The sequence below is a fragment of the Anas platyrhynchos genome, chromosome 39, assembly GCF_047663525.1.
Source record: "Anas platyrhynchos isolate ZD024472 breed Pekin duck chromosome 39, IASCAAS_PekinDuck_T2T, whole genome shotgun sequence".
NCBI lineage: Eukaryota > Metazoa > Chordata > Aves > Anseriformes > Anatidae > Anas > Anas platyrhynchos.
In genome coordinates, this window is record NC_092627.1 from 1,294,514 (window position 1) to 1,365,187 (window position 70,674).

The following is a 70,674-nucleotide window of genomic DNA, read 5'->3' on the forward strand; positions in this document are numbered from 1 at the left end:
CAGGGGTGGGTCTCGGAGTCGGGACAAACCCAAGAGGGCTTAAAGCCAATGAAGTGTGGCAAATGGATGTCACTCATGTTCCAGCATTTGGACGATTGAAATATCTGCATGTAACAATAGACACTTATAGTCACATGATCTGGGCTACACCGCAGCCTGGGGAAAAAGTTCGGGATGTACGACGTCATCTTGCCAGTTGTTTTGCAGTAATGGGAGTACCACAGACTATAAAGACTGATAATGGTCCAGCCTATGTTAGTGGGCCATTCAAGCGATTCATGGAACTATGGGACATTAAACATATTACTGGTATTCCACATTCACCAACTGGTCAGGCTATTGTGGAAAGGGCTAATGGAACAGTTAAACAATATTTAGAAAAGTTTAAAGACATTATTGATGTTAGAGAAAGGGTAGACAAGACTCTATTTGTTCTAAATCATTTGTGTGTTTTTGGGGAACATGACGAACCACCTGCAGCACGACATTATACCAAATCTGAAAATGATAATAAATGTGCTATGAGAGTATTGTACAGAGATATGAAAACAGGGCAATGGTTAGGGCCTACTGATGTGATTTATGTGGGACGAGGTTATGTATGTGTCTCTTCCCCTACAGGTCCAACCTGGGTGCCTAGTCGGTGTGTAAAGCCAGCCATCAAGAAAGAAGAGGATGACAACGATCATGGCTGAAGTAACAGAACAAGGGACTTTGATTATGCTATCAGTTATAATAATGGCTGGACATGGTAGTGCTATCTTAGGGAAGATTGACCCTCAGCAGAATATGTGGGTCACCTGGGCTAATGAAACCAGACAGAGTTCATTTTGTCTGTCTCTTGCTTCTGCATCTGATCCTTTTAGAACGTGCTTATTTGGGGTCCCAATAGGGGATCCAAAGGAACTGAGTGAAATGTTAGCACCATATTCTACCAGTGTTACTTTACTCACTAGATCCTTTTCTGCTAATGTCTCGGATGGAGTAGTTGCTGCCTTGCAAGCTCTTAATAACTCATTGCCATGGGACCCTCAAGAACTGGATCTCCTGGGGTCTGTGGTAGTGGGGAATAGCAGTAGTAACTGGACACAAACATGCTTTGTACTCCATGAAGGGAAACAAAATAAAGCGCACTGGACCAACATAACATCGAGGACCCCTGGATTTGAGGCCAATGGACATTACTGTGGATGGAACAACACCGGGAACATTAGTGTACCATTTGGGGCGTATGAAATGGGTGACACCAATTCGATCTGGTTTCAAAGTCAGGCCAAAGCTTTGCCACCTGGCATGTTTTTAATCTGTGGGGACCGTGCATGGCAAGGAATACCAGCTAACGCTTTTGGGGGACCGTGTTACCTAGGACGACTCACACTTTTCGTTCCAGATTTACACTCGTGGCAAAACTCGACAAGGAACAGAAGAATTAAACGAGAATTAAAAACTTTGGGTTCTGACTGCAATGATAATGTAGAATTGTGGGGTCCAGCAAAAAGAGTCTTTGCTTCTTTAGTGCCTAGTGTGGGAACTGCACACGCTTTGACTAGCATTACTAAGCTTGCTTGTTGGGCTGTTAAACAATCAAATGTAACAACACAAATTCTTTCTGAAATGTCGCAAGATATGGGGAGCATAAGACATGCTGTGTTACAAAATAGAGCTGCAATTGATTTCTTGCTACTAGCTCAAGGACATGGGTGTGAAGATGTAGAAGGAATGTGTTGCTTTAATCTCTCTGATCATGGGCAATCAATTCACAATCAACTAAAATGGTTAATGGATCATACACAAAAAATTACGATACAGAATAATTGGTTTGATGATTGGCTTAAATCTGTCTTTGGAAATGTAGGGGGATGGGTTTTTAACTTAATCAAAGAGGGACTTCGCTTTTTGCTTATAATTGTATTGATTATAATTGCTGCACAGGTAGTCTTTAGCTGCTTATCTAGGAAACTAGAACAACTCACAAAGAAGGTGTTTGTAGCCCAAAATAAAAACGGGGGAATTGTGGAGGAATGGGTACGTGAAGTAGGTCATGTGGATGTTGAGCAGCTGGGAGGCCGCGAGGTAACAAAGTATCGAACACAGCTCAAATGAGCCTGAGAAAATACGTAAATGCAGCCTGGGAAGGAATGTAAGTTCTGGGAGGTTTTAGGGAGGTTTCAGGGAGGTTTCAGGTACAAGAACGTGATATCTGTTGGTATGCTGGGAAAGTACTAACTGTGTTATTTTGGTGGGAAACTAGCTGATAGAATAGAGAAATGCACTAACCAATCATGAGCTTAGCTTTTGCAATATGTATGAGCTAATTATATTGAATTAGATAAAAGACGACTGAGCTATCCAATAAATCGAAGTTCACTGATCACTCATATTGAGCGTCTGTGTCTTCCTTCCGTCGACAACAAATGGTTTCGCAACAATTATCATCATTACTGTTATTATTATTATTGTTATTCTTATTTTCCTGTCTTAATAAACTGTCTTTATCTCAACTCACAGGCTTCACTTTCCCGTTTCTCTCCCCCATTCCAGAGAGGGAGAGGGGAGGGTGAGCGAACGGCTGTGTGGTGTTTAGCTGCTGGCTGGGTTAAACCACCACATGGGGTCAAATAATTAAATAGTGTATAAGGATTTGCCACTGACGGGAATTTAGTCACTGTTCCTCAATTTACAGCTCTTAGATCTTGGACCAATTGGCATGTCCCATCAGCCTTTTTTTTTTTCTTTTTTTTTTTTTTTTTTTTTCCAGGTAACATAGGCGTCTTATGGGGGAACATACATGGTTCTAAAGTCCCTCCATGTAATAGCTGATCTGTGACTGGTTTTAATCCCTTCCTTACTTCTAATGGAATGGGATACTGTTTTACTCTTAGAGGTTTCTGGGATTCTGTTATTTCTACCATTAGGGGTTCCATTTCCAACTTTCCCAATTCCCCTCCTTACACCATACTTGAGGATCTATATCGCCCTCGTCTTCTTTTGATAATGTATAAAACCGGATTTTCCCATTTTCCCTTATAAGCTTTAAGCCCATTTTGGTGATCAAATCCCTCCCCAGTAGGTTATATTCTGCTGCTGGAACAAGCACGAGATCATTAAGACCCGCATAGGTCTCACATTCCACCTCAACGTTTTCTAATATTGACACAGGGAAGGACTCCCCTTTTGCCCCTACCACAGACATTTGCTTTATCCCTTTATTGAATCCCCTTGGTATGTTCTGAATAGTCAATCTTCGGCCCCTGTATCTACCAGAAATCAAACTTCTCTGTGGAGACCTATTAATTACTTTATCAAGGGCACTGTAGATGTTTGGGTCCCCAGAAGGTATAGCCCCTGACACCCCTAATCTTCTTTAAATACTTTCTAAGGTTGGTTATATGGAGGAGGCAAATTATCAAGGGGTTCCCTCTCCTCCTTATCTTCTTCATCCTCCCTTTTGTAATTAAATTAAAAATACGAGTGGCGAGCGACTCCGTTAGTCCCAACCAGGCTGCAGCATACCTGTTCTCTTCCGGATCCATGGGTATTCTACTATTAGCATTAATGTTCAAAGCCTGACAGACCCAGTCCTCCGTGGATCCAAATATCAGCCAAAATACATGGGGTCTTAAGGGTTCTTTTGGCTATTAACCATACAAAATTGAATCATTCTCGCCTTATCCTTATGTTTAGTGATTCTAATACTATCCCAATAACTTAACATTAGCCCTAAGGGACTCTCCGGTGGAGTATCTGGTAATTTTCCCCCCTTTTTAAATCCCTCCTGGAACCTCCGGAGTCTAAGGATCTGCTTTGTCCCTGACTCATTCCTGGAACTTCTTTTTATACAACTAAAGTTCCGAAACTCATGGCTGTGCCTGGATTTAGAGGTGTCTTGTGAGTGTTATCCCACCTACAAATACTTAGAACGATCACTTCGGTCCTTCACCGGCTGAGTCCCTCACGGTGTGAGGAATGTTTTAACAATTCCAATTCGTGTCCATAAAGAACAATTCTGTTTGAATCCTGTCTGCCTCTGGGCCCTGCACTGGCAGTTTAATTCTTGAACCACAGATGCAGTGTGTCCCAGTCTCCCCCTCATTCTAGTCAATTTATCACGTCTTCAGAAAACACTCCTTAAATTTAGGAACCTGTTTGCTTTTGTTATTCCTGACTTCTAGTTCTAACAGTTACAGCCTTTTTTCCTGTCTTCTTCGAGATTAACTTAACACTGCTATAGATGTGTCTGTGAATGGCTGGGGAAGAATGTTTTAATTACTCGTGAAGCGTCAAATAAGAAAGCCGTTTGTGTTTGATGTCTGGGAGTTTCAGAACAACTGATAACAACTAGTGACTGTTATGGGATACTATGTGGATCTTTGGTATCTGGCCAGGGGACCAAGAGATTAAGAGGAAGGAAAAAGAAGCTGAAGGACGGTTGGGAGCCAAGACCTGCGGAGAGTGTACAGAGAGTGTTCCATAAACTTGGAACAGTGCCGAGTAAGTACAAAGGGTGAGAGGAAGACTACGAGCCTTCAGCATGAAAGACCCCTAGAGACCCCCAGAGGAGACTGATGTGCATGCTCCAGTAGGAGGAACTGGACCCCGGAAGCTAATTATAATAATCTACTTTTTTAGAAGTAGTAATGAATATGTATTAGTCTAGGAGCATAAAAATCAGCTGCTTGATGTAACTGGTGTGCGTCCTGGTGGAGCGGAGACTCCCGGTGCACCCAGCGCTGTTTGCTTACCTCTATTCCTTTATATTCTTTTAATAAATCCTATTTTTTTATTTAATCCTAATTTGAATCCTGAGCTATTTATAACAACGGGATATTGGAACCGTGGTTAGAAGACCTCCGCACTCGCTTCGGAACTGAGTTCCATCTCAATCACACCCTTACACACAGTCACACAAACAAATCCACCCAACCAAAGGGCATACTCATGAAATGATAAATCTTTGTTTGGATCTTCGCATGCAGAATTACAGGTTTAAACCAGAGGAAGGGAGAGCTCTTTGTTCTTTACTTGCCTCTTATGTTCATAATCCTGCTGGGCTCTGTACTGCTGCCGGCAAAGGGCCACAATGAAACAAGGGTGGGGGTGCCTCCTTTAGCTGTTCACAGCCTCGGGAAACAAGAGGATCACATGGGGGTCACCAAATTGTTATAAATTCTGAGTCAGTTTAGCATTATAAGACTTATTTAAGATGTATTTAAGATTTATATAAGATTTATGTGTTCTGGGCTTCAGAGGATAAGAGGGTGGTGAAGGAGAAAGGGAGAGTGAACAAGGAGGATAAGGGGAAGGTGAAGGAGAAAGGGAGAGTGAACGGGTAGGAAAACATATCTTCACCTTTCCCCTCCACAGATTGGCTCCGTAATGAAAAAAGGCAATAGGTGCAATTGAAAACAGTTTCTGAGATATGGTTTCCAAAGTATAGAGTCGACGACAGTGCTATACAATGTTAGGGTCATGACCAGAAATTTCATCGTCTCATAAGCCACTGTTACACCACACTGTACGATAACGATCTGAATTTTATTTTATTTTATTTTATTTTATTTTATTTTATTTTATTTTATTTTATTTTATTTTATTTTATTTTATTTTATTTTATTTTATTTTATTTTATTTTATTTTATTTTATGTTATTTTATTTTATTTGTTCTAAAGGAACCCGAGTTGTCTTAGAAAGGGTTTCATGTGTGGGCTGGTCTACAGTTAGAAGGACAAAGACCACTGCTGGCAGGGGAGGTGTCTGACCTCCAGACTCTGCTTTTCTTCCTGATAAAGGTCTCCAAAGAAGTTACCCTGGATGGACAGCAATAGGAGAATGATTCTCAAAACTGAAATGCAGCAAAATTCACTGTTTAAAAACAACAGGGCCCGGAAAGGATAAACAGCATAACAGAGAGCACATATGGAAAGTAACGCGCTATAAAACTCAATTTGGAAAACAGGCACAGCAGACTTGAGATTAAAGCAATCAGCATTGTGACTAGCAACTATTAAGGAGGTCTAATACTACCAATTTTAGTTTAACACACTCTGGTCAGATCTGTCGTTATCTCAACCCTTCGAGCCCAACGTTGGGCGCCAAAAAGACTGTCGTGGTTTAATCCAGCCAGCAGCTAAACACCACGCAGCTGTTCGCTCACCCTCCCCTCTCCCTCTCTGGGATGGGGGAGAGAAACGGGAATGTGAAGCCTGTGAGTTGAGATAAAGACTGTTTATTAAGACAGGAAAATAAGAATAACAATAATAATAACAATACTGATGATAATAGCACTACTGCTACTAATGTGGACGAAACAAGGGATGCATAGTGCAATTGCTCACCACCCGCTGACCGATGCCCAGCCTAACCCCGAGCAGTCTGGCCTCCTCCCCATGGCTAGCCACCCCTATATATTTTTTAGCATGACGTCAGAAGGTATGGAATACCCCTTTGGCCAGTTTGGGTCAGCTGTCCTGGGTCTGTACCCTCGCAGCTCTTGCTGCACCCTCAATCTGCCTGTTGTCCTTGACAGAGTGAGAAGCTGAACCACCCTTGCCTTGGTAAGGACTGCTCTGCAAGAGTTAAAACATTGGCATATCATCAGCACTCTTCTCATCCTAAGCCAAAACATAGCATTCTACCAGCTACTAGGAAGAAAATTAACTCTATCCGAAATCAAACAAGGACAAATGCTATACCTAGAGGGCACAAATTGCCTGAGATTAACTTGAGCTAAACTAGAAAGGAGAGACAGTTCATTACTAAGCAAATACTAAAACCAGCATCAGTTTCTTCAGCGTGGCTTTCAGCTCCTGGTTCCTCATGCTGTAGATAAGGGGGTTCACTGCTGGAGGCACCACTGAGTACGGAAGTGCGACCACCAGGTCCAAGGATGTGGAGGAAATAGAGGGGGGTTTCAGGTACGTAAACATGACAGTGCTGAGAAACAGGGAGACCACAGCCAGGTGAGGGAGGCATGTGGAAAAGGCTTTGTGCTGGCCCTGCTCAGAGGGCATCCTCAGCACAGCTCTGAAGATCTGAATATAGGACAGCACTATGAAAACAAAACAACCAACACCAAAGCAACCACTAACTAGAAGAACACCAGCTTCTCTGAGGTAGGCATCTGAGCAGGAGAGCTTGAGGATCTGGGGGATTTCACAGAAGAACTGGTCCACAGCATTGCCTTGGCAGAGGGGCAGGGAAAATGTAGTGGCTGTGTGCAGGACAGCATTGAGAAAGCCACTGCCCCAGGCAGCTGCTGCCATCTGGGCACAAGCTCTGCTGCCCAGGAGGCTCCCGTAGTGCAGGGGCTTGCAGATGGCAGTGTAGCGGTTGTAGGCCATGACGGTGAGAAAAGAATGCTCTGCTGACATCAAGAAGACAAAGAGGAAGACCTGTGCAGCACATCCTTGATAGGAGATTGCCCTGGTGTCCCAGAGGGCATTGGCCATGGCTTTGGGCAGAGTGGTGGAGATGCAGCCCAGGTCGAGGAGGGCGAGGTTGAGCAGGAAGAAGTACATGGGGGTGTGGAGGAGGTGGTGGCAGGCTACGGTGCTGAGGATGAGGCCGTTGCCCAGGAGGGCAGCCAAGTAGATGCCCAGGAAGAGCGCGAAGTGCAGGAGCTGCAGCTCGCGCGTGTCTGCGAATGCCAGCAGGAGGAATTCACTCACAGAGCTGATGTTCGGCATTTGCTGACTTTGGACATAGATCCTACAAAATGAAAGAAAATATACATGTATAGACTGTTATGAGTAAAGTCTCTGACTAATATTCCCAGTTAGAGCCTTAGATTCCGTGTTTCCAAGCGGACCTTTGTCTATCTCCTTGTCTGAAGCCCTGCTTTGTGCTTGCTGAGTGTCCTGTATACAGAAGCCACCTCTGCTCATCAGTCCCCAGTGGGACACCTCTACTCCACTGCAATGGTTAATGTCGCTGTGGAGGCACACCTTAACCAGAGGTTACATCCAGGAGGGCTGCTCTGTCCATCCCCTCGTTCCCAGCTGCTGGCTGCTTGCAGCACTCAGCTGGGGGATGGATGAACACAGAGGTTGTGCTGAAAAACCACATCCCCTGCCTGCACACCCTAAAGAACAGCTCAGAAAAGCCCTGGTGCAGTCTGTAAGCAGAGAGAAGGGAAGGGATATTCTGAGGTTCATCACTAACCTGTTTGTGTCTCAGTTCAATGCAATAGGAAGCTCAGTCACCAGTGCAAATCCAACTACCCTGTTAAAATAGAGCCTGCCCCACAGTCAGAGCACAAAGAGGAAGGCAGAGAGTGCAGAAAGTGCCTTCTCTTTGCAGGCAGCCCCTGCCCTGCCCTTCCTCTGCCCAAGCCCCTATGCTCCTCGTGCAGGCTGAGTGCAGGGACCCTGCTCTGCACCACAGCCCTGGGCAGCCCTTCCTGCTCCCCTGGCTTCTCTTTCCTCCAGGAACTGGAGCTGCATTGCCCCCCAGCCAGAGACTTACCATATTCAGGGCTGGGAAGTGTTCTCCCCCAGTAAGCTCTGTGCATCCTGCCACTTCTGCCTGCCTTTAAGCACTCTGTCTCTGCAGGCAGTGCCCCCAGCCCTGCTGTGCTGTGCAGAGGAGCTGCTCCTGGGCACAGCTGTCTCTCTGCACCAGGGCCCTCTTGCCACAAGCTCTCTCTGTCCCACGAGCCCCGCCCAGCTCAGCAGCACAGCACCAGCCCAAGGCACTGCAATCACCCCTCTGGGGGCTTTGCTGATGAGCCCACGAACCTCAGGCACTCAGAGACAATTGAAGACATCTCTCCAGAAGTCCAAGTCAGAGGCAAGTTTCCTGCAGTGTCCCCCTGAGGGCCAGCACTGACATAGCCTCCCTTGGAGCTCGTTAGAGCAGAACCCTGGAGGCAGTGAGGACAAGGAGACAAAGGCAATGTGAAGGTGACCCTGATGTGTAAGAAAACTGGATGTGTGTCAGCAAGCACAAGGGCCAGGCCTTGACCCCTGTCCTTTGGAAGGGAGATCCTTTCCCTTCACACCTTTCCCTGAGCTCTTCATGGGGCAGTAGGAGATGGGGATGTGCATGGCCAAGTGCAGGAGAATGGTACAACTCCTGCATGGTTCATGGGTGCATGCAGAGAGATAATGAGGACCTTGTGCTCATTATCAAGGTGTCTCTTCACAGGCCTCAGTGGCAGTGACTTTCAGTCAGGCCTCAGTGTTGGGACTTTCAGCCATGGTAAAACCTTTGCTCCTCTCCACACCAGGCTGTCCTAGGGACTCCCAGACCTTCACCTCTTTACCAGCTAGTTGTAGGCACTTGTCCGTGTGGTGTCACACCGGGTCTGAGCTGGACTTGATAACTCAGATCTTCTCCATGCTCCTCATAAGGCAGCTCTGTAGGAAGCTAACCTGGTTCGTAGTGAGGAGGCACCACTGCTCGTATGGCATCCCTCGTTGTGCCCAGGACCTCATCATCCTTGCCACTACTCACTCGGCAGGGTCACAGTCTGCCCTGATGGGTGGGGTTACTCTTCCTCTGGCACAGGACTGGGCTCTTCTCCATGTTAAAGTCAAAAGTTTTCTGAAGTCAAAATCCTGCAGTTTCTCAAGGTTGTGCCAGAGTGATGCTCTGTTCTATCAGCTGTTAATGTCAGCAGGCAGACAGTTCAACCTTCGTGTGATTGTGCTATCTCTGACCAGACAGCAGCAGCAGCAAGAGTTGCAGGGAAATTTGGATAATTCAGGAGTAACCATCTGAATGGAACTGCAGCACAGCCACACAAGATTAGGGGATGGAATGCTGCCAGGTTCCACATTTGCTGTGCTTTCTTCTCATGCATGCTGTCAGTTTGTCTGGAGCTGTGTCTTGAATGTTATGGGGCTGTGCAGGTGAAAATTAGAAGGGCCAAAGCCCAGCTGGAGCTCAATCCATCTACTCTTAAAGAAAATAAATAAAATAAAATAAAATAAGAATAATAAAAAAATACTTTAAACGAAGGAGGATTAGGGAGAATCATAATCCTTTATAGGATTTTGGGGGGAAAACCTGTTGACAAGGGATGAGGGAAAGGCTGAGACACTTAATGAATTCTTTGCCTCTGTTACTAGCAGCAAAACCAGTTGTTCCCCTGGACATTTCTTCCTCCTCATGGCCAGTGCCAACATTCCAGGGCACGCTTTGTGGCAGTTTTTTCTCTCCTGCTCTTTCCTACTACCAGAGAAAGCTCCATCAGGATGGAAAACACTCCTTAAGTAGGCATCCCAAACCATCAGCCTTCTTGCATGCATTCCAAGAACCAGACACAAGTCACCTCAGCAGCATCTTCCAAGCCAGGGGCCTGCTGCTGGCCTTGCAGCTTCTCGTGGAGACACAGCCAAGCCTTGTGCCTCCTGCTGCCCACTCATGGACTCAAGCAGAAGGGACAGGACAACCCATCTGGGGGCCTTCTTTCTGCCTGGGTCCTCCTGGCTCTGGAGGCAGAGGGGATCCCCCAGTCAGCATGCCAAGCAGGTGCCTTCTGCTGGCCTAGCAGGGCCACTGCCAGATGTCAGCCCAAAAGTGCAGCTCCCAGGTCTATGTCAAGGGTGACCTGCCACCTCCAGACACAAGTGACCTCACAGTCCCTTTCCGTGACATGTTCCTGCTGCTGCCCTATCAAGTGCAGAGACAGAAGTGACCTCACAGTCACATTGCTCCTGCTGGGTCAGGACATCCTTAGGTAGGGCTGTCCTCTCTCTAGTCATAGAATCATAGAATCATAGAATATCCTGAGTTGGAAGGGACCCTTAAGGATCATCAAGTCCAACTCTTGACACCGCACAGGTCTACCCAAAAGTTCAGACCATGTGACTAAGTGCACAGTCCAATCTCTTCTTAAATTCAGACAGGCTCGGTGCAGTGACCACTTCCCTGGGGAGCCTAGTCCCCTTTAGGGACTAGGGCTCACCATTCTAGGTTAGAGAATAAACACAGGTTTAATGGGAAACTTTGGTGTTCTGTGTCTATCAGGTCTGTCTCAAGGGTATGGGCAAGCCCTGTGGTTTAGGGTTTTTTTAGGCCTGCCAACATCTTCTCTAGGGCTAAATAGTGCATTTTAATGCTAGTCTTAAGGGAAGAGAATAGGGTAAGCAGGAGAGTAAAGGTAAGGGAAAGGGGCTGAGTTTTGCTTCAATGGATACTTTGAGTTCAGGCATTAGAGTAGTGCATTCCTCTCAGAGTGGTGGAGTAACATTTAGGTTTAAAGATTAAAATTACTGGTTCAAATAAGGAAAGGGCAATAGATGACTGTTTTAAGTCAGTGTTACTGTAGCATCTACATTCAATGACCTCTCTTGCCTCTACAGAATCATTAATTTCTGCTGGCCATGCTCCTCTTCCAACCCTGAAATCTCACATCTCTCTTGTCCAGGCTGCCCCTGACCTCCCCATATTCTACTGGGATCAGCTTTCTGATGACATTTAACATCTCCGTGTATCTGTCTCACCTCTGTTGGCTCCTCCATTCCTGAGAAGGTAGTGGCATTGTAGTCAGGAGGGAAAAGGGTACATAGATCTTTAGGCGCATCCTGCACAATGTTCCCATCAGCTCTGCACCTCCACAGATCTGTGCTTCCTACCTACAAGTTTTGTTTCCCAAGTGGCTTCTATTCATCCAGCGTTACTTTTCCCAAGCCCTCAAGTATGTTTCAGTTTCAGATGTGGAGGGATGGGAAAAGGAAACAATGCATGGATGGAACTGATCTTGCCAAGGGATGAAAAGAATAACAGGAAGAGATTCTGTAGGTACCTTGCTCAGAAAAGGAAGGCCAAGGACATTGTACCCCCTGTGATGAATGAGAAGGGTGAACTGGTAATGACAGACATGGAAAAGGCTGAGGGACTCAACAACATCTTTGCCTCAGTCTTCCCTGCCAGTCAGGTTTCCCAAGTCTTTCATTTCCCTGAAACCATAGTTGGTGGCTGTGGGTGCAAATTCCCACCTGCTGTAAGTGAAGAGCATGTTTGAGACGACCTGAAGAAACCTAACAAGTGCAAGTCTATGGGGCTTGATGACATGCAACCCAGGGTCCTGAGGGAACTATCTGATGTAGTTGCCAAGCCTCTCTCCATCATATTTGAAGAGTCCTGGCAGTTGGGTGAAGTCCCTGGTGACCTGAAAAGAAAAACATGACTCCCATTTTTAAAAAGGGTAGATATGAGAACCCATGGAACTATTGAATGGTGAGCCTCACCTCTGTGCCTCAAAAGATCATGGAAAAGATCCTCCTGGAATCAATGTCAAGGCACATGCAAGACAATGAAGTGATCTCAGACAGCCAGCATGGCTTCACCAGAGGCCAAATTGTGCTCGACCAATGTGATGGCTTACTACAATGGAGTGACCACATCAGACAACAAGAGAAGACCGACCTATGTCATCTACTTGGACATCTGTAAGACCGTTGACACTGTCCCATATGACATCCTGGTCTCCAAATTGGAGAGATACGCATTTGAAGGGTGCACCATTCAGTGGATAAGGAGTTGGCCTAAAGATCACACCCAGTGAGTGGTGCTCAATGGCTCTATGTCCAAGTGGAGGCTGGTGACAAGTATTGTACCTCAGGGGTCTGTCCTGGGACTGGTACTGTTTAATATCTTTATCTATGACAGACAATGAGATTGACAATGAGAGTGCATTCTGTACCGGTCACTTCTACTTCTACTCCTTCTACTCTGCCCTTGTGAGGCCCCACTTGGAGTCATGCATCCAGGACTGGGGCCCCCAGCACAAGAAGGGTGTGCATCTGTTAGAATGGGTCCAGAGGAGGGCCACAAAGATGATCAAGGGGCTGGAGCAAGTCTCGTATGAAGAAACGTTGAGAGGGCTGAGGCTGTTCAGCCTGGAGAAAAGAAGGCTCCGGGGTGACCTCTTTGTGGCCTTTCAATACTTCAAGGGGTCTTATAAAAAAGACGGAGATTGACTCTTTGTTCAATTAGATAATGATAGGACAAGGGGAAATGGTTTTAAGTTAAAAGAGGTGAGACTTCGATTAGATGTTAGGAGGAAACTCTTCACTCAGAGGGAGGTGAGGCACTGGAACAGGTTGCCAAGAGACCTTAGAGGTGCCCCATCCCTGGAGCTGATCAAAAGCAGGTTAGATGAGGCCCTGGGCAACCTGATCTCATAGGGGGCATCCCTGCTTATGGCCAGGGGGTTGGAACTAGATGACCTTTAAGGTCCCTTCAAACAGGAGCCATTCTCTGATTCTATGGTCTCACAAACTATACCTCAAGCATGACTCCCACCCCATCAGCCTTCCTGGGGTCTCTCACCCGACCAGAACAGAAGGTGCCTCACCATCATTTTCAATGCCATCTGCATGCTTCTGGCCTTTATGGTCCCTATCTGAGCCACATTCCTCCTGCTGGTCCTCCGTCAGCTCCAGAGACAGAAGTGACCTCCCAGCCTCCTTCACAGCTACATGCATCCTGCAGGCCCACCAGATCCTGAGGCACATCTGATCCCATGAAAGCATTCCTGTCTAGCTCCTCCTTGTGGCCTGTGATCTGATGACATACCTGTCACCTCACATGCCTCTTCCAATGCCATGGGACTGCTGCAGGTCCTCACAGCCCCTGCCCTGCCCAAGGGGACAAGCAGCTGAAGTTAGGGGTTGGAGTATGGTTGAAGCTGAGATGTGCTGTGTGCATGGTGGAGAGCTTTGGGAGTTAGGTGTTAAGGTTAATGTTTAGGAATTAGTGTTTACATTCCAGGGTTAAAGGAATGGCAAGGGCTTCAAGGAATTGTTTAGTGTTGTGCCTAAGGATCCTGCTCAGGGTTTAGAATAAGGGCAAGCTTTGAGGTCTTCAGTTTAGGTCTGGTTTGAGGGCCTAAGGTTAAGGCTGGCATTTTACTCCGTGGTTAGGCTTAATCATCCTTCTGCTTGCCCCTCTACTAGAAGATGGGTTTGACATCTGCTTTTTCCAAGTCCCAGGAAAATTCTTTGATCCATCTGTCCTTTCCAAGGTATTTGAGATAGGTCTTATGACAATGCTAGCATCTCCACTAGCACCTCTCTCACCCTTCCTACACCACCACTAAGAAACCTGAGGATTGACCAGGGGGATGATGAAGGTGTGGAAAGAGCTTGGTTAAGATCTGTGAGGTGGGCTGTTCTGTGCTTCACACAGAAAATGATGATTGTGCCATAGAAAACAGTGACACTCGTGAGGACAGAAGAGCAGGTAGATAAAGCCTTGGGCCTGCCAACACAGGAAACACGCACATGAAATCTGCATGATTGGGAATAGGAAGATTGGATACAAATGCAAATTTTGAAAGCAAAACCAAGAGTATCACTGTGGCACTGCAGGACAGCCCCAGCAATGGGGGAAAAACAAAGAAGGTGTCTATGACACTGGGGACACAGAACTGTAGCTGGGAGGAGGAGAAAGAATTAGTGTACACGAGAGAAATTCCCCTGGTTCAGGTACTGCTGCCTTCTGGAGTCAGACCTTCCGCTTCCCGAACCCTGCAGAGAACAGGGATGGCATACAGCCCAGGGCTGACCATAGGGCATGGCCCCCAGCAGGAAGCACTGCGGTCATGCAGAAGGTGCAGCTGAGAGTGCTGCCACCTCTGTGAGCAAAGAGGGTGCTGTCCCCAACCAGGAAGCTGGCCAGCATCTGGCACATGGTGCTGGAGCTGTACAAGGTGTGCAAGGAGGACGAATCTCCCCCAGGAAGAAGGCCACGGGCATCTGCAGGTGTTTGGTGTCAGGCACCAGCTGAGTGATGAGGGTGTTCCACAACCCAGTCACCATGCTGGTCAAGTAAGAGAGGACGAAGGGATTTGTGTATGGGTAGAGGATCTCCCAAATAGGAAAAAGATGAGCTGGTTCATCGACTGGAGAACCACATTGTAAATGTCGAGCTTGGGAGCGTGTTTTAGTGATGGACTTGTCAGCACTAAGGTAAAGTTGCCTGACCTGGGTTACGTGTCCCAGAGTAGTGTCAGGCACAATGCAATTCTTTTTGCCTTCTGCATCTATAGCACAGCAAGTAGGACTTTGCTCTACTCTATTGACTGGGCAGGTCTTTTCACTTTACTCAATTTAGGTTTCCGTGGCTGGAAGGGGCAATTTCCCAAAAGAGGCCAAGCTCATGGGTACAGCTACAGCCACTTGAAGAATTTTTTTTTTTTAGTATTCATCCTAAGTTTGCCTCACAAGTCCCAAGAGAATAATGAATGTCCAGGTGTCTACTGATATTCAAACTGAATTTTTCAGAATGCAGAAGTCATTTCAATTTTAATACTTTATTTTATTTTATTTTATTTTATTTTATTTTATTTTATTTTATTTTATTTTATTTTATTATATTATATTTTATTTTATTTTATTTTATTTTATTTTATTTATTTTAATTTTTTTTTTTTGAAGGAATCCAATTTGTCTTAGAAAGGGTTTCATGTGTGGGCTGGGTTGCAGTTACAGGGACAAAGACCACTGCTGGCAGTGGAGGAGTCAGATCTCTATACTCTCTTTTTCTGCCCGATGCAGGTCTCCAGAGAAGTCACCGTGGATGAATAGCAATAAGACAATGATTCTCAAAACTAAAATGCAGAAAAATTCACTGTTTAAAAACAGAAAATATTTTTTATTAGCTGCTTTATGAAATATTCTTCCTTAAGTACACCATGCAAGATCTACAATTAGCTGCACAAGGCATGAAGGCTTGAAGAAAATTATGGAAGAGATGATAGGAGTTTCTGCATTTTAATGAGGTCCATGGTGCATTTTGGTGCTGAGTCGATGAAGCTCAGGTACTGAGAGGAGAGTGATGTAACCACTTGAGCAAGTAAAGTCAGAAGGAAAAGTTGAAGTGACTTGGAGTATTAATGGGCCCCACTGAGGGCTGTTACTAACAAAGCCTCCCCAGGGACATGTTAGGACAGATAATTGGAGGCCATGGTTACAGACAGGCAAAGCACTGTGCTGAGAAAAGTCTTGGTTGATTTTGGTGAAGCAAAAGGTCCAAGGCCTGACCCCAGCCACTGGAAGGGGAGATCCTGCACCTCCCTGTCTGGCTCAGGACTTTTCTTGGGGGTCTGAGGAATGTGGTGGGCAGTGTGATGCCATGAGAAGAACACTGGTATGACACCACCCTGCCTCTGCACAGGATTGCAAGGAATTAAACACTGCAGTGACATTATCTCATCTCCTCATAAGCTCTAGCCAAAGTGACAAGGCTGTTGGGTCCTTCCATTCTTGCCAGCACTCTGCCTTCTCCTCTGCAGGATTTAATATGCTGTCCCACACTTTGTCCTATTTCCTTGAAGTCTGCAGACACCCATCTCTGTTCACCACCTTACTCTCATCCCAGCATTTCCATCATATCACCAATACGTCATCAACCCTCAACGGCTGTTCCTTGAAAATTGAAGCTAGGGTCTGATCATAGATACTCACCAGCATCTTCCAAGCCAGGGGCCTGCTGCTGGCCTTGCAGCTTCTTGGCTAGACACAGCCAAGACTTGTGCCTGCTGGTGCCCACTCACGGACTCAAGCAGAAGGGACAGGACAACCCATCTGGGGGCCTTCTTTCTGCCTGTGTCCTCCTGGGTGTGGAGGCAGAGGGGATCCCCCAGTCAGCATGCCAAGCAGGTGCCTTCTGCTGGCCTAGCAGGGCCACTGCCAGATGTCAGCCCAAACGTGCAGCTCCCAGGGAGAAGGCAAGGCTGACCTGCCACCTCCAGACACAAGTGACCTCACAGTCCCTTTCTGTGACACGTTCCTGCTGCTGCCGTATCAAGTGCAGAGACAGAAGTGACCTCACAGTCCCTGTCACAGTCACATTCCTGATGTTGGGGCAGGAGATCCTGAGGCAGAGCAGAGCTCCTCAGAGCATTCCCACCCATTTCCTCCTTGTGGCCCACTAGCTGATCTGATCCATGGCCCCTCACATTCACTTGGGGTAAGGGTTTTGTTTAGGTCTCTTAAGCAGTTTTCCAGTGTAGGCCATTTTAGTTCTAGTATTAAGAGCAGAAATCAGAGTGATTAAGAGAGTAAGAGCTAAGGGAAGCGGCTATGGGCTGAGTTTTGTCTTCTAGGGATACATTGAGGTCAGTCATTAGAGTAGTGGACTCCTGTCAGGGTGTGGAGTAGGATTTAGGTGTAGGAATTAAGTTTACCAGTTGAAGCCGGGGAATAGCCTCATATAACTGTTTTAAGTCACTGCTACAGCAGTATCAGCAGAACCTGAACTGTCTTACCTCTTCACAATCTTTAATTTCTGCAGGCCAAGCCCTTATTCCCTCCTCTCTATCTCACATCTCTGCTGTCCATGCTTCTCCTGATCCCTACATCTCAGCTATCTCATTGGGATCAGCTTTCCGATGGCTTTCATGATCTCAGAGTATCTGTCACAGCTCTGTTGGTTACTCTGTTCCTGAGAAAAGCGGCACTTAATACATGATGGAAAAGGACACAAATGTCCATCAGAGCACCCTGCACAATGTACCCAGCAGCTCTGCACCATCACAAAAGTGCGGTTCCTGCCTACAAGTTTTCTTTCCAGAATGGCTCCTATGGATACAGGATAACTTTTCCCAGGCACTCACTTCCCCAGGCCACACCACTCTTGCCCACAGACCTCCTGTGTCTCTCCAACCCTTCCTTCTTCTCCTGCAGTAGTGGCACCTCAGCACAGCAGGTTGGTGCATCTCCAGGCTCAGGGGTGTTTGCTGAGGGCCTGCCCCATGTGGGGAGTGGTGGGGAGGAAGAGAGCAAGGTCATCTCCTGGGGCATGGCTGAGCACAGCCCAGACATCCCGCACTGTGCGCAGGCACTTTCAGCACTGTTCTAGTAACAGGAGTGACCTCGTCCTCCTACTCCACCCATAGACAGCTGCTAAAGCCCTGAATTTCTTATTCCTCACAACCTTCACCCAAGTCTTTCTCCTGGCCCTCCCCATTGCCCAGCACTGCTTCCCAGGTGGCACTCAGTGACCCTTCAGAAGGGCCTTTGGGCTTCCTCAGTTGTCCTGGTGCTTATTAGCACCTTCCTGGCTCCTTCCGGGGCGTTTTTGTCCCTCATGAGGACACTGACTCTGGCTGGGATGGAGTTACTCTCTGCAGAGCAGCCCCTGTGGTGCTGTCTTTTTGATATTTGACCAGAGCACTGTTTGTCACCCGTGGCTGTAGTCGCTGTTCTTGTGCAGTGTTTGCACAGCATCAAGGCCTTCTCTGCTTCTCACTCTGCCCCACCATCGAGTCGGCTTCCACTAGACCAGGTTGCTCAAAGCCCCATCCAACCTAGCCTTGAATACTTCCAGGGATAGGGCATCCACAGCTTCCCTGGGCAGCCTGTTCCGCTGCCTTACCACCCTCTAAGTCAAGAACTTCTTTCTAATAGCTAATCTAAATCTACCCTCTTTCAGTTTAAAACCATTACCGCTACTCCTATCATGACACTCTGATGAAAAGTCCCTCCCCAGCTTTCTTCTAGGTGCCCTATTGGTACTGGAAGGGCTCTTTAAGGTCTCCCCAGAGCCTTCTCTTGTCCAGGCTGAACAAACCCATCTTCCTCAGCATGTTCCTAGGAAAAGTGCTGCAGCCCATTGATCGTCCCCATGGCCCTCCTCTGGACTCCTTCTAATAGATACACATCCTTATTGGGGCCCCAGAGCTGAGCACAGTACTCGAGCTGTGGCCTCACAAGCCCCCCTAACAGATCAACATTCACTCCAAACTTGGTGTCATCTGCAAACTTACTGAGGGTGCACTCGATCCCCTCATCCACATCATTGGTGGAGATATTGAAGAGACCTGGCTGTAGTACTGGGCCCTGGGGGACACTAAGGACAGGCCTCCAGCTGCATTTATTTACATTTACTATGACTCTTTGGGCCAGTTTTTAACCCCACAAAGCGTACACCCATCCAAGCCTTGAGCAGCCAGTTTCTCTGGAGAATGTTGTGGGAAAAGATGGAAAAGCCTCACTGCTGTCTAGGTAGACCACATCCACAGCCTTTCCCTCATCCACTGCGAGCATCACCTTGTCACACCTTAAGATCTGATTTGCCAATCGGGACCTGCCTTTGACAAACCCATGCTGACTGGGCCTGATCACCTGGTTGTTCTGGAAGCATTGTGTTATGGAATTCAAGATAATCGGCTCCAAGAGCTTTTCCAGGACCGAGTTCAGACTGACAGGCTTGTAGTTCCACGATCCTCCTTCCAGCCATTTTGTAGGTGAGCATCACAGTTGCTAGTCACCAGTTGACTGACAGCCAGGACTGCTGATAAATGATGGAAGGCAGCTTGGTGAGCACTTCTGCCAGCTCCCTCAGTACCCTCGGCTATATCCCATCCAGCTCCATAGACTTGTGAACACCGTCCATGAGGGATGCTGTACAAGTAGTGGTGCCTGCTCACCAGGAACCAGGCCAGCTTTCTACAGAGCTGCCTTACAAGGACCATGGCCACCAAGAAAATCAGAGTTATCTAACTCAGCTCAGATCCAGTGAGACACCACAAACACAATGGTCTACAGGAAGGGGGAAAAATGTACAGGACTGGGATTTCCTAGGACAGCCTGGTTTGGGGAAGAGCAAGGACACTGGAAAGGCTGAAAGTCCCAACAGAACCAAGTCTTTGTGTCCATGGCTATGGCTGCTATCTTCTAAGCCACTAAAGCCAATGAGGAGACATATTGTTAAAACACCAGGGCCTCATTGCCTCTTTACCCCCACCCATGAACCAGGCAGTGGTCATACCATTCTCCTGCACTTGGCCATGCACATCCCCATTTCCTACTGCCCCACAAAGAGCCCTGAGCAACCTGTCAAGGAAAAAATCTCCTTTCCCAGGGGATGGAGGTCAAGGCCTGGCCCTTGTGCTTGGTGATACACTTCCAGTTTGTCTACACCTCAGTGTCACCTTCACATTGCCTTTGTCTCCTTGTCCTCACTGCCTCCAGGGTTCTGCTCTAACGAGCTCCAAGGGAGGCTGTGTCAGTGCTGGCCCTCAGGGGGACACTGCAAGAAACGTGCCTCTGACTTGGACTTCTGGAGAGATGTCTTCAATTGTCTCTGAGTGCCTGAGCTTCATGTGTGGGCTTATCAGCAAAGCCCCCAGAGGGGTGATTGCAGTGCCTTGGGCTGGTGCTGTGCTGCTGAGCAGGGCTGGGCTCATGGGACAGAGAGAGCTCGTGGCAAGAGGGCCCTGGTGCAGAGAGACAGCTGTGCTCAGGAGCAGCTCCTCTGCACAGCGCAGCAGGGCTGGGGGCTCTGACCGCAGCTGGCATGGGGAGAGGAGAGAAGGAGAGAGGGCTTGGAGGCAGTTGGCGGTGGGAGGATGCTGAGAGCTGCCTGCTGGAGAAATGTGCACAGCCCTTGACAAGGTAAAGGTCTGGCTGCAGGGCCATGAAGCAGCAGGTCCTGGAAGGGTCCCCTACTGGGTCTTGTTTCTGGGAGGGCAGTGGGCAATGCAGTAGGCTTTGAGAGTCCTGCTGGGTTGCCCTGCGAGGTGATGAAGTCTGCCAGAAGCCCCTTGGAGTGCCCTAAGACAGATGCCCCTTGTCAGATAAGAGACGAGTGGAGAAGCCTCCTCCAGACCCTGCAGGGGTGCAGCTGAGATATGGGACACTCCAGCTTTCAGATATCCAGCTCTGTCTGTGGGGCATCCTCCTGGGCTGTAGGCTGCTCTCCTGCAGGATGCAGCTCTCTCCTGGCATCCTTGTGTTATCCAGCTGCCCAAGGAAAAGACACCTCCATACTAACATCATGTCCATGCTGTTGGATGGCTGTCTGTGAGCAGCAGCAATGAGGCCTCTGCAGCTCTGTCTAGGAGGGAAGATCTGAGATCCTGATCAGTCCCCTGGAGAAAAGGTGAAGATTCTGTTCAGCTGCACTTGGAGTGGGGCTTCTCTGCTCTCAGCTGTCTCCTGTTTCTTCTCAGGGCAGCACCTGAGAGGGATGGTCCTGTAGCTCAGAGAGGGGTAGCCCAGGGCAGCAGAGAGCAGGACTGATGGGCAGAACTGCTCTGCTCAGTCTTCCCCAGCGGACAAATCCTTTGCCTCTTAGCACCCACAGGATATCACCTAGAATGTGGAAGTAATGTCATGGAGTTCCATCATTCAATACCTCTCATATGTGTTATACTGGCAATTAGGATAAAATAAAGTGAGGAAAATAGTTGCAGCTTTGCTCCACAATCAGCTCAGTTGTTTGCAACAATACTGCAAAGCTCATTGGTCTGACATATTTCTGACTTTGAGTTATCCACCCTTCTGTTTTATTTCCTATTTTCCTTAGAAAAGTCTGTTCTAACATTGCTCTGCCTTCTCCTCTTCAACAGAGAAGGAAGTACAAAGTCAGAGAATACCCAACATCAGCTCAGTGAGCGAGTTCCTCCTGCTGGCATTCGCAGACACGCACGAGCTGCAGCTCCTGCACTTCGCACTCTTCCTGGGCATCTACTTGGCTGCCCTCCTGGGCAACGGCCTCATCCTCAGCGCCGTAGCCTGCCACCACCGCCTCCACACCCCCATGTACTTCTTCCTGCTCAACCTCGCCCTCCTCGACCTGGGCTGCATCTCCACCACTCTGCCCAAAGCCATGGCCAATGCCCTCTGGGACACCAGGGCCATCTCTTATCAAGGATGTGCTGCACAGGTCTTTTTCTTTCTCTTCTTCATATCAGCAGAGTATTATAACCTTACTATCATGGCCTATGACCGCTACGTTGCCATCTGCAAGCCCCTGCACTACGGGAGCGTCCTGGGCAGCAGAGCTTGTGCCCAGATGGCAGCAGCTGCCTGGGGCAGTGGCTTTCTCAATGCTGTCCTGCACATGGCCAACACATTTTCCCTGCCCCTCTGCCATGGCAATGCTGTGGACCAGTTCTTCTGTGAAATCCCCCAGATCCTCAAGCTCTCCTGCTCAGATACCCACTTCAGGGAAGTTTTGTCTCTTGTGTTTAGTGTTTCTTTAGCATTTGGTTGTTTTGTTTTCATCGTGGCGTCCTATGTGCAGATCTTCAGGGCAGTGCTGAGGATTCCCTCTGAGCAGGGCCAGTACAAAGCCTTTTCCACGTGCCTCCCTCACCTGGCCGTGGTCTCCCTCTTTGTCAGTACTGCCATATTTGCCTACCTGAAGCCCCCCTCCATTTCCTTGCCATCCCTGGACCTGGTGGTCGCACTTCTGTACTCAGTGGTGCCTCCAGCTCTGAACCCCCTCATCTACAGTATGAGGAACCAGGAGCTCAAGGTTGCAGTGAGGAAACTGTTTCCATTCATTCTGCTTAAGCATCCATGATGTGTTCAAAAGATGTATTCTTAATAATATGCATATATTTTGATTCACATTATATTGTATCATTTTTATCATTACTAGTGTTGTCATTATATTGTAATTAATTATAATCCTGTTACATGTTGTGTTAGTTTTTACCATATCATCTAATGTACACACAGACCCAGGCTTCCTAGGTAGATAAAGACAATAAAGAAGTCAGTGGAAATTCATTGGTCTCAGTATCCCTCTCTTCCCATGTCCTCTGGAGCTGGGGGAGCAGCCCCAGCGTGCAGGAGGGGCTCGGGGCCAAGAGCCCAGCTGCCACATGCAGGAGCAGCCCCGGTGGCCCTCGGGGCTGCCCCTCACTGCCCGCTGGGCTCTGCCTCTCTGCTGCATTCAGGTTGGCGCTGCTGCTTCCCTGGAGCCATGGCCATGGCCAGCAGCAGGACGTGGCCTTTTCCCTGCTGCTCTCTTTTTGCTTCCACATTGTGCGCCTTTTTTCTGGATCAGCCCTGATATCTCGTGTACCTTGGTGACAATCCTGTTGTCTCTGCAGTGGCTACCCTCTGTCTGAATGCAGCAGCAGGCACTGTACATCCCTGGGTCACAGTTGCCTCCCTGCTAGCACCACAGTAACAAAAGGGGCTGGTGAGGGTAAACCCAGAAGCCTGGACACCTTTTCCAAAAGTGCTATCAGGAATGGAGCCAAGAGGTTGCTCCCTGCTCTTCTGTTTCCTGGGGTTCTTCGTGGAGTGAAGGACACAGGCTGAAAAGTCCCAGGGTGGTCGCTGAGGAGCCAAGGGCAGCACTAAGAGCTTCCATTATGGCAGCACTTGCCTAAGGAGATGACAACTGATCTTAAACTCATCTGCATGGGACTGCAACCTCTGCAGTGGGGCAGATGGCAGATTCCAGACTGGAGAGGAATCTGGAGCTTCCAGGAGATGTCAGGGGATCTGCAGGGGCAATGTGCTCAGTGGGTAGTGGTTAGAACCTCATAAAATGTGTGACCATGAAAAGAAGGGTCTGGTAATGGAAAAGGGGAACCTGAGGAGTCCATGGGCTAAAGGAGGGTTCTGCAATGCCAGCAGAGGTGGTGAAGAGCCAGCAGACGAAAGCCCGTAAGACTGCAGATTAACTGAGGATAACCGTTTTGAAGTGCTGTGGGCGAGGTCTGGTGCAGCACTCACCTGCCCTTTGTGCCCTCAGACACACCCCATGGCCCTGCCCAGCACTGCCCTGTGCTGCTGAGCCATCAGGGCTGAAGGAAAGGGGCTCAGCGGCAGAGATCCCCATGGACGTAGGTCTGCTGCCCACCCTGAGCAGCACAGCTGGAGGGAGACCCACAGGAGCTTCCTGGGGTCCTGGGTCACCACAGCCCCTGGCTCTCACAACAGCACTGCCAGCTTGGGGCCCTGAGTGGAACATGGGGAGGGAAACAGGAATGGCTGGCAAGGCCAACATGGACACACTGCCCTGGGTAAGGCTCTCTGGGAGCAGGGATGGCCCTGGGGAAGAGCAGGGCAGCATTGCTGGGCCTGCACTGATGGGGAAAGGGCAGAGGGAAAGCTCTTTGTGCAGGCCCCTGCTCGTGGCAGGCTGCTCTGTGGCTGGGCCAGGCCTCTTGTGCTGGCCTGGGGAGCGGGGCTGGCCCTGCGGGGCACAGGCACTGTGTGCTGGGGATCTGCCAGGCAAGAGAGCAGGGCTCCTGCAGCTTCACGGACCTCCATCTCCTGAGACGGGGCTGGCCCCAGCGCGGGGGCTGCTTGGGAGGCCCAGAGCCGCCTTTGTGCCAGCAGCTGCGGTGCCTTGCGAAGGGCTGGGGCTGTGGTGGCCATGCCCAGAGCCCTGCAGCAGCCTGCGGTGGGCACTGCCCTGGGGCCAGCCCAGCCTGTGCTGCTGGGCTGGGGAGAGGGCAGGGAGGTGGGGAGAGGTGGGCAGGGGCTGGGCTGGGCTGGGCAGTGCCCGGCAGAGGGCAACAGCAGCGTCAGGGAGCGGTGGCAGCATGCAGGGGAGGGCTCCCAGCAGGGCTTGGTGCTGCAGAGCCAGGGCTGCGCCAAGGGAGCCCAGAGCTGCAGGGGCAGGGGAGAGGAGGCCGAGGGCCAGGGCGGCTGCTGCAGGTGCAGGGAGCTCAGCATGGCCCTTGTAGCCCCCTGCCCTGGGCCTGCCTCTGCCCTTGGGCTCGGCCCCGGCCTTGGCTCTCCTGGCAGCAGCGCTCTTGGCATGCGCTTCCTGGCCTCCCCTCGCCTGCGCACAGCTGCTGCCCACTCAGGCTGCTTCCACAAACATGTCCTCACCAGCAGCACCACCCCTTGGGCTGCTTCTGCTGGCCTCCCCCAACCCACTGCCTTGACTCCTTGTCTCTGCTGGGACCCACCATCCACACCCAAATACCTTCCTTCACTGTCATTTCCCTTCCCCTGCCCCGTGGGATGACAGAGTCATGGGACATATGACCTTTAGGTGTTGTGGTGCTTGTCTAATCCAGTTTGGTGATGGAATACAAAGACAGTTCCTTCACCAGTGATGTACATCCTTCTTCATGTTCGGCCATGATTCCATCTCCTTCACAGTTCTTACAGTGTTTGCTTTATCTCAGGGATGAACTGCATTAGGTCTCCTTGATTAGTCTGAGGCACAACGCAATGCCTTTTGCCTTTTGCCACTCCAGCACAATACCTGTGAGTTTACCTGTCTGTGTGCATTGACCTGACGGGTCATTTCACATTTTTTGCTTTCATATCCCTGATGGAAGGAGATGATTCCCAAACGGGGATACGCAGATGGGTTCTGGCTCAGCCATTTGAAGTGTCCTGCTCTTGAATATTTCAGCCTGAGTTTTGCCACAACTCCTGCAGCCAAATGTGTCCCTGGGCTGTCATTGCTCTGCCCCTGTCATGTGGGATGGCTGTGCTGTGGTGGGACTTGTTTCCAGTGGTTCATTTACCAGACACCGTAATGAATACTATTAGCAGGACTAGAGGAGTCCTGCTTATAGCCACGGGAAGGTGGGGAAGAAAGGAACAATCAGATTTACTGGACTGGGTATATTTTATGGCCTGGTACATCAGACCCACAAATGCATCAGGCTCTACTGGACACCTCTGAACAGAGTACCCTAATGCCATCAGCTAGAAAAAGGTAGAACCCTCCTGTATTTCTGGAGTGACAGGGGCATCCCAACAGTTAACTGTACTGGAGGCTGAATTCAGTTGAACATGGAAGGAATGGCAAAAGCACCCCATTGGGACTGGCCCAGAGGCTATGTGCATCCTCGGCATAGACTGCTTCAGGAGAGGGAATTCAGAGTTCCAAGAGGGCACCAACGGTGGGGCTTTGGCAGAGCTGCCTTGGAGACAAAGGACATGAATCAGTTGTCTACTTTGCTTGGGATTCCACAGAATCCTTCTGTTGGGGGGTTTGCTGAGGGTTGAAGAACAGCAGGTGCCAATGGCTACCATGGTGGAGAACCTGAGGCAGCGTCACGCTAACGGAGACTCCCTGATTGCCATCCATGAGCTGGGTCATCGACTGGAGAGCCAAGGTGTAGATGTAGAGCTTGGGAGCATAGTTTAGTGATGTCAGCACTAAGGTAAAGTTGCCTGACCTGAGTTACACGTCCCAGAGTAGTGTCAGGCACAATGCAATTCTTTTTGCCTTCTGCATCTATAGCACAGGAAGTAGGACTTTGCCCTACTCCATTGACTGGGCAGCTCTTTTCACTTTACTCTACTGAGGATTCTGTGTCTGGAAGGGGACAATTTCCGCAATGAGGCCAGGCTCATGGGTACAGCTACAGCCAATAAAGATATATTTTCTTTATTTTTCACCCTGAGTTTTCCACAGATGATCCAAGAGGGTCCATGGATGTCCAGGTTTCTACTGAAAGTCAGGCTGAATTTCTCAGGATCCAATGGTCATTTCAAATTTATTTTATTTTATTTTATTTTATTTTATTTTAGTTTAGTTTAGTTTAGTTTAGTTTATGTTTAGTTTATGTTTATTTTTATATTTTCTGAAAAAAACCCTGACTTATCTTAGAAAGGGTTTCATGTGCTGGGCTGGGCTGCACTTACAGGGATAAAGACCACTGCTGGCAGTGGAGGTGTCGGACCAGCACACTCTGCTCTTCCTCCCAATGAAGGTCTCCAAAGAAGTCACCCTGGATGAATAGCAATAGGAGAATGAGGTTCAAAACTGAAATGCAGCAAAATTCAGCCTTGGAAACAAGAAAATATTTTTATTGGTTGCTCTTTGAAATCTTCTTCCTTAACTACATCTTGCAAACTCTGCAATTAGCTGCACGAGGCGTAAAGGCTTGAAGAAAACTATCAAAGGGATGTTAGGAGTTTTTGCATTTTAATGAGTTCCATGGTGTATTTTGGTGTTCAGAGGTGAATGATGCAACTGCTAGAGAAAATAAAGTCAGAAGAAAAAGCTGAAGTGACTTGGAGTATTAATGGGCCCCACTGAGGGCTGTTACTAACAAAGCCTCCCCAGGGACTAGTTAGGGTAGATAATTGGAGACCATGGTTACAGACAGGCAAAGCACTGTGCTGAGAAAAGTCTTGGTTGATTTTGGTGATGCAGAAGGGCCAAGGGGTGGCCCCAGCCACTGGAACAGGAGGTCCTGCACCCCTATGTCTGGCTCAAGGCTGTTCCTGGGGTCTGTGGGCTGTGGTGGGCAGTGTGATGCCATGAGAAGAACACTGGTGTGACACCTCTGAGGTGCTGCACAGGGTTGAAAGGAATCAATGAGGCCCTATTGCAAAGTGTAACATCTCTCCTCATAAGCTGTAGCCAAGGCGACAAAACCTTCAGGGCTGTTGGGACCTTCCATTCTTGCCAGCACCCTCTGCCTTCTCCTCTGTAGCTTTTCCTACACTGTCCCACAATTTGTCCTATTTCCTTGAAGTCTGAAGACCCCCATCTCTGTTCACCACTTTGCTCTCATCCCTTGCTTTCTCCCATATCTCATCAACCCTCACCAGCTGTTCCTTGAAACACAAAGACACAGTCTGATCAGAGGGTGACCTCTGGCATCACAGAACAATCCTTTGAGGGACATTTCTTCCTCCTCAAGGCCAGCGCCAACCTCCAGGGCACACTTCCTGGCAAGTTTTTCTCTCCTGCTCTTTCGTATTACCAAAGGAAGCTCCCTCAGAGTGGAAACACCGCCTGAAGTAAGCATCCCAACGCAGCAGACTCCTGTCAGCCAACCAGACACAAGTCACCTCAGCAGCATCTTTCAGGCCAGGGGCTTGCTGCTGGCCTTGCAGCTTCTTGGCTAGACGCAGAATCACAGAATCACAGAATCACAGAATTTCTAGGTTGGAAGAGACCTCAAGATCATCGAGTCCAACCTCACAGCTAACAGTCCCCACTAAACCATATCCCTAAGCTCTACATCTAAACGTCTTTTAAAGACTTCCAGGGATGGTGACCGTTTCTGATACAAGCCAGGATGCCGTTGGCCTTCTTGGCCACCTGAGCACACTGCTGGCTCATATTCAGCCGACTGTCCACCATCACTCCCACGTCCTTCTCTGCCTGGCAGCTCTCCAACCACTCATCTCCCAGCCTGTAGCTCTGCTTGGGGTTATTGCGCCCCAGGTGCAGGACCCGGCACTTGGCCTTGTTGAACTTCATGCCGTTGACCTCAGCCCATCGGTGCAGCCTATCCAGATCCTCCTGCAGAGCCTTCCTACCCTCGAGCAGATCGACACACGCACCTAACTTGGTGTCATCTGCAAACTTACTGAGGGTGCACTCAATGCCCCTGTCCAGATCATTGATGAAGATGTTAAAGAGGACTGGCCCCAGCACTGAGCCCTGGGGGACGCCACTAGTGACTGGCCTCCAACTGGACTTGACTCCATTTACCACGACTCTTTGGGCCCGGCCATCCAGCCAGTTTCTAACCCAACGAAGCGTGCGCCAGTCCAAGCCAAGAGCAGCCAGTTTCTTGAGGAGAATGCTGTGGGAGACGGTGTCAAAAGCCTTGCTGAAGTCAAGGTAGACCACATCCACAGCCTTTCCCTCATCCACCCAGCGCGTCACTTTGTCGTAGAAGGAGATCAGGTTCGTCAAGCAGGACCTGCCTTCCATAAACCCATGCTGGCTGGGCCTGATCGCCTGCTTGCCCTTCAAGTGCCGCATGATGACTCCCAAGAGGATCTGCTCCATGAGCTTCCCTGGTACTGAGGTCAAACTGACCGGCCTGTAGTTCCCCGGGTCTGCCCTCCGGCCCTTCTTGTAGATGGGTGTCAGGTTTGCTAGTCGCCAGTCAGCTGGGACCTCCCCCGATAGCCAGGACTGCTGATAAATGATGGATAGGGGCTTGGCCAGCTCCTCTGCCAGTTCTCTCAGTACCCTTGGGTGGATCCCATCCGGCCCCATCGACTTGTGCACATCCAAGTGCCGTAGCAGGTCACCAACCAGTTCTTCGTGGATGGTGAGGGCCACATCCTGCTCCCCATCCCCTTCCACCAGTTCTGGGTACTGGGTATCCAGAGAACAACCGGTTTTGCCACTAAAGACTGAGGCAAAGAAGGCATTGAGCACCTCCGCCTTTTCCTCATCTCTTGTAACTAAGTTTCCCCCTGCATCCAGTAAAGGATGGAGATTCTCCCTAGTCCTCCTTTTTGTGTTGATGTATTTATAAAAACGTTTTTTGTTATCTTTAACGGCAGTAGCCAGATTGAGCTCCAGATGAGCTTTGGCCTTCCTAATTTTGTCCCTGCACAGCCTCGCTACATCCTTATAGTCCTCCCTAGTGGCCTGCCCACTTTTCCAAAGATTATAAACCCTCTTTTTTCTCCTAAGCTCAAGCCACAGTTCTCTGTTGAGCCAGGCTGGTCTTCTTCCCCGCTGGCTCGTCTTTGGGCACATGGGGAAAGACTGCTCCTGCACCATTAGGATTTCCCTCTTGAAGAGCGCCCAGCCTTCCTGGACTCCTCTGCCCTTCAGAACCGCCTCCCAAGGAACTCCACCAACTAGTGTCCTAAGCTCTACATGTAAATGTCTTTTAAAGACTTCCAGGGATGGTGACTCCACCACTTCCCTGGGCAGTCTGTTCCAATGTCTAACAACCCTTTCGGTAAAGAAGTTCTTCCTAACATCTAACCTAAAACTCCCCTGGCACAACTTAAGCCCATTCCCCCTCGTCCTGTCACCAGGCACGTGGGAGAACAGGCCAACCCCCACCTCGCTACAGCCTCCTTTAAGGTATCTGTAAAGAGCAATAAGGTCGCCCCTGAGCCTCCTCTTCTCCAGGCTGAACAAGCCCAGCTCCCTCAGCCGCTCCTCGTAGGACTTGTTCTCCAGGCCCCTCACCAACTTCGTCGCCCTTCTCTGGACATAGCCAAGCCTTGTGCCTCCTGCTGCCCAGTCATGGACTGAAGCAGAAGGGACAGGACAACCCATGTTGGGGCCTTCTTTCTGTCTGGGTCCTCCTGGATCTGGAGGCAGAGGGGATCCCCCAGTCAGCATGCCAAGCAGGTGCCTTCTGCTGGCCTAGCAGGGCCTCTGCCACATGTCAGCCCAAAAGTGCAGCTCCCAGGGAGAAGTCAAGGCTGACCTGCCACCTCCAGACACAAGTGACCTCCCAGTCCCTTTCTGTGACACGTTCCTGCTGCTGTCCTATCAAGTGCAGAGACAGAAGTGACCTCACAGTCAATGCCACAGTCACATTCCTGCTGCTGGGCCATGAGATCCTGAGGCAGAGCAGAGCTCCTCAGAGCATTCCCACCCATCTCTTGCTTGTGGCCCACAAGCTGATCAGATCAGGGTGAGCAAGAGAGTAAAGGTAAGGAAAAGGGGCTATGGGCTGTGTTTTGGCTTGAAGGGATACTTTGAGGTCAGGCATAAGAGGAGTGGATTCCTGTCAGGGTGTGGAGTAGCATTTAGGTTTGATGATTAATGTCAGTGATTATAATAGTGCAAGGGCTTTACATGACTATTTTAAGTCAGTGTTACAGCAAAATCAACATTGCCTGAATGTTCTAACCTCACAGAAATCATTCATTTCTGATGGCCAAACTCCTCTTCCCTCCCCCATATCTCACATCTCTCCTGGCCAGGCTTCTCCCCATATCAGTCATCTTCGTAGGGGCAGCTTTCTGATGGCTTTCATGATCTCAGAGTATCTGTCTCGTATCTGTTGGCTACTCCTTTCTAGAGACTGACATGGCACCTAAGTCAGGCTGGAAAAGAACACCAAGGCTGTAGGTGAACCCTGCACAATGTGCCCAGCAGCTCTTGTACCACCCCAAAATTTTGTTTCCTGCCTCCAACTTTTGGATACGGATTGGCTTCTGTGCACCCAGGCTATCTTTTTCCAAACCCTCATGCATGGTTCAGTTTGCCCCAAACGTCTTGGAGGCAGTGCCCCCCTCTCTGTAGAAAACTGAAAGCAGTCCTAAAGGATGACTTCAGGCAAAAGCTGACACCTCTGACATGACAACCCCTATCCAAGACCTCTTCTTCTATGGGGCGTACCAGGTACTTAGAAAGAGCCGATCTCAGAAACTACATGCACAGCAAGTGCCTTCTGCTGCTCTAGCATGGACACTGGCAGATGTGAGCCTAAAGGCACAGATCCCAGCCAGGAGTCAAGGGTGACCTGTCAGCTACTTCAGAAAGAGCTCAACTCACAGGCCGTTTAACAGCCAGTCGCTTCCTGCTGGACTTAGTGTTTCTGAGGCACCACTGAGCTTGTAACACCACACCTACAAAACACACCCTTTTTGGGCCAGGACCTGCCCAGGTAGAAATGATCTGGTTGTGATCCTCCAAGCTCATGGCACACCTGCTGGGCTCCCAGCCTCTCTGACACACAGGAGCCAGTTCCATGCCAGTCTTTGGAGGTGCTAGGGAAGGAAGAACCTTGCAGACAATGTTCCAGCCCCATGCCTGTTGGCGGTCTCTCAGCTCCCTGTCCACAGTGAAGATCACACTCTTCGCCCTGCCCGTGCTGCTCAGGGTGGGCAGCAGACCTACGTCCATGGGGATCTCTGCTGCTGAGCCCCTTTCCATCTGCCCTGATGGCTCAGCAGCACAGGGCAGTGTTGGGCAGGGCCATGGGGTGTGTCTGAGGGCACAAAGTGCAGACGAGTGCTGCACCAGACCTGGCCCAGGAGCCTATAAGGAGGGTCTCCACTGTTCCTTTGCAGTCCTATGGGCCTTCACCTGCTGGCTCTTCACTGCCTCCCCTGGCATTGCAGAGACTTCCTTAGAACAAAGACACCTCAGATTCATTTTTCCCTCTAAAAATTACACCTAAAAATTCATCTTCGGATGGTCACTCATTTTTTGAGGTCCTAATCACTACCCACTGAGCACATTGTCCCTGCAGATCCCCTGACATCTCCTGGCATCTCCAGATTCCTCTGCAGGCCTGCATCGGCCATCAGCCCCACTGCAGGAGGTGCAGTCCCATTGAGATCAATCCACTTGTCTACTTCGGGAAGTGCCACCATAAAGTGAGCTCTTGGAGCAGCCCTTGATCCCTCACAGAATACCCTGGGACTTTTTAAGGCTGAACTCCACAAAGATGCCCAGGAAACAGAAGAGCAGGGAGCAACCCCTTGGCTGTTTCCTGGCAGCAGCTTTGGAGAGGCATCTGGGCTTGTGGGTTTGCCCTGAGCAAGACCCTCTTGCTACTGTGGTCCTAGCAGGCGGGCCAGCTCTGACCTCAGGCTGTACAGTGCCTGCTGCTGCCTGCAGGAATTGGGATGCCACTGTAGAGACAACAGGACTGACACCAAGGTACACGAGATCTAATGGCTTGGCTTATCCAAATAAAAGAGAAAAGGAGAAAAATGTGGAGACCAAAAGAGAGCAGCAGAGAAAAGGCCACGTTCTGCTGCTGGCCATGGCCCTGGCTCCAGGGAAGCAGCAGCCCTGACCCGACCTCCATCTGACACCAGGGCTCCTGATCGTGAGCCCCTCCTGCATGCTGGGGCTGCTCCCCCAGCTCAAGAGGAGATGGGAAGAGAAGATAGCTGATAACAATGTGGTTCTGATATTTGTTTTTGTTTCAGGTTTTCTTTTTGTGTGTATTTCTCTACATGGTAAGCCTGCTTCTTTAGGTAATTAGAAGATTGGGTATTTTAAATGAAAAAAAAACAACAGGTAACACGTTAAGGATAACATTATTTAAATCAAAACAAATAATTTGAAGAAAATATTTTAGAGAAATGTAATAATTATTTTTTCTTCAGAGTTCCTGAAATAATCAGGGAACTCACAATCATTATTGATTCCAAGAAAGCAGGTTTCCAAAGATTTTCCTTACTGCATCCTTGAGATCCTGGTTCCTCATGCTGTAGATGAGGGGGTTCAGTACTGGAGGTACAACCGAGTACAGAACTGCCACAACAAGATCCATGGATGGGAAGGAGATGGAGGGGGGCTTCAGGTAGGCAAACATGCCAGTGTTGATAAACAGACAGACCACAGCCAGGTGAGGGAGGCACATGGAAAAGGCTTTGTGCCGGCCCTGCTCAGAGGGCATCCTCAGCACTGCCCTGAAGATCTGCACATAGGACACCATAATGAAAACAAAACAACCAAATGTTAAAGAAACACTAAACACAAGAGCCCTGACTTCCCTGAGGTAGGCATCTGAGCAGGAGAGCTTGAGGATGTGGGGGATTTCACAGAAGAACTGGTCCACAGCATTGCCTTGGCAGAGGGGCAGGGAAAATGTGTTGGCCGTGTGCAGGACAGCATTGAGAAAGCCACTGCCCCAGGCAGCTGCTGCCATCTGGGCACAAGCTCTGCTGCCCAGCAGGCTCCCGTAGTGCAGGGGCTTGCAAATGGCAACGTAGCGGTCATAGGCCATGACAGTGAGAAGATAAAATTCTGATGCAATCAAGAAGTAAAAGAAAAAGACTTGAGCAGCACAGCCTCGGTAGGAGATGGCCCTGGTGTCTCAGAGGGCATTGGCCATGGCTTTGGGCAGAGTGGTGGAGATGCAGCCCAGGTCGAGGAGGGCGAGGTTGAGGAGGAAGAAGTACATGGGGGTGTGGAGGCGGTGGTGGCAGGCTACTGCGCTGAGGATGAGGCCGTTGCCCAGGAGGGCAGCCAGGTAGATGCCCAGGAAGAGCGCGAAGTGCAGGAGCTGCAGCTCGCGTGTGTCTGCGAATGCCAGCAGGAGGAACTCACTCACAGAGCTGATGTTGGACATTTTCTGACATCCTCTGTTGGAGATCAAAAGGTAGAACAAATTTAGAACAGGATGAGGAAAACCTATTACAAGTCTTAGAGAACCCCCAAACAGAGCCTCTCTCTTCGCAGGTGAACCTTTCTGCAGCTCTCCTGCTTGAGTTGTGGGTGGTGCTGGCTGACAGTGGCACTGGGTGCAGGGGCTGCTGTGGGCTGCAGAGGAGTCCTACCTGCAGCAGGAGGGAATCAGGAACATGGGGGAAACTCAAGTTCAGTCCACTTGTCAGGTCAATGAGTTTGCAGAGTTTTCTTGCAAACAACTCATCTGAATGCAGAGCAGAGCTGCAGTGTTTTACTTGCTTTAATGTTATTCGCTTGCCCCTGTAACGCTTAGGTGAATTATTGGATGGTTGAACTCTGTGACTTTATATGTGTGCTCCTGGTGAAATCCTGCAGATGCCAGGAGGCAAAGGGGCTGTCCCTTGGTGAAGACTGAGAAGAGCAGATCTGCCCAGCAGTGAGCTTGGGCATGAGAAGAAACTGGAGACAGCTGAGAGCAGAGAAGCCTGACTCAAAAGGCAGGTGGACAGAATCCTCACCTTATCTCCAGGTGTGTGATCAGGATCTCAGCTCTTCCCTCCTAGCCAGTGGTGCAGAAGCCTCAAACCAGATGCCCACAGACAGCCATCCAGCAGCACGGACATGGCCTTAGCAAGGAGGTGTCTTCTCCTTCGGGCACCTGGATAACACAAGGATGCCACGAGAGAGCTGCATCCTGCTGGAGAGCAGCCTGCAGCCCAGGAGGATGCCCCACAGACAGAGCTGGATATCTGAAAGCTGGAGTGTGCCAATATCCTAGCTGCACTCCTGCAGTGTCTTTGCCACCCCTGTCTTATCTGACATGGGATAGCGAGGTTATGACACTCCAAGGGGCTTCTGCCAGACTTCCTCAACTCGCACTGCAACCCAGCAGGACTCTCAAAGCCTACTGCATTGCCCACTGCCCTCCCAGAAACAAGACCCAGCACGAGACCCTTGCAGGACCTGCAGCTGCCTGGCCCACCAGCCAGACCCTTACCTTGTCAAGGGCTGTGCAGGTTTCCCTTTCATGCAGCTCTCAGCATCCTCCCACTGCCAAGTGCCTCCAAGCCCTCTCTCCTTCTGTCCTCTCTGTGTGCCAGCTGCGGTCAGAGCCCCCAGCCCTCCTGCGCTGTGCAGCGGAGCTGCTCCTGGGCACAGCGCTCTCTCTGCTTCATGGGACTTTCTGAACTGTGTTTTCTCTGTCCCATGAGACTGGCCCAGCTCAGCAGCACAAGCCCAGCCCAAGGATCTGGAATCACCCCTCTGGTGGCTTTGCTGATGAGCCCACAAGGAGTCAGTTAGGCTCTGGTGCTTTAATGATTAGCTGTCTCCTCAAAAGCTTTAGTGGCAGAGACAATAGCCATAGCCATGGACTCAAATATCTCATAAGGCAACTCTGTAGGAAGCTGGCCTGGTTCCTTGTGAGAAGGCACCACTGCTCATATGGCATCCTTGTGGTGGAAACCCCTCCTGAAGTAGTCATCCCAACCCAGCAACCTTCTTGTGGCCTCTCAGCCAAGCAGACACAAGTCCCCTCATCAGCACCTTCCAAGCCAGGGGCCTGCTGCTGGCCTTGCACGGCCACTGCCAGATGTCAGCCCAAAAGTCCAGATCCCAGGTCTATGTCAAGGGTGACCTGCCACCTCCAGACACAAGTGACCTCCCAGTCCCTTTCTGTGACACTTTCCTGCTGCTGTCCTATCAAGTGCAGATGCAGAAGTGACCTCACTGTCCCTGCCACAGTCACATTCCTGCTGCTGGGGCAGGAGATCCTGAGGCAGAGCTGAGCTCTTCAGAGCACTCCCATCCATTTCCTCTTTGTGGCCCACAGGCTGATCAGATCCATGGCCCCTCACATTCAGCTTTGTATGCCATGTGACTGCAGAGCAACCTCATGGTTCCCACCCTGCGTCATGGGCCAAGCACCTTAAGTGCTTAAGGGTAGGGTTAGGAAAAGGTTTGGATGTGAAGAAGGTAATGCAGAGGAACCATGACTTTGGGTGTTAGGCTTTCATGTATGAGATTAGGGACTAGGGCTCACCTTTCTGTGACAGAGATTAATCAAATGCGTAGTGGAAGGGTTTGGTGTTTGGCTTGTGGTGTCAGGTCTGTGGTTAGGGTATGTACAAGTTCTTTGGTTTAAGATTTTGTTTAGGTCTGCAGGAAATCTAGGGCTAAATAGTGTGTGTTAATCGTAGTGTTAAGGGCAGGGATAAGGGTGAAGAAGAGAGTAAGGGTGATGTAATGGGGCTGAGGACTAGTTTTGGCTTCAAGGGATCTTGTGGTCAAACATTAGAGCAGTGGATTCCTGTCAGGGTTTGGAGTAGCATTTAGCTTTATGGATTAACGTTACAGGTTAAAATAGACAAGGGCCTCACATGACTGCTTTAAGTCTGCTTTATGGTAGGATCAGCATTACCTGAACATTCTTACCTCTGCAAAATCATCACCTTCTGCTGTCCACGCTCCTTTTCCCTCCCACAAATCTCACATCTCTGTTGGCCAGGCTTCTCCTGACTTCCCCATATCAGTCATCTTCTTAGGGGAAGTTTGGAGAACCAGCATGAAGAAGGAGAGAAATGTCTGTAGGAGCACCCTGCACAATGTGCCCAGCAGTTCTGCAACACCACAGAAGCAGGCCTGAAGGATGAGTTTAGGCAAAAGCTCATACCTCTGACATGACAACACCTATTCAAGACCTCTTCCTCTATGGGGCCTACCAGGTGCTTAGAAAGAGGGGATCTCACAAACTGTGTGCAGAGCAGGTGCATCTGCTGGCCTGCCATGAAGACCGGCAGATGTGAGCCTAAAGGCACAGATCCCAGCCAGGAGTCAAGGGTTGAGCTGTCGGCTACTTCAGAAAGAAGTCAACTCCCCGCCACTTAACAGCCATTAGCTTCCTACTGCGCTGACAACTTCTGAGGCACCTCTGCCCTCATAATACCAGGCCTACAAAACACCCCCTTTTTGGGCCAGGACCTGCCCAGGTAGAAGTGAGCTGGTTTTCATCCTTCAAGCCTGCTGGGCTCCCAGCCTCTCTGACACTCAGGAGCCAGTCCTGTGCAAGTCCTGTGAGGTGCTAAGGCAGGAGGGACCTTGCAGGCAACGTTCCAGCCCCATGCCTGTTGGCAGTCTCTCAGCTCCTTGTGCACAGTGAAGATCACGCTCACATCCAGAAGCCTGAAGCTGGCCTAGATGATACTTAGGGAAGCGCCCTCCAAGCCCCAGCCCCAGCCCGAACCCCAGCTGGCGGTGCTGCTCTGCAGAGCGAGGGGGCTGTGGTGCCTGGGGCACGGGGGCACTCTGCAGGGCTGTGCTGGGCAGGCTGGGAGGCAGACCCAGCTCATGGGGTCACTGCCATTGTCCCAGGGCTGCAAGGAATCACTCGCCAGGCTCCTTTGGTGGGTCTTTTTTGTGCCCTTGGGCTGCAGAGCTCTCCTCTGCCTGCTCACACTAGATTGAGCACTTGAGCTCTGGTCAGTCCACCTCGGACAAGCTCATGCTCTGTGGGCTCGATTCACTACTGTCTCCTAGGCCTGACAGAGGGGTCCAGTGAGTCCTGATGTGTTGGGATGCCTACTTCAGGAGTGGTTTCCACCCAAATGGGGCTTTCTTTAGTATTAGGAAAGAGCAGAAGAAAAAACTTCCACAGAGTGTACTTTGGAATTTCGGCATTGGCCATGAGAAGAAAGAAATGTCTCTCAAAGGGTAGTGCTGTGGTGCCAGAGGTCACCCAAAGAGTGTCTGTGATCAAACCATAGCTTTGTGTTTCAAGGAACAGTTGGTGAGGGTTGATGAGACATCGTTGAAACGATGTAATATTCAGGATGAAATCAAGGTGGTGAACAGACATAAGTATCTGCAGACTTCAGGGAAATAGGGAAAAGTGTGGGACAGCATAGCAAAGTCTGGAGAGGACAAAGAGGTGGGTGCTGGCAAGAAGGACATTTTTGTCCCCTTGGCTAGAGCTTATGAGGAGATGAAATACAGTCATTGCAATGGGGCCTCATGGCTTTCTTGTGACCATGTGCAGAGGCTGGGAGTTGTCATACCATTATTCTTCCCGTGGCATCACACTGCCCACCACATCCCACAGACCCCCTGGAAGAGTCTGGAGCCAGACTTGGGGGTGCAGGATCTTCTCTCCCAAGAGCAGGGGTCAGGCCCTGGACCTTTTACTTCACCAAAACCAACCAAGACATTTCTCAGCACAGTGCTTTTGCCTGTCCCTAACCATGGCCTCCAATTATCTGCCCTAACATGTCCCTGGAGAGGCTTTCATAGTAACTGCCCTCAGTGGGGCCCATTAATACTCCAAGTCACTTCAACTTGTCCTTCTGACTTTGCCGACTTACACAGTTGCATCACTCTTCTCTCAGTACCTGAGCTCAATTGAATCAGCACCAGAATACACCACAGAACTCATTAAAATGCAGAATCTCCTAAAAAGCCATATCTCTCCCGTCGTTTTCTTCAAGTCTTCAAGCATTGTACAGATAATTGCAGACCTTTCATTGTATAGTTAAGAAGAAAGATTTCAAAGAGTATCTATTAGATATATGTCTCATTTTGAAGGGTGAATTTTGTTGCGTTTCAATTCAGATCATCATTCTCCAGTTGATAGTGATCTAGGGCTGCTCCTAAGGAGCTATACGTAGGGAGAAAAAGCAGACTCTTGAGGTCTGACACTGCACAGACAACCTTGTTCCTCACCACCCCAGCCATGCCATTTCTCTCATTGGCCACCTACTCCTTGCATCACTTTTCCTTACACCAGACTTCTGCACTGAAGTCTGCAGCTGGATGTTACAGCTCCTTTGCACCAGTTCCCACCTGCTTTCCTTAGAGACCTGGCTGCACTCAGGTGCAGAAGGGTTTTCCTAATTCAAATCAAATCATGTTCCAATTTTCCAAAACATGGAGTAAGCTCCTTCTCTTTTACGCCTCCTGTGAGACTGGCCTTTCCAAAAGGATGACTGCACAAGACCTATTTTATACTGACAGATAAGAAATGATAAATAATAGTGTTAGTATTAACCCATATCATATGAATTCAATGAGAAATGATGAGGTTCTAGCTAAGGAAACAATTAGACAGACAATTAGATAGATGGGCAAGCTGTGCTGCTTCTACCTGAAACTCAAAGCAGCAACTGGGTTGGTGAGGGCGGTCCGAGTGATCTAGGAGTAAGGGGAGGACAAACCAGGAGAACCATGGGAAGTGCATAGGTCCAGACTGGCAGCTGGAAAGGGGACATTCAGCAGAGTCTGTTTAATCAAGACAGGTGGATGTACCTGGAAGATGAGGGAGCACACCATGGTAGACAAAGCGATGACAAAGCAAGTAGAGGTGAACTTCAGAATTTCTTCTCCTGCAATGAATATACATCCTGGAAATTCACATTTCTTCACGATAGAAACTACAATTCATGTGTAATGTTTTATAGAAAGGATTGAAACATTTGAGGTGATGAGTAGTTGCTCTTTTCCTTAAGTACTAAAGAAATTACTGGGTATTGAGTCAGAGCTTTGCTGTCAGACAATAAACAAGCAGGACATGCAAGAGACCAGAGCCCTTTGGAGGATTCATATGGAGCCAGGTGGAGATACCAGAGCACCTCCACTGCCAGCAGTGGTCTTTGTCCCAATAACTCCAGCCCAGCTCAACACACGAAACCCCTTCAAAGACAACAGCCTAGTTCAGAGCGTTCTTGGGATTCACCTAAATTTGAAATGGCCGCTGGAAAACCCAAGACATTCTCCCTTATTCCTAGCTGAACATCCATTTACCATCATGGGTCATCTTTGGCAATCTCAGGCTGAAAGGCTCAAGAGCAGGGCACTTCAAATGGCTGAATCAGAACCCATCAGCTTACCCCAGTTTGGGAATCATCCCCTTCCAACAGGGATATGAAAGTCAAAAATGTGAAATGACCTGTCAGGTCTGTCCTGGTTTCAGTTAGGACACAGTTAATTTTCCTCCCTGTAGCTGGTAGGGTGCTATGTTTTAGCTTAGGATGAGAAGAGTGCTGATGACATGCTGATGTTTTAATTGTTACAGAGCAGTGCTTACACCAAGCCAAGGACGTTTCAGCTTCTCACTCTGTCCTGCCAGGGAGCAGGCTGGGGGTGCAGCAAGAGCTGGGAGAGGACAGACCCAGGACAGGTGACCCAAACTGGCCAAAGGAGGTAATTCCCTACCATCTGATGTCATGCTATGCAATACATAGGGGTGGCTAGGCGGGGTGGGAAGGCCAGACTGCTCAGGGTTAGGCTGGGCATCAGTCAGTGAAGGGTGAGCAATTGCACTATGCATCCCTTGTTTCGTCCACATTAGTAGTAGTATTACTATTATCATCATTACTGTTATTATTATTATTGTTATTCTTATTTTCCTGTCTTAATAAACTGTCTTTATCTCAACTCACAGGCTTCACTTTCCCGTTTCTCTCCCCCATTCCAGAGAGGGAGAGGGGAGGGTGAGCGAACGGCTGTGTGGTGTTTAGCTGCTGGCTGGGTTAAACCACCACATGGGGTCAAATAATTAAATAGTGTATAAGGATTTGCCACTGACGGGAATTTAGTCACTGTTCCTCGATTTACAGCTCTTAGATCTTGGACCAATTGGCATGTCCCATCAGCCTTTTTTTTTTTCTTTTTTTTTTTTTTTTTTTTTCCAGGTAACATAGGCGTCTTATGGGGGAACATACATGGTTCTAAAGTCCCTCCATGTAATAGCTGATCTGTGACTGGTTTTAATCCCTTCCTTACTTCTAATGGAATGGGATACTGTTTTACTCTTAGAGGTTTCTGGGATTCTGTTATTTCTACCATTAGGGGTTCCATTTCCAACTTTCCCAATTCCCCTCCTTACACCATACTTGAGGATCTATATCGCCCTCGTCTTCTTTTGATAATGTATAAAACCGGATTTTCCCATTTTCCCTTATAAGCTTTAAGCCCATTTTGGTGATCAAATCCCTCCCCAGTAGGTTATATTCTGCTGCTGGAACAAGCACGAGATCATTAAGACCCGCATAGGTCTCACATTCCACCTCAACGTTTTCTAATATTGACACAGGGAAGGACTCCCCTTTTGCCCCTACCACAGACATTTGCTTTATCCCTTTATTGAATCCCCTTGGTATGTTCTGAATAGTCAATCTTCGGCCCCTGTATCTACCAGAAATCAAACTTCTCTGTGGAGACCTATTAATTACTTTATCAAGGGCACTGTAGATGTTTGGGTCCCCAGAAGGTATAGCCCCTGACACCCCTAATCTTCTTTAAATACTTTCTAAGGTTGGTTATATGGAGGAGGCAAATTATCAAGGGGTTCCCTCTCCTCCTTATCTTCTTCATCCTCCCTTTTGTAATTAAATTAAAAATACGAGTGGCGAGCGACTCCGTTAGTCCCAACCAGGCTGCAGCATACCTGTTCTCTTCCGGATCCATGGGTATTCTACTATTAGCATTAATGTTCAAAGCCTGACAGACCCAGTCCTCCGTGGATCCAAATATCAGCCAAAATACATGGGGTCTTAAGGGTTCTTTTGGCTATTAACCATACAAAATTGAATCATTCTCGCCTTATCCTTATGTTTAGTGTTTCTAATACTATCCCAATAACTTAACATTAGCCCTAAGGGACTATCCGGTGGAGTATCTGGTAATTTTCCCCCCTTTTTAAATCCCTCCTGGAACCTCCCGAGTCTAAGGATCTGCTTTGTCCCTGACTCATTCCTGGAACTTCTTTTTATACAACTAAAGTTCCGAAACTCATGGCTGTGCCTGGATTTAGAGGTGTCTTGTGAGTGTTATCCCACCTACAAATACTTAGAACGATCACTTCGGTCCTTCACCGGCTGAGTCCCTCACGGTGTGAGGAATGTTTTAACAATTCCAATTCGTGTCCATAAAGAACAATTCTGTTTGAATCCTGTCTGCCTCTGGGCCCTGCACTGGCAGTTTAATTCTTGAACCACAGATGCAGTGTGTCCCAGTCTCCCCCTCATTCTAGTCAATTTATCACGTCTTCAGAAAACACTCCTTAAATTTAGGAACCTGTTTGCTTTTGTTATTCCTGACTTCTAGTTCTAACAGTTACAGCCTTTTTTCCTGTCTTCTTCGAGATTAACTTAACACTGCTATAGATGTGTCTGTGAATGGCTGGGGAAGAATGTTTTAATTACTCGTGAAGCGTCAAATAAGAAAGCCGTTTGTGTTTGATGTCTGGGAGTTTCAGAACAACTGATAACAACTAGTGACTGTTATGGGATACTATGTGGATCTTTGGTATCTGGCCAGGGGACCAAGAGATTAAGAGGAAGGAAAAAGAAGCTGAAGGACGGTTGGGAGCCAAGACCTGCGGAGAGTGTACAGAGAGTGTTCCATAAACTTGGAACAGTGCCGAGTAAGTACAAAGGGTGAGAGGAAGACTACGAGCCTTCAGCATGAAAGACCCCTAGAGACCCCCAGAGGAGACTGATGTGCATGCTCCAGTAGGAGGAACTGGACCCCGGAAGCTAATTATAATAATCTACTTTTTTAGAAGTAGTAATGAATATGTATTAGTCTAGGTGCATAAAAATCAGCTGCTTGATGTAACTGGTGTGCGTCCTGGTGGAGCGGAGACTCCCGGTGCACCCAGCGCTGTTTGCTTACCTCTATTCCTTTATATTCTTTTAATAAATCCTATTTTTTTATTTAATCCTAATTTGAATCCTGAGCCATTTATAACAATTTGGGGGCTCGTCCGGGATGGCTATAGTTCCTGAATTCTGATTTAATCTAGGAGAGGCGCCCCACCATTTGGTGGTTCCTGTTTGAGTCAGATCGGGACTAATGCCATCCTGAACCTGAATAAAGGTAAGCAAAGAATTTGATTTTTTTTTGAGCTCCCTTGTTGCCGGCTGTTTTTTGCCCGTAATTCTGCGCGCGAAGATCCGGACGAAGACGACAGGGTCGTTTGGATACCGTCTGGTTGGATTCCGGTGTCCGGGATCAAACCGGATGAAGACAACAGTCGTTTGGATACCGTCTGGTTCGATCCCAGACGAAGACAGCAGAGACGCTGGTGGATACCGTCCGACTGGAGTCTGGACGAAGACGACTGATTCGTAAGATACCGTCCGGTTTGGTAAGGGTACGGTTGCCAGTTTTTGTGTGTGAGAGTGTAACTGAGACTTCTAAAGTCAGCGTGGAGGTCTTTTTGTTTTCTCACTGGTTCTAATCTCCTGTCGGGGGGCTGGACTGGTGAGAAGAGGGATACGTGGGTGGGTGATAGGTCCTAAACCCCCTGCAAGACACTCTCACTGGGCAACCAAGGGCTGTGGGAATTGCCACTAGTAAAATTCCCAGATGGGTCAGATAAAATCGAAGACCAAGGACCAGAAAGGGAGCAAATTACCAGACATATGACCAAAAAGTCCATTATGAATAATGATTAGAAATTGGAACAATAGGGCCCCAGAAAATTAAAGAGTAAATTGAAAATGATCCAGTATTTTATGATAGAATGACCAAAGGAACCCTTAAGACCCCATGTATTTTGATCCACGGAGGACGGGGTCTGTCAGGCTTTGAACATTAATAGTAGAATAATCGTGGATCCAGAAAAGAGCAAGCTGAAACATTGGAATTAGAAATTAGAGAGCAATTGATTAAGAATGAATATGTGCTACTGTGCTGTGCTGCGCTTATACCTCCAGATAACAGGAGCCTCTCGGGCCCTGAGAATCAGATCAAAAACAACCTCATGGTTCAGACTTTAATCAAGGGGTCTAAAATAAGGAGGAGTGTTCATAAAGGGACAGGTTATGTATATGTATAGGAATGTTTATGTATATGTAACTTTTTACTAAAGCAATTTGTCACGTTAGGCCTGCACGACTTTGGGGGGACTACCCGCCCCGTGCTGCACGGAACTGAGTAAACATACCTACTTTACAATCTTACTGATTGTGGAGTCAGCTTTCTGTGAGTCATTTTGGTGAGCCAGGCAGGAGACACTCTGCTCGGCTGCGGGATCGGCTGCAGTGCGGACACCCCTAGGTGCACCCTGAGTGTTTTTGCTCGGAGGAGACTCCACTCTCAGCTGATCACCGCAGGAGCAAAGATCTCCTGAAACTGCAGACAAACGGTATGTTTTCAGCTGCTGGAGGGATACTATCTGGAGAGTTAATAATTGTATGTGTTTTTATGTATGTATTTTGTGTTGAAAGTATTTGTGTAAATGTAAGGGTTTGAAACAAAGTGTTACAAGTCACTTCACGAAGAACACAGTCAGAGACAATACTTGTTTGGTTGGTTATCATTCTAAATTATATTCCTGTGGTATGAATGAGATGTGCTGGAGGCCTCTGTGTGCGATGGTGCTGTGTGAGTGAGACGCAGCGTTGCTGCAAAGCGAGTGCAGAGTTCTGATCTGTTGTTCCGTACTCTCCGCAAGGGGAGTGGGCAGAGACGAACGAAGTGCTTGACAGACTGAAAAGAAGTGCTGTTTTATCCAAGTTTTGAGTGGTGGTGCCTAATATATGGGCCCAGTGTATCTTGTGTATCTTGTGTATCCTATTTTTGCTCTTAAATGTTTTGACTGTGACAAGAAAAAGGCAGGAGCATGATATTACATGCTTCCTGCAACATATGAGGCCCGCACAGGCTGAGACCTGGACTCACTGAGACCTGAACAGGCCGAGAGACCGGAGCGGCGCTGAGAGACCGGAGCGGCGCTGGGAAGCCCGAGACACTACGGAGGGACTACCGCTGGACGGAGGGAGCCCTGAGAGACGCTGCAGAGCCACGGACGGCTCTGAGAGACACAGAATAGACCTGACAGAGGCTGCAAAACGCGGGGAAATTGAAGTAATTGCAGAACATCTGAGATCGAGTTGCTACGGGAGACCAGAGGCGTCAGTGGACACCGGTAGCTGACCCTCACCGTGTGGCGAGTTGGCACAGAGCAGAGGGACGGACATCAGGACCCTGCAGCCTGTCTGACATAACCATGGAGGCAGCGGCAGCAGCGGCAGTGCTGCTTCACTCTGGCATTCTTTTTATAAAAGGTTTATCTTGCAATGCAAAAAAGACTATTCATCCCCAGATCGGTGTTATAGCTATTACTAATGACGACTTAGCTCTGTCGCAGGGCAGGAGTGCAGAGACGCAGATCACACTGCCAAATGACCACCGGCAGGCTCTTTCACAAACCTAAGGTTGCAGCTGGCACTGCCTGCAGCCGTATAGCAGACGTTACACTCTCTTTCCTAACTAGTAATCATATGTCTCATCCATTTGTGGTGAATGGCCAGTGACAAAAAGAAAAGGGGGGAGACAAAGACAGAAACGGTACAAGGAGGGTGCCACTGACAGCATGGCTAATAGGAGTAGTATAAGTGACACAGGTGACGGTGCGGGGTGCTCTGCCTGCTGCTCACCTTCGCCTGCCTGTGCACTGCTGCCAACGGTGCTAGAGTAAAATGTGAAGACTGCTCAGATGGCAGTGATGAGAGTGCTTGTGTGAAGAAGATGTGTGCTGAATCTGACTTTGTGTGCATAGATATCAATAAAGTGTGTAACCAGCAAAGAGACTGCAAGGACTGGGGTGATGAGCCCCTGAAGGAATGCAACAAAAATGAATGTGACTGTCCAGCTGGGAAACTGTGGAGATAGTGATGAATGCCAAAACCCTGGTATCTGTAGTCAAATCTGTATCAACCTGAAAGGCTATCAGATGAATCCTGCTACGGGAACCTGAAAAGGGCCATACGCCAAAGCAAATTAGATAACTGTTATTTAACTCTTCAGAAGATAAAAAAGAAAGTGTTTCAACAAGCAGCCACGGGAGGGAAGAATCACTGAACCCTCGGTGTGAGGGACTGTACCTTGTTTTACTGACTACTGAAACAGCTGTGAGAACCGCAGAAAGGGACCCATGCATCCAGAATAAAAGGACCAGTAACTACTGAAACTTGGAGGGTTGAGTCCGCTCCTGGGAAACTGAAACTCAAGCTAAGGAAGAACTAATATTCTGGCAACGAGGCTCTGCATGAATTAAGGATGCCAAATAAAGGGGACAAGCCTGAAGGGAGGAAAGGGAGAAGGCAAGACCAGGGCAGGACCCTCCACTGCGGTGTGTATGGTCTACCGAGGGAAGCAACCCCTATGGGTATTGACTGCCGAGTGAGAGGGCCTCGACTGGACTTCTCCCACACTAAGGTCAGGTTGTCCTGAGAAAATAACATAAGAACCTTTTTTTTAACCTATATAAAATTGTGATTCGTTTTCCAGGAGCTGGATCACCCTGACAGGCCGAACGGTAACACAAGCCTGAATCGACCCTGAAGGTGTTTGCCTATTATGATCCAGCTACGTGGGCAGAAGACAGATCGTGGGACTATAGGACCCCAGTATATATACTTAATAGAATAATTAGGTTATTAGCTGTAATAGAAATCGTTATAAATGATGAGAACTACTTTGTATCAAAATTTCCTAGCTTTGGATTATTTACTAGCACAAGAAGGAGAAGTCTGTGGAAAATTTAGCTTTAGTAATTGCTGTTTAAAAATTGATAAAAAGGGTGTTTCTTCCTAGTAGCTGATAGAATGTTATGTTCTGGTTTAGGATGAGAAGAATGTTAATAATATGCTGATGTTTTAATTGTTTTTAATTGTTACAGAGCAGTGCTTACACCAAGCCAAGGACCAAGCCAAATTCAGCTTCTCACTGTCCTGCCAGCAGGCAGGCTGGGAGGAGGGCCGGACTGCTCGGGGTTAGGTTGGGCATCGGACAGCAGGTGGTGAGCAATTGCATTGTGCATCACTTGTTTCGTACACATTATTACTAGTAGTAATATTATCATCATTATTATTGTTATTATTATTATTATTATTTTCTTGTTTTTATCTCAACTCACAGGCTTCACTTTCCCATTTCTCTCTCCCATCCCAGAGAAGGAGAGGGGGAAGGTGAGCGAGCAAACACAAACCTGGAAGGATATGGAATGGGATTTATTTTCATGGCTGCCTGGTGGACCATGGGTTAAAAGAGTGTTATTTTTATTGTTATGTGGTGTAAAGATGTTATTGTCTATACCTTGTATGATACCTTGTCTTACATTATTAATACACCGGGCGATAAATAGTACATTGGTAATAACTTCGTTAAAAAAGGAAGGGAATATGTCAATTATGATGCTTAAGAACTGGACCCTCCGAGAACAAACTGATGAAATCCAATTATTAATAACAGAAGAGACACGAATTGGGGATATTAAAAAGAAGATAAGGGATTGTGAGGAATGTTTTAACAATTTCAATTCGTGTCCATAAATTCGTGTCCATAAATTCATGTGCATAAAGAATAATTCTGTTTGAATCCTGTCTGCCTCTGGGCCCTGCACTGGCAATTTAGTTCTTGAACCACAGATGCAGTGTGTCCCAGTCTCCCCCTCATTCTAGTCAATTTATCACGTCTTCAGAAAACACTCCTTAAATTTAGGAACCTGTTTGCTTTTGTTATTCCTGACTTCTAGTTCTAACAGTTACAGCCTTTTTTCCTGTCTTCTTCGAGATTAACTTAACACTGCTATAGATGTGTCTGTGAATGGCTGGGGAAGAATGTTTTAATTACTCGTGAAGCGTCAAATAAGAAAGCTGTTTGTGTTTGATGTCTGGGAGGTTTAGAACAACTGATAACAACTAGTGACAGTTATGAGATACTATGTGGATCCTTCGTATCTGGCCGGGGGGGCCAATCCTAATTTGAATCCTGAGCCATTTATAACACTGAGAAGTGCTTGCACAGCATCAAGGCCCTCTCTGCTTCTCACTCTGCCCCAGGAGACAGTTGGTTGCAGGTGGGCAAGAGGCTGGGAGGAGAACCTGCAGTGACAGCTGACCACCAGTGAATTTCTGATGGATTTCTTTTTGGGTTTATCTACACAGGAAGCCATCTTCTATCCAAAAATATTTGACTTCTAGGGCGCTAGGAAAAATATTATTTAAACAAAAGTGAAATCATGAAAGAAAATACAGACATTTAATAATAGAAGATATCACGTTATTTTATTTCTTAGAAAATCCTGGATTTCTAATATTAGGCATAGTATTATAGGTGAATTTGCTGACAATGTGTGTATTCAAGTAGAGTCCTGATGGAATCCCTTAGTTCCCAGTTCCTCATGCTGTAGATGAGGGGGTTCGCTGCTGGAGGAACCATGGTGTACAGAACTGTGACCACCAGGTCCAGGGATGAGGAGGAGATGAAGGGGGGCTTCAGGTAGGCAAACATGGCAGTGCTGACCATCAGGGAGACGACGGCCAAGTGAGGGAGGCACGTGGAAAAGGCTTTGTGCCGGCCCTGCTCCGACGGCATCCTCAGCACTGTCCTAAAGATCTGCACATAGGACAGCACAATGAAAACAAAACAACCAAAGCCTAAAGAAACACTAAACGCAAGTGCCCCAACTTCCCTGATGTAGGCATGTGAGCAGGAGAGCTTGAGGATCTGGGGGATTTCACAGAAGAACTGGTCCAAAACATTGCCTTGGCAGAAGGGTAGGGAAAATGTGTTGGCCGTGTGCAGGACAGCATTGAGAAAGCCACTGCCCCAGGCAGCTGCTGCCATCTGGGCACAAGCTCTGCTGCCCACGAGGCTCCTGTAGTGCAGGGGCTTGCAGATGGCAACATAGCGGTCGTAGGCCATGATGGTGAGAATAGAATATTCTGCTGATATAAAGAAGAGAAAGAATAAGACCTGTGCAGCACAGCCTTGACAGGCAGATGGTTCAACCTTTGTGTAACTGTGCTATCTCTGACATGATAGTAGTATTATGAGCTGTGGGAACGTTTGGATAATACAGGAGTAACCAGTTGAATGGAACTGCAACACAGAGTCACAGAAAAACAGTGGGTGGAAGGCTGCCAGATTCTGCTTTTTCTGTTCTTCATTCCCATGCATGCTGTCGGTTTGTCTGGAGCTGGGTCCTGAATTAAGATTAACATGGCGCTGTGCAGGTCAAAATTAGAAGGGCCAAAGCCCAGCTGCAGCTCCATCTGTCTATGACTCTCAAAGACAATAAACACTGCTTATAGAAATACTTTAAATAAAAGAGGATTAAGGAGAATCATCATCCTTCATTAGACATGGGGGAAATCTGGTAATATTCTAGAGATAAGGTAAAGGCTGAGGTACTTAATTCCTTCTTTGCCTCAGTTTCTAGCAGCAAGACCAGTTGTTCCCCTGGATATTTCTTCTTCCTTGTAGCCAGTGCCAACCATCCGTGGTGCACTTTGTGGCATTTTTTTCTCTCCTGCTCTTTCCTACTACCAAAGGAAGCTCCATCAGGGTGGAAACCACTCCTGAAGCAGGCATCCCAACCCAGCAGGCTCCTTGAGGCCTCTCAGCCAACCAGACACAAGTCACCTCAGCAGCAGCTTCCAAGCCAGGGGCCTGCTGCTGGCCTTGCAGCTTCTTGGCTAGACACAGCCAAGCCTTGTCCCTGCTGCTGCCCAGTAATGGACTCAGGCAGAAGGTACAGGACAACCCATGTTGGGGCCTTCTTTCTGCCTGGCTCCTCCTGGGTCTGGAGGCAGAGAGGATCCCCCAGTCAGCATGCCAAGCAGGTGCCTTCTGCTGGCCTAGCAGGGCCACTGCCAGATGTCAGCCCAAAAGTGCAGCTCCCAGGGAGAAGGCAAGGCTGACCTGCCACCTCCAGACACAAGTGACCTCACAGTCCCTTTCCATGACATGTTCCTGCTGCTGCCCTATCAAGTGCAGAGACAGAAGTTACCTCACAGTCCCTGCCACAATCACATTGCTCCTGCTGGGCCATGAAACACTGAGGCAGAGCTCATCTCTCTCTTGTCCTCTATGGACTGAGGCTCAACTTTCTGGTTTAGAGAGTAAACAAAGTTTTAGTTGGAAGGTTTGCTGTTCTGTTTGTGGTGTCAGGTCTCTGGTCAGGTTATGGGCAAGCATTATGGCTTAGGGTTTTGTTTAGGTTTGTGAAGAAGTCTAGGGATAAATAGAGCATTTTAATGTCAGTGTTAAGGGCAGGGATTAGGGTGAGCAAGAGAGGAAATGTAAGAAAAAGCGGCTATGTGCTGAGCTTTTCTTTAGGTGATATTTTGAATTCTGCTTTCCAATAGTCGATTCCTGTCAGGATGTTGCACTAATGTTTAGGTTGAGGGATTCTGTTGAAAATAGTTTACAAGCCCTACACGACTGTTTGAAATAAGTTTTACAGCAGCATCAACATTACATGAACCCTCTTACCTCTACAAAGGTAAGCTTCCGAGCTCCTCTTCACTTCCTCTTTCCGCACCCCAAATCTGACATCTCTCCTGGCCAGGCTACTCCTGACCTCCCCATATCAGTCATCTAACTGGGATCAGCTTTCTGATGGCTATCATTATATCAGAGTACCTGTCTCTCCTCTTTTGGCTACTCTATTCTGTGCTATTAGACTGCTCTAGACTCCAGACTCTCGACTCTGTTGGCTATTCTGGTCTGTTACTATGAAAGCCTCCTGTGGGAATTGTTAGGGCAGATAACTAAAAGCCATGATTACAGACAGGCAAAGGCACTGTCCTGAGAAATCTTGGTTTGTTTTGGTGACTCAGAAGGATCAAGGCCTGACCCCAGCCACTGGAGGAGAGATCCTGCACCCCCAGCATCCCCATGTCTCACTCTTCCTGGGGTCTCTGTGGCAGGGGGTGATGCCCGCAATACCATATGTGAAGGACAATGGTATGAGATCTTCCAGCGTTTGCGAAGGGCAGAAAGGAGAATTCATGGTCCCAATGCCATGAGTATAACACATCACCTCATAAGACATGGCCGAGGGGACAAAGATGTCGGTGCTGCAACAGCCTTCCTTTCTCGTCAGAGCCCTCTGCCTTCTCCTCTGCACACTTTCCTATGCTGTCCCACTCTTCCCTGAAGGCTGCAAAAGGCTGCAGACCGACAGTTCTCTTCCAAACATTGCTTTCACTCTGCTATTCCCATGATTTCACTGCTGCATCTCTATTCTCGCCAGCTGTTCCTTCAAACACAAGGGCATGGGCTGATCCAAACTCCCTCTGGGTGACCTCTGGACCCACAGCACAAGTGCCAGTGCCTCACCTCCAAGTCAAGAATTTCATCTATCTAATCTAAATCTACCCTCTTGAGGTTTAAAATCATTCCCCTTGTCCTATCATAGAATCACGGAAATCATAGAAACACAAATTTGGAAAGGACCTACAAGACCATTTAGTCCAACCTTCCTATCACTAATAGGAAGGTTGAGAAGCTAATCAGCTACTAAATCATATCTCCTAGCACCTTGTCCTGGTGCTTCTTGAACTCTGTGAGGGTCAGTGACTCCTCCACCTCCCTGAGCAGACCATTCCAGTTCCCGACTGCTCTTTGAGAGAAGAAGATTTTTGTGATATCTAATCTAAACATCCCCAGGCACAACTTGTGCTCACTTCCTCGAGTCCTATCATTAGTTATCTGAGAGAAGACACCAACCCCTGCCTTACATCAACCTCTCTTCAGGAAGTTGTAGAGTGCAATGAGGTCTCCCCTGAGCCTCTTCTTCTCCAGACTAAACAATCCCAGCCACTCCTCATAAGACCTGTGCTCCAGAACCCTCAACAGTTTGATTTCCCTTCTCTGGACATGTTCCAGGACCTCAATGTCATTCTTGTAACGAGGGGCCAAAAACTAAACACAGTACTAGAGGTGTGGCCTCACCAGAGCCGAGTTCAAGGGGATGATCACCTCCCTGCTCCTGCTGGCTGCACTATTTCTAGTACAGGCCAGGATGCCCTTGGCCTTCTTGGCCATCTGGGCACACGGCTGGCTCATGTTCAGCTGAGCATCCATCAACACTCCCAGGTCCTTTTCCTCTTCACAGTCTTCTAACCACTCTGCCCCAAGCCTATAGCATTGCATGGAGTTATTGTGGCCAAAGTGCAGGACCCTGCACTTGGCCTTGTTGAACCTCATCCCATTCACCTCAACACAGCAATCCAGCCTATCCAGGTCCCTCTGAAGGGCCACCTACAGATCCTCATGCGGATCATCACTACCTCCCAACTTGGTGTCATCTGCAGACTTACTGAGGGTACACTCAATCCCCTCATCTAGGTCATCAATAAAGACATGAAACAAGATAGGTCGCAGTACTGACCCCTCGGAGAAACCACTTGTAACAGGATGCCAGCTGGACTAACCAAAAATCTTGGTTAAAAGCTCTGAGGAGGGTCTTTATGTATTTTGTATGGACAACAATGTCCATACAAAGTTACTGTACTGGGTCTGGCTGGGATGTTAACTTTCCCTGCAGCAGCCCATACAGTGCTGTGCTCTGCATGTGGAGCTAGAACAGCAGTGGGATCACACCAGTGCTGTGTCTGCTGCTGAGCAGAGCTCGCATAGCATCAGGACTCTCTCTAAGCCTCCTAGGGGGTGGGCAAAAAAGTGTGGGAAGTAGATTTGTGGGAAGTAGAGAGTAATTTCTTTCCTCTGCACTTCCACATAGCCTTTATTTGTGTTGTTTGTTTTTTTGTTTGTGTTTCACTTTCCCCCTCCCTTTTCCCCTTCTTTTTCCCTTTAGTTAAATTATTTAGTTCATAATAATCTTTCTCTATTAATAATAATAATGATTACTTAATGTTATAAATGGCTCAGGATTCAAATTAGGATTAAATAAAAAAATAGGATTTATTAAAAGATTATAAAGGAATAGAGGTAAGCAAACAGCGCTGGGTGCACCAGGAGTCTCTGCTCCACCAGGACGCACACCAGTTACATCAAGCAGCTGATTTTTATGCACCTAGACTAATACATATTCATTACTACTTCTAAAAAAAGAGATTATTAAAATTAGCTTCCGGGGTCCAGTTCCTCCTACTGGAGCATGCGCATCAGTCTCCTCTGGGGGTCTCTAGGGGTCTTTCATGCTGAAGGCTCGTAGTCTTCCTCTCACCCTTTGTACTTACTTGGCACTATTCCAAGTTTATGGAACACTCTCTGTACACTCTCCACAGGTCTTGTCTCCCAACCGTCCTTCAGCTTCTTTTTTCTTCCTCTTAATCTCTTGGCCCCCCTGGCCAGATACCAAGGATCCTCATAGTATCCCATAACAGTCACTAGTTGTTATCAGTTGTTCTGAAACTCCCAGACATCAAACACAAACGGCTTTCTTATTTGATGCTTCACGAGTAATTAAAACATTCTTCCCCAGCCATTCACAGACACATCTATAGCAGTGTTAAGTTAATCTCGAAGAAGACAGGAAAAAAGGCCGTAACTGTTAGAAATAGAAGTCCGGAATAACAAAAGCAAACAGGTTCATAAATTTAAGGAGTGTTTTCTGAAGACGTGATAAATTGGCTAGAATGAGGGGGAGACTGGGGCACACTGCATCTGTGGTTCAAGAATTAAACTGCCAGTGCAGGGCCCAGAGGCAGACAGGATTCAAACAGAATTATTCTTTATGGACACGAATTTATGGACACGAATTGGAATTGTTAAAACATTCCTCACACTTAATTTCCCTTTAATTAAATTTTCCATGTCTCAATCCATGAGTTGTTCCTTACTTTACTTCTTCCCCTTTTCATCTAAGGAGAGAGAGTGAGAGAGAGGTTGTGGTGTTTAGCTGCCCAGCACGGTAACACCTCCACACTTCTGCCCCAGCAGGAGGAATGTGACTGGCAGGGACTGTGAGGCTACTTCTGCCTCTGCAGTTGATAGGGCAGCAGCAGAAACGTGTCACAGAAAGGGACTGGGAGGTCACTTGTGTCTGGAGGTGGCAGGTCAGCCTTGACTTCTCCCTGGGATCTGCACTTTTGGGCTGACATCTGGCAGTGGCCCTGCTAGGCCAGCAGAAGGCACCTGCTTGGCATGCTGACTGGGGGATCCCCTCTGCCTCCAGAGCCAGGAGGACCCAGACAGAAAGAAGGCCCCAACATGGGTTGTCCTGTCCCTTCTGCTTGAGTCCATGAGTGGGCAGCAGGAGGCACAAGGCTTGGCTGTGTGTAGCCAAGAAACTGCAAGGCCAGCAGCAGGCCCCTGGCTTGGAAGATGCTGCTGAGGTGACTTGTGTCTGGTTGGCTGAGAGGCAGCAAGGAGCCTGCTGGGTTGGGATGCCTACTTCAGGAGTGGTTTCCACTCTGATGGAGTTTTCTTTGGCAGTAGGAAAGAGCAGGAAAGAAAAAAATCAATACAAACCGCCCTAGAAGGTTGGCACTGGCCATGAGGAGGAAGAAATGTCCAGGGGAACAACTGGTCTTGCTGCTACAGACTGAGGCAAAGAAGGCATAAAGTGCCTCAGACTTTACCTCATCCCTTGTAACCACGTTTTCCCCCCAAAATCCTATAAAGAATGATGATGCTCCTTAATACACCCTTATTTTCGGTATTTATATAAATATTTTTTATTGTCTTTGACAGTAATAGATGAATTGAGCTCCAGCTGGACTTTGGCTCTTCTAATTTTGACATGCAAAGCCCCGTAGCATTCAGGACACATCTCCAGACAAACTGACAGCATGCATGAGAAGAAAGCACAGTAAATGTGGAACCTGACAGCCTTCCATCCCCTACCTTCTGTGACTGTCCTGCAATGCCATTTAGCTGGTTACTCCTGAATTATCCAAATTTCCCTGGAATTCTTGCTGCTGCTGCTGTCTCTTCAGAGATAGCACAATCACACGAAGGTTGAACTGTCTGTCTGCTGACATTAAGAGCTGACAGAATGGAGCATCACTGTGGGTGAACCTCGAGAAGCTGTAGGATTTTGCCTACAGAAACCTCTTGACATTTAGAAGGAGAAGAGCCCAGACCTGTACCAGAGGAAGAGAAACCCCACACATCAGGGCAGACAGGGACGGTGCTGAGTGAGCAGTGCCCAGGAGGAGGAGGGCCTGGGCACCATAAGGGATGCCATACGAGTAATGGTGCCTGCTCACCAGGAACCAGGCCAGCTTCCTATAGAGCTGCCTTGTGAGATATTTGTATCCATGGCTATGGCTATTGTCTCTGCCACTAAAGCATTTGAAGAGAAAGCTAATCACTAAAGCAACAGAGCCTAATTAACTCCTCGTTCACCCATGAAGCAGGCAGGGCTCATACCATTGTCCTGCACTTTGCAATGCACATCCTCATCTTCCAGTGTCCCAGGAAGAGCTCTAAGCAAGGTATGAAGGGAAAGATCTCCCTTCCTTTTGTTGGGAGTCAAGGCCTGACCCTTGTGCTTGGTGACACACATCCAGTTTGTCTACACATCGCTGTCACCTTCACATTGCCTTTGTCTCCTTGTCCTCACTGCCTCCAGGGTTCTGCTCTAAGGAGATCTGGGTCATTGCTGGCCTTCAGGGGGACACTGCAGGAAACTTGCCTCTGACTTGGACCTCTGGAGAGATGTCTTCAATTGTCTCTGAGTGCCTGAGGTTCGTGGGCTCATCAGCAAAGCCCCCAGAGAGGTGATTGCAGTGCCTTGGGCTGGTGCTGTGCTGCTGAGCTGGGCCGGGCTCCTGGGACAGAGAGAGCTGCTGGAAAGAGTGCCCTGGTGCAGAGAGACAGCTGTGCCCAGGAGCAGCTCCTCTGCACAGCGCAGCAGGGCTGGGGGCTCTGACCACAGGTGGCACCCAGGTAGAAAGGGATTCCAGGCAGCATGGAGGGTGTGCGCAGAGGAGACCTCAGTGCAGGAGAACGTACAAGTTTTCACTTCGAGTGCAGCAGAATGCCCAGGATTTATGCCTTAAAAACACTCCTCTGGTGGTGGGGCAGCAGAACAAAGAGTACAAATAAAAACAAACAAGAAACAAATAAGTAAATAAATCTCCATGCGTCTGCTCTGTGATGAACTAGGAGCAAAACTGGGGAATTCCCATCAATACCAGGAGTGAAGTGAATCTAAGATTACCCCATGTTCCTACCATGTTGCTACCTAGAGCTGTAGTGCAGGACTGATGCTTCCACTGCCCACAGAAGAGCACTCTTCTCCCAGAGAGACTCGGAATCATCTGGAAGTCATTAAAGGGACCTTCAAAATAACTGCCTGCAAGTGGAAAGTCTGTTTGATGCTTTTAAATGAGAAAATTGAATTATCCTCTGGTAAGTCTGTTGTGTATTACATGTATTACTATTTTTCTCTTTGTGCAGGACCACATCACAGAAATAACAGATGTCCAACAGAAGCTCAGTCACTGAGTTCCTGCTGCTGGCATTCGCAGACACACACGAGCTGCAGCTCCTGCACTTCGTGCTCTTCCTGGGCATCTACCTGGCTGCCCTCCTGGGCAACGGCCTCATCTTCAGCGCCGTAGCCTGCGACCACCGCCTCCACACCCCCATGTACTTCTTCCTCCTCAACCTCGCCCTCCTCGACCTGGGCTGCATCTCCACCACTCTGCCCAAAGCCATGGCCAATGCCCTCTGGGACACCAGGGCCATCTCCTATCAAGGCTGTGCTGCTCAGGTCTTTCTATTTGTCTTCTTTATCACAGCAGAGTATTCCCTTCTCACTGTCATGGCCTATGACCGCTACGTTGCCATCTGCAAGCCCCTGCACTACGGGAGCCTCGTGGGCAGCAGAGTTTGTGCCCAGATGGCAGCAGCTGCCTGGGGCAGTGGCTTTCTCAATGCTGTCCTGCACACGGCCAACACATTTTCCCTGCCCTTTTGCAAAGGCAATGCTGTGAACCAGTTCTTCTGTGAAATCCCCCACATCCTCAAGCTCTTCTGTTCAGATGTCTACCTCAGAGAAGTCTGGGCTCTTGTGTTTAGTGTTTCTTTAGCATTTGGTTGTTTTGTTTTCATTGTGTTGTCCTATGTGCAGATCCTCAGGGCAGTGCTGAGGATGCCCTCTGAGCAGGGCCGGCACAAAGCCTTTTCCACGTGCCTCCCTCACCTGGCCGTGGTCTCACTGTTTGTCAGCACTATCATGTTTGCCTACCTGAAGCCCCCCTCCATTTCCTCTCCATCCCTGGACCTGGTCGTGTCATTTCTGTACTCGGTTGTGCCTCCAGCACTGAACCCCCTCATCTACAGCATGAGGAACCAGGAGTTCAAGTATGCAGTGAGGAAACTCTTTGGATACATGTTTCTTTGCAATCATTGTCTGTGAGTTCCCTGATTATTTCAGGAACTGTGAGGAAAAATTTTGTTAATATATTTCTCTATAAATATTTTCTACATATTATTTGTTCTGATTTAAATGATGTTATCCTTAACCTGCTACCTAATTATCTTATTTTTATTTTTTCATTTATAGTCATCTACTCAGTCATCATACCCAGTCATCTAATTACTGAAAGAAGCAGGTTCTGTAGAGAAACACAATTAAAAAATGTAAATAAAACAAAACATTAGAACTACACTGTTATCAGCTGCCATCTCTTGCCATACCCTCTGGAGCTGGGGTAGCAGCCCCAGCACACAGGAGGGGCTCAGGGCCAAGAGCCCAGCTGCTACATGGAGTTTGGGTTGGGACTGCTGCTTTCCTGGAGCCATGGCCATGGCCAGCAGCAGGACGTGGCCTTTTCACTGCTGCTCTCTTCTGGCTTCCAGTGTGTTCTCCTGTGCTCTTTTATTTGGACAAGCTTTCAGATCTCATGTACCTTGCTGACAGACGTGTTTTCTCTGCAGTGGCATCCTTGTGAGTGCAGGCAGCAGCAGGCACTGTGCAACCCTGGGTTACAGCTGGCCTCCCTGCTAGCACCACAGTAACAGGAGGGTATTGCTCTGGGCAAACCCAGAAGCCTGGACACCTCTCCAAAGCTGCTGCCTGGAATACAGCCAAGAGGTTGCTCCCTGCTCTTCTGTTTTCTGGGGTTCTAGTGCCGGGTTCTTCACCTGGGGCTCAACAACCCCAAGCAGAGCTACAGGCTGTGAGACGAGTGGTTTGAGAACTGCCTGGCAGAGAAGGACCTGGGAGTACTGGTTGATAGTCGGCTGAATATGAGCCAGTAGTGTGCTCAGATGGCCAAGAAGGCCAATGGCATCCTGGCTTGTGTAAGAAGCAGTGAGGCCAGCAGGGCTAGGGAAGTGATTGTCCCCCTGAACTCAGTTGAGGTACTGGGAGGAGAGTGATGTAACCACTTGAGAAGCTAAAGTCAGAAGGAAAATTTGAAGTTACTTGGAGTATTAATGGGCCCCACTGAGGGCTGTTACTAACAAAGCCTCCCCAGGGCCTTGTTAGGGCAGATAATTGGAGGCCATGTTTACAGACAGGCAAAGCACTGTGCTGAGAAAAATCTTGGTTGGTTTTAGCGAAGCAGAAGGGCCAAGGCCTGACCACGGCCACTGGGAGAAGAGACCCTGCACCCCCCTGTCTGGCTCAGGGCTAGTCTTGGGGTTTGTGGGATGTGGTGGGTACAGTGATGCTACTTCATGATGACACCTCCGCACCCCTGCACAGTGCTGCAAGGAAGCAAAGCCAACAGTCAGCATGCCAAGCAGGTGCCTTCTGCTGGCCTAGCAGGACCACTGCCAGATGTCAGCCCAAAAGTGCAGATCCCAGGGAGAAGGCAAGGCTGACCTGCCACCTCCAGACACAAGTGACCTCCCAGTCCCTTTGTGTGACACGTTCCTGCTGCTGGCCTATCAAGTGCAGAGACAGAAGTGACCGCACAGTCACTGCAACAGTCACATTCCTCCTGTTGGGGCAGGAGATCCTGGAGCAGAGCTGAGCTCCTCAGAGCATTCCCACCCATCTCTTCCTTCATTTTTCCCACAAGCTGATCAGATCAGGGTGAGCAAGAGACTAAAGATAAATGGCTATGGGCTGAGTTCTGGCTTCAAGGGATACTTTGAGGTCGTACATATGAATTGTGGATTCCTGTCAGGGTGTGGAATAGCATTTAGGTTTGGGGATTAATGTCACTGGTTAAAATAGGGGAATGACTGTTTTAAGTCAGTGTTACAGCAGAATCAACATTGCCTGAACATTCTAACCTCACAGAAATCTTTAATTTCTGTTGTCCAAGCTCCTTTTCCCTCCCCCAAATCTCACATCTCTCCTGGCCAGGCTTCTCCTGACATCCCCATATCAGTCATTTTCTTAGCGGTAGCTTTCTGATGGCTTTCATGATCTCAGAGTATCTGTCTCATATCTGTTGGCTACTCCTTTCTTGAGACTGACATGGCACCTAAGGCAGGGTGGAAAAGAACCCAAAGCTGTAGGTGAACCCTGCACAATGTGCCCAGCAGTTCTTGTACCACCCCAAAATTTTGTTTCCTGCCTCCAACTTTTGGATACGGAATGCCTTCTTTGCATCCAGGGTACCTTTTTCCGATCCCTCATGCACGGTTCAGTTTGCCCCAAGTGTCTTGGAGGTAGTGGCCCCCTCTGTGTAGAAAACTGAAAGCAGTCCTAAAGGATGACTTCAGGCAAAAGCTGACACCTCTGACATGACAACCCCTACCCAAGACCTCTTCCTCTATGGGGCCTACCAGGTACTTAGAAAGAGCCGATCTCAGAAACTACGTACACAGCAAGTGCCTTCTGCTGCCCTAGCATGGACACTGGCAGATGTGAGCCTAAAGGCACAGATCCCAGCCAGGAGTCAAGGGTGACCTGTCAGCTACTTCAGAAAGAGCTCAACTCACAGGCCATTTAACAGCCATTCGCTTCCTGCTGGACTTAGTGTTTCTGAGGCACCACTGAGCTTGTAACACCACACCTACAAAACACACCCTTTTTGGGCCAGGACCTGCCCAGGTAGAAATGATCTGGTTGTGATCCTCCAAGCTCATGGCACACCTGCTGGGCTCCCAGCCTCTCTGACACACAGGAGCCAGTCCTGTGAGGTGCCAGGGCAGGAGGGACCTTGCAGGCAATGTTCCAGCCCCGTGCCTGTCTCTCAGCTCCTAGTGTACAGTTGGGATCAACCTCAAGTCCAGAAGCCTGAAGCTGGCCTAGCAGACACTCAGGGGAAGCACCCTCCAAGCCCCAGCCCCAACCCCAGCCCCAGCTGGTGGTGCTGTTCTGCAGAGCGAGGGGGCTGTGGTGCCTGGGGCATGGGGGCACTCTGCAGGGCAGTGCTGGGCAGGCTTGGAAGCAGACCCAGCTCATGGGGTCACTGCCATTCCCCCAGGGCTGCAAGGAATCACTCGCCAGGCTCCTTTCCTGGGGCTGCTGCATGACCTGCGTGCCTCTGCCTGCTCACACCAGACTGAGCACTTGAGCTCTGCTCAGTCCACCTCGGAGGAGATCCCCCCTTAGGAGGGAAGTGCTGCAGTGGAGGCCAGCTGTGCCACTGCCGTGCCCACTGCCTGTCCCTGCCTGCAGTCCCAGCACAGCCCCACAGCAGCACTGGAATCAAGCCACAGGAGCAGCCGGGCCTGAGCCCACCAGCAGGGCTCAGCAGGACAGGGCAGCAGTGGCAAGAGAGCAGCTCTGCATGTCCCAAGTGCTGGTGCTCCCTGTCCGTGCTGCTGGGATGGGACTCTTTTCCTCCGCACCCCTGCACACGGGCACTGCCCCTGCAGAGCCAGACCAGGTCTCGGAGGAAGGATGTCAGACAAAAAAGCCTATTGAACTTTAACTTCCTTAAGGTTAAATTCACATAGAGCATGGCTTCACATGCACAGAGTCTATGAGCTATATTCAACAGGTACATCCATATCATCTTAACTTGTGTTCATTAGCTGAATTAATGTAATAAGAATTTGCACAAACACAAGCAAAAACAAAACAAAAACAAAAACAACAACAACAAAAAAACAGGTAGAGTGGATATTCGTCCAATTATTGACATTACAAATCATATGCAGATGCAGATCAGAAATTTCTTGCATCCAAGACACATCTAGTCATTAATTTCCACAAGGCATGCTTGACCTCTTGGATCATTATGGTACAGATGAGGACGTGCTCTGCTGGAGGCACCACTGAGTACAGAACTGCCACCACCAGGTCCAGGGATGGGCAGGGGATGGAGGGAGCTTCAGGCAGGAAAACATAACAGGCCTGAGAAAGACGAACACCATGGCCTGGTGAGGGAGGCACATGGAAAAGGCTTTGTGCTGGCCCTGCTATAGCGACAACAGGACTGTCACCTAGATACACTAGTTCTAATGCAAATACACTGCTCCTACCCGTGGCAGCTGGGCTCTTGGCCCTGAGCCTCTCCTGGATGCTGGGTCTGCTCCCCCAGCTCGACAGAAGATAAGAAGAGAAGGAAACTGAGACCAATGAATTTCAGCTGAGTTCTTTATTGTCTTTATCTATCAAGGAAGCCTGGTTCTGTATGTACATTAGATGATGTGGTCAAACCTTACAAAAGATGTAACGTTCTGGAAGGTAGAATGAGATTATTAAAAACAAAATGAAATATTGTTCAAATACTAACAGAGAAAAATAATGTAAAAAATTGTGTCATTTTCCCAAATATACTTTGATTTCTCTTGGGATTCTTATTAATGACAATGTTATGATAACACTAGTAGCGATAAAAAAGATATGATATAATGTGAATCAAAATATTTGCATATTATTAAAAATACATTTTCTAAACGCATCATGGATGCTTAAGAAGCATGTATGGAAACATTTTCCTCACTGCATCCTTGAGCTCCTGGTTCCTCATGCTGTAGATGAGGGGGTTCACTGCTGGAGGCACCACCGAGTACAGAAGTGCAATGACAAGGTCCAGGGATGGAGACGAAATGGAGGGGGGTTTCAGGTAGGAAAATATGCCAGTGCTAATGAAGAGGGAGACCACAGCCAGGTGAGGGAGGCATGTGGAAAAGGCCTTGTGCCGGCCCTGCTCTGAGGGCATCCTCAGCACTGCCCTGAAGATCTGCATGTATGAGAAAACAATGAAAACAAAAGAACCAAATGCTAAAAAAATGCTAAACAGAACTGCCCGAACTTCTCTGAGATAGGAATCTGAGCAGGAGAGCCTGAGGATGTGGGGGATTTCACAAAGAACTGGCCCACAGCATTGCCTTGGCAGAGGGGCAGGGAAAATGTGCTGGCTGTGTGCAGGACAGCATTGAGAAAGCCACTGCCCCAGGCAGCTGCTGCCATCTGGGCACAAGCTCTGCTGCCCACGAGGCTCCCGTAGTACAGGGGCTTGCAGATGGCAACGTAGCGGTCATAGGCCATGACAGTGAGGAGGAAATACTCTGCTCCAATCATAAAAACAAAAAAGAAGACCTGTGCAGCACAGCCTTGATAGGAGATGGCCCTGGTGTCCCACAGGGCATTGGCCATGGCTTTGGGCAGAGTGGTGGAGATGCAGCCCAGGTCGAGGGGGGCGAGGTTGAGGAGGAAGAAGTACATGGGGGTGTGGAGGCGGTGGTGGCAGGCTACGGCGCTGAGGATGAGGCCGTTGGCCAGGAGGGCAGCCAGGTAGATGCCCAGGAAGAGCGTGAAGTGCAGGAGCTGCAGCTCTCGCGTGTCTGCGAATGCCAGCAGGAGGAACTCAGTGATGGTGCTTCTGTTGGACATCTGTTTTTCTGGGGATGTGATCCTGAACAAAGAAGAGGATGAGAGTAGTAAAGTACAGAAATGTATGAGAGGGAAACACATTTAGTTTCTCATTTAAAATCATCGCCTATATTGTGTACTTTCTGGCAGACATTTGGCAGATCCCTTTCATGCATCCTGATTCATTCTGCCTGACGGTGTCTGTTGGAACAGGGGGCTCTGCTGTGGGCAATGCAGGAGTCAGTCCTGTGCTACAGCAAGAGGTGAAGAGGAACATGTGGAAATGTCAGTTTCTCTTCCCTCCTGATCTCAGAGAGTTTTTCCCCAGTGTTGCTCCCAGTTCAACAAACTGCAGAGCAGAGTTGTGGAGGCTTTTCTTAATTTTATTTTAATTTTTTTTTTGACTTTTTTGTTTCAGATGTCCCACCACTCCTGAGGAATGTTTCCAAGCCACAGACCTGGCTATTTCTGCTGGACTGAAAGTGAATCCTTGTAGATCATTATCAGAGAAAAAGGGACTGTCCCTTTAGTGCACAGTGTTCTTTGGGGACGACAGTCTGTCCATGAAGTACAGTCTCAGCTGCCCCATGAAAGCTGTAGAAAAGTTCTACTCACATGTTTGATTGAAAAGAACAAAGACACTGCTGAGAGCAGAGGAATCCAGGCTCAAAGTGCCCATCTCCACACCCCTCACCCTGTCCCCCTACTCCCTTTCCCCCAGGCACACTGAGGGCTCACTCCATGAGCATGTGAAACCCCCATCACCAGCCAGCCTTGGAACAAGACCAGCAGCAGCACGGCCAGCTGGAGAAGCCAGCAGGAATGCCAGCGTGCTGCTGCCAGGGGAGGCAAGGCCAGGGAGGGACAGACGGACACTCAGCAGACCCTCCTGTGCTGCAGCTCTGCCTACAGAGGAGGCAGCTCATGCTCATAGCAGGTGATCTGTGCTCACCTCAAGCCGGCAGAGACCTCCAAAAGACAGGGCACTGGGCATCAGAGGGTTTTCAGCTCATTAAGATCAGCTAGGATAAAACCTGAGAGGACCACAAAGATGATGATGGTGCAGTCTGTGAGATGAGGTTTGGGAAGGTAGTTCTCAAATTTCATCAATGACATATTAATTTCTCAATGCAGTGCTCCAGGAGTCTCAGTCTCCTGTACAATCCTGACAATGGATTTCTATGAAACCTGCCTCCCCTCCACGGCAGTAACCTGAAAGCACAGACTGCATTAAAAGTCTTGCTTTTCAGGTAGACTCTGCCTTGGTCTTTCTCTCAAAAAATCCAATCATAAATACCATTCATTAAAACATCTTCTACTCCTACCTGGAGAAAGAGAGAGACCAACCCTGGCAGATGCAATCAGCCATCAGATGTGCCAGCTGTAGAAGACCCCTCTGGCAACCCCACCTCCATGGCCCTGCTGCCAGATCCTCACGGTGTCAGGAGCCTGCAGATGTGTCCTGCCACACGCTGCCCTCTGTTGTTGCGCTCCTCAGTGCCTCCAAGCCCTCTCTCCTTCTGTCCTCTCTGTGTGCCAGCTGCGGTCAGAGCCCCCAGCCCTGCTGTGCTGTGCAGAGGAGCTGCTCCTGGGCACAGCTGGCTCTCTGCACCAGGATCCCGTTTCAAATGAGTTTTATCTGTCCCACGAGCCCGGCCCAACTCAGCAGCACAGCACCAGCACAAGGCACTGCAATCACCCCTCTGGGGGCTTTGCTGATTAGCCCACGAACCTCAGGCACTCAGAGACAATTGAAGACAGCTCTCCAGAAGTGCAAGTCAGAAGCAAGTTTCCTGCAGTGTCCCCCTGAGGGCCAGCACTGACACAGCCTCCCTTGGAGCTCGTTAGAGCAGAACCCTGGAGGCAGTGAGGACAAGGAGACAAAGGCAATGTGAAGGTGACACTGATGTGGAGGAAGACTGGATGTGTTTCACCAAGCACAAGGGCCAGGCCTTGACCTTCAGCCCCTGGGAAGGGAGATCCTTTCCTTTACAGATTGCTCAGGGCCCTTTGTGGGGCAGTGGGAGATGGGGATGTGCATTGCCAAGTGCAGGAGAATGGTACGACCCCTGCCTGGTTCATGGGTGGTGGTGAAGAGGCAATGAGGCCCTGGTGTTTTAACAATATGTCTCCTCATTGGCTTTAGTGGCTTAGAAGACATAGCCATAGCCATGGACACAAAGACTTTGGTTCTGTTCTGACTTTCAGCCTTTCCAGTGTTGTTGTTATTCTCTGTACCAGGCTGTCCTAGGAAATCCCAGTCCTGTACTTTTTTTCCCCGTTCCTGTAGACCATTGTCTTTGTGGTGTCTCACTGGATCTGAGCTGAGTATGATAACTCCAATTTTCTTGGTGGCCATGGTCCTCATAAGGCAGCTCTGTAGGAAGCTGGCCTGGTTCCTGGTGAGCAAGCACCACTACTTGTACAGCATCCCTCATGGAGGGTGTTCACAAGTCTATGGAGCTGGATGGGATATAGCCGAGGGTACTGAGGGAGCTGGCAGAAACGCTCACCAAGCTGCCTTCCATCATTTATCAGCAGTCCTGGCTATCAGTCAACTGGTGACTAGCAACTGTGATGCTCACCTACAAAGTGCCTGGAAGGAGGATCGTGGAACTACAAGGCTGTCAGTCTAAACTCGGTCCTGGGGAAGCTCTTGGAGCAGATTATCTGGAATTCCATCACACAGCACTTCCAGAACAACCAGGTGATCAGGCCCAGTCAGCATGGGTTTGTCAAAGGCAGGTCCCGCTTGGCAAATCAGATCTCAAGGTGTGACAAGGTGATGCTCGCAGTGGATGAGGGAAAGGCTGTGGATGTGCTCTACCTAGACCGCAGTAAGGCTTTTCCATCTTTTCCCACAACATTCTCCAGAGAAACTGGCTGCTCAAGGCTTGGACGGGTGTACGCTTTGTGGGATTAAAAACTGGCCCAAATTCATGGTAAATGCAAATAAATACAGCTGGAGGCCTGTCCTTAGTGTCCCCCAGGGCCCAGTACTACAGCCAGGTCTCTTCAATATCTCCACCAATGATGTGGATGAGGGGATCGAGTGCACCCTCAGTAAGTTTGCAGATGACACCAAGTTTGGAGTGAATGTTGATCTGTTAGGGGGGCTTGTGAGGCCACAGCTCGAGTACTGAGTTCAGCTCTGAGGCCCCAATAAGGATGTGTATCTATTAGAAGGAGTCCAGAGGAGGGCCAGGAGGACAATTAATGGGCTGCAGCACTTTTCCTAGGAACATGCTGAGGAAGATGGGTTTGTTCAGCCTGGACAAGAGAAGGCTCTGGGGAGACCTTAAAGAGCCCTTCCAGTACCAATAGGGCACCTAGAAGAAAGCTGGGGAGGCACTCTTCATCAGAGTGTCATGATAGGAGTAGTGGTAATGGTTTTAAACTGAAAGAGGGTAGATTTAGATTAGCTATTAGAAAGAAGTTCTTGACTTAGAGGGTGGTAAGGCAGCGGAACAGGCTGCCCAGGGAAGCTGTGGATGCCCTATCCCTGGAAGTATTCAAGGCTAGGTTGGATGGGGCTTTGAGCAGCCTGTTCTAGTGGAAGCCAACTCAATGGTGGGGCAGAGTGAGAAGCAGAGAAGGCCTTGATGCTGTGCAAACACTGCACAAGAACAGCGACTACAGCCACGGGTGACAAACAGTGCTCTGGTCAAATATCAAAAACACAGCACCACAGGGGCTGCTCTGCAGAGAGTAACTCCATCCCAGCCAGAGTCAGTGTCCTCATGAGGGACAAAAACGCCCCGGAAGGAGCCAGGAAGGTGCTAATAAGCACCAGGACAACTGAGGAAGCCCAAAGGCCCTTCTGAAGGGTCACTGAGTGCCACCTGAGAGGCAGTGCTGGGCAATGGGGAGGGCCAGGAGAAAGACTTGGGTGAAGGTTGTGAGGAATAGGAAATTCAGGGCTTTAGCAGCTGTCTATGGGTGGAGTAGGAGGACGAGGTCACTCCTGTTACTAGAACAGTGCTGAAAGTGCCTGCGCACAGTGCGGGATGTCTGGGCTGTGCTCAGCCATGCCCCAGGAGATGACCTTGCTCTCTTCCTCCCCACCACTCCCCACATGGGGCAGGCCCTCAGCAAACACCCCTGAGCCTGGAGATGCACCAACCTGCTGTGCTGAGGTGCCACTACTGCAGGAGAAGAAGGAAGGGTTGGAGAGACACATGGGGTCTGTGGGCAAGAGTGGGGAAGTGAGTGCCTGGGAAAAGTTATCCTGTATCCATAGGAGCCATTCTGGAAAGAAAACTTGTAGGCAGGAACCGCACTTTTGTGATGGTGCAGAGCTGCTGGGCACATTTGTGGTGTAAATTCCTGAAGTAACTAGGAAAATAAAACTAACATTCACACTTAGAATCATAGAATCATAGAATATCCTGAGTTGGAAGGGACCCTTAAGGATCATCAAGTCCAACTCTTGACACCGCACAGGTCTACCCAAAAGTTCAGACCATGTGACTAAGTGCACAGTCCAATCTCTTCTTAAATTCAGACAGGCTCGGTGCAGTGACCACTTCCCTGGGGAGCCTGTTCCAGTGTGCAACCACCCTCTCTGTGAAGAACCCCCTCCTGATGTCAAGCCTAAATTTCCCCTGCCTCAGCTTAACCCCGTTCCCGCGGGTCCTGTCACTGGTGTTAATGGAGAAAAGGTCTCCTGCCTCTCGACACCCCCTTACGAGGAAGTTGTAGACTGTGATGAGGTCTCCCCTCAGCCTCCTCTTCTCCAGGCTGAACAGGCCCAGTGCCCTCAGCCGTTCCTCGTACGTCTTCCCCTCCAGGCCTTTCACCATCTTCGTAGCCCTCCTCTGGACACTCTCCAACAGTTTCATGTCCTTTTTATACTGTGGTGCCCAGAACTGCACACAGTACTCGAGGTGAGGCCGCACCAGCGCAGAGTAGAGTGGGACAATCACCTCCCTTGACCTACTAGCGATGCCGTGCTTGATGCACCCTAGGACACGGTTGGCCCTCCTGGCTGCCAGGGCACACTGCCGGCTCATATTCAACTTGTTGTCTACCACGACCCCCAGATCCCTCTCTTCTAGGCTGCTCTCCAGCGTCTCATCGCCCAGTCTGTACGTGCAGCCAGGGTTTCCCCGTCCCAGGTGCAGGACCCGGCACTTGCTCTTATTGAACTTCATGCAGTTGGCGATCGCCCAGCTCTCCAACCTATCCAGATCCCTCTGCAAGGCCTTTCCTCCCTCATTCGAGTCCACAACTCCTCCAAGTTTGGTGTCATCAGTAAACTTGCTCAAAATGCCTTCTATTCCTACATCCAGATCGTTTATAAAAATATTGAAAAGTACCGGCCCTAAAATGGAGCCTTGAGGGACCCCACTGGTGACCGCCCGCCAGCCTGACGCAGCCCCATTCACCATAACCCTTTGGGCCCTGCCCATTAGCCAATTGCTCACCCATCGTATGATGTTTTTATTTAGCTGTATGCTGGACATTTTGTCCAGTAGGATCCTATGGGAAACCGTGTCAAAAGCCTTGCTGAAGTCCAAAAAAACCACATCAGCTGGTTTCCCTTGGTCCACCATACGGGTGATCTTATCCTAAAAGGAAATCAGGTTAGTTAGGCAGGACCTACCCTTCACAAACCCATGCTGGCTGGGACCAATGACTGCATTGTCCCCCAGGTGCGCCTCAATAAGTTCGAGAACCATCTTCTCCATGATTTTACCAGGCACTGATGTGAGACTGACAGGCCTGTAATTGCTAGGGTCTTCTTTCTGACCCTTCTTGAAAATCGGCACAACATTTGCCAGCTTCCTGGCAAATGGGACCTCTCCAGACTCCCAGGATCGTTGAAAAATAATTGAGAGAGGTTCCGCGATGACGTCCGCCAGCTCCTTCAGCACCCGGGGATGAATCCCATCCGGACCCATGGACTTGTAGGGATCCAGGTGGAGTAGCAGATCCCGCACACGTTCAGGGTCGGTTGGGAGTTTGTCATCCCCACCGTCCCGGTCCTCCAGCTCGGGGCACCCTGGGTCCCGAAGCCCATCATCGGCATTGAAGACAGAGGCAAAGAAGGCGTTAAGCGTCTCTGCTTTGCCTATGTCATCGTCTGTGAGAAGACCTTCCCTGTCAAGGAGCGGCCCTATGCATTCTTTAGTTCTCCTTTTTCCATTCACATATCTAAAAAAACCCTTTTTATTTTCTCTCACAGACACAGCCAGCTTCAACTCTAGGTGTGCTTTAGCCACACGAATTTTCTTCCTACAGACACGAACAGCATCCCTGTATTCTTTCCATGTCACCTGGCCCTCCTTCCAGTAGCGAAACACTCTCTGTTTCCACCTAATCTCCATAAGAATGTTCCTGGTCAGCCACGCCGGCCTCCTGCCACACCTGCCTGACTTGCGATATTTAGGAATTGCCTGATCTTGTGCTTCTAGGAGGCATCGCTTAAAGAGTGACCAGCACTGGTGGACATCAAGGCCTTCAAGAGCAGCTTCCCAGGGGACCTTGCTGACTAGTTCCCTGAGCAGCCTGAAGTCCGCCTTCCCCATATCTAGGGATGAGGTTTTGGTGGCACTTTTCCTTCTGTCACCGTAAATTTTGAACTCAACCACTTCATGGTCACTATGACCGAGGCGGCCACCAATCACCACATCTCCCACCAGACCCTCTCTGTTTTCTAGCAACAGGTCTAGGAGGGCACCTTTCCTAGTTGGCTCCGTTAGCACCTGCACCAAGAAGTTATCATCTAGGTGCTTCAGGAACCTCCTGGACTTGCTCGTGTCAGCCGTGTGGCACTCCCAGTTAACGTCTGGCAAGTTGAAGTCCCCCATAAGGACAAGGGGAGTTAATCTCGAGGCCTCTCTTAGTTCTGTAAAGAATAAGTTATCAGCGCTATCGTCCTGGCCAGGCAGTCTGTAATAGACTCCCACAACGACATCCCACTTTTAAGGAAAAGGTACAGCATTGAAGAGGCTTTCAGGCTTTGAAATCAGAGAATGAAATATTGAAGTCATCATTGGCCTTTGAAAGGGAGACGGGAAAAACATTAGGAATCAGAGTGGATAAACTTTTGGATGAAAATAATAAACTTTCCATTGAGAATGACAAACTTGTGAGTGAAAATGATAAACTTGTGAGTGAGAATAATCATCTTAAACAAATGCTGGAGAGGGTTAGTCATCTGTTAAATAAAGTACAGCCTTGCGCTCCGGTCAAGCAGATTCGTGGAGTGCTGCATAGTGCAGAACCTGAAAGCTGGGACAGTGATTTCTGGTCTGACAGTGATGATGGTGTTGAAGAGATTTCTGATTCTGAACCCCAATCCATTTCCTTGAGACCTTTGGCTACTGTTGATGATAATGATGAAATTCGCACTACTGTGCGAACGATTCCGTTGCCACCAGCAGAGTTGGTTAAAATACAGGAGAAGTTCTCAAGGCGGTCAGGGGAATCAGAAGTTGAGTATGTGTGTCGAGTTTCTCTTAAAGGAGGAGATCGAACGATGTTGAGTGAGGAAGAAGTAGGAGGCTTTTGGAGACCTGGAGTATTTTTAACCACCACACCAGGAGCTGACCTGGCTGTAGCAGTACAGAAAGCAGCCTGCATTCAGGCGATATATGAAAGAGATGAATTAAGGAAATCCCCTATGTTAGCTCCTATTGATCCAATTCGGTTAACCCCTCTCATCCGTGGACTCCCTGATTGTCTTAAGATGTTTGTAGCAAACACTCAAGATCACATACTAGCCGCTTGTAGGGATGATGATAGTGGTTGTAGGCGAAATCCTAACTCCCCTATTCCCACCTGGAGTGAATTGGTACAAGACATAGATAAGTACGGACACCGAATGGGCTGGATTAATTCATCCAGTATTAAATCCCAAGACCACTCTCGGCGAGTCTGCCAAATCCACACTAAAAATCCCAGATACCCCAAATTCAAAGAGAGGTTGAAAGCTAATAGGGAACGAGGTGAGTTGTGGTGTCGGCAAAAAAACTCTTATCCCCGGGGAGGGCAATGAGCCACCCTGCTCAGCAGGTATTAACAATTCAATGGCTCTCTAATGAACACTCTGACCCTATCATTGCCATTCTTGTTGAACCTCCAAAAATATTGGTCTTATTGACACTAGGACCCAAATATCAGTAATTACACATGAGACAGCACAAACCCTGAGCATAACACCTGGTCAACACAGGGTTAAATTCACGGGAATCAGTGGTGTGGAAAAACAATGCCCCACTGCAAAAATTTCACTCTGGTTGCCAGAGTGAAATTAACAAAAATTAACCAGGATAGAAGTATTAGTTGGTGCTGCATATACTAATATTTTAGGATTTGACATACTGCATGGTTGTATGTGAAAACTCCCTGATGGAACTGTGTGGAGTTTCGCGACACATCAAAGGGTTTCAGGCACCATGAGACTGAGTCTGTTACAAACATCCATACCCTCATCCCCTGCTAAAATCATTAATGATCGGCAATATCTGTTGTCAGCAGCAGCACTTATGGGGATTGACGGGGTGGTAACAGAATTGGAAAAAAGAGACATTATTAAAAGGACCCATTCACCTTACAATTCACCAGTGTGGCCAGTAAAGAAACCAACCAGGCAATGGCATTTTACAGTGAATTACAGACAGCTGAATGCTAACACTACACCTTTGACTGCCACAGTTCCAAACATGGCAGAGATAGTGAAAGCCCTCTGTGTATCTAACAATAGTCTATGCATGGGAAATCAAAGATTGCTATTTCACCC

General features: G+C 48.8%; 4 protein-coding genes across 4 annotated transcripts; 2 read left to right on the top strand and 2 right to left on the bottom strand.

Annotated features, from left to right (window-relative positions):
* Positions 1-6,316: 6,316 nt before the first annotated feature.
* LOC140001231 (olfactory receptor 14C36-like) lies at positions 6,317-7,341 on the bottom strand. The gene has a single exon (XM_072032399.1). The coding sequence runs from the start codon at positions 7,339-7,341 to the stop codon at positions 6,757-6,759; it is 585 nt and encodes a 194-aa protein (XP_071888500.1). The 3' UTR covers positions 6,317-6,756.
* A 4,943-nt stretch (positions 7,342-12,284) lies between these two features.
* Positions 12,285-22,264, top strand: LOC140001215 (olfactory receptor 14C36-like). The gene is made up of 2 exons (XM_072032386.1): positions 12,285-12,486; positions 21,306-22,264. Exons 1-2 carry the CDS (start codon positions 12,285-12,287, stop codon positions 22,262-22,264), a joined length of 1,161 nt encoding a protein of 386 aa, XP_071888487.1.
* Positions 22,265-32,498: 10,234 nt separating this feature from the next.
* On the bottom strand, positions 32,499-33,089 carry LOC119714762 (olfactory receptor 14C36-like). The gene has a single exon (XM_038171762.2). It carries the CDS (start codon positions 33,087-33,089, stop codon positions 32,499-32,501), a length of 591 nt encoding a protein of 196 aa, XP_038027690.2.
* A 22,578-nt stretch (positions 33,090-55,667) lies between these two features.
* LOC140001216 (olfactory receptor 14C36-like) lies at positions 55,668-56,618 on the top strand. Its single transcript, XM_072032387.1, has one exon. It carries the CDS (start codon positions 55,677-55,679, stop codon positions 56,616-56,618), a length of 942 nt encoding a protein of 313 aa, XP_071888488.1. The 5' UTR covers positions 55,668-55,676.
* Positions 56,619-70,674: the final 14,056 nt, after the last annotated feature.

Excerpts from the sequence above, each read along its gene's own strand:
- LOC140001231 (XM_072032399.1), bottom strand. The coding sequence starts at position 7,341 with ATGGCCTACAACCGCTACACTGCCATCTGCAAGCCCCTGCACTACGGG.
- LOC140001215 (XM_072032386.1), top strand. The coding sequence starts at position 12,285 with ATGGCTTCACCAGAGGCCAAATTGTGCTCGACCAATGTGATGGCTTAC. Across the intron at positions 12,487-21,305 it reads CACCATTCAGTGGATAAGGA|AGAAGGAAGTACAAAGTCAG; the intron begins GTTGGCCTAAAG and ends CCTCTTCAACAG.
- LOC119714762 (XM_038171762.2), bottom strand. The coding sequence starts at position 33,089 with ATGGCCTATGACCGCTACGTTGCCATTTGCAAGCCCCTGCACTACGGG.
- LOC140001216 (XM_072032387.1), top strand. The coding sequence starts at position 55,677 with ATGTCCAACAGAAGCTCAGTCACTGAGTTCCTGCTGCTGGCATTCGCA.